We start from the raw sequence: 72,089 nt of genomic DNA, 5'->3' as shown, positions 1-72,089 counted from the left end.
CATCAGCACGAAGGAGATCCAGCAGGGGTTTGAGGGCTCTGCGACGGTCAAGCGTGTCCTTAGAGAGGTCTGGGAAAATGCTTATGGTGGCCCCATCAAAGTCTATGGTAGGTGTACTCCGCATTTTGAGCATTACTGCATTTTTATCAGAGAAATAATGAAGGCGGCATATGACGTCCCGCTGTTGGTCCGATGAGAAATTGCGAGGGCGAAGGGCTCGGTGCACACGGTCGAACCGCAGGGGTGCAGTAACCGGGTTTCCCAGGATCGTATTAAGGATGCCTCGGATCGACGGTTCAAGATCATTGTCTCCAGTGGCTTCTGGGAGACCCCGTAGTCGTAGATTATTCCTGCGATTCCGGTTCTCGAGGTCCTCAAGCTTGTAGGATGAGGCCCTCTGAGCAAACGCCAGTTGCGTAACCGTCTCTTGCAACTCTTTAATAGCTGAGGCTTGCGAGTCCTGCCGGAGCTCAGTCTCCTCCACCCTATCCAGAATGTGCGCCATATCCGCTCTGACTCCGGTGATCTCCTTCTTTATAGCTTTTTCCAGGCCATGGAACATCCCCGCTAGCTCCTTCTTAAGGCCGCTGACCAAGGTTGACATGTCGGAGCCTCCAGGGGACTCAGGGTCTTCCATAGGCTCAGAGCAGTAGGAGGAGGCCGGTGAGCTTTCCCGGACAGAGGCAACAAGAGAGGAGGGGGAGAAGGTGCGTTTAGGGGTTCTGGCGTGGTTATCCCGTTCGCCCGCCCCCGATTTCCCTGCTGCGAGGTAGTGCTGTATCGATCCGGAGCCCGAATGGGTTAATATTGGCCCCTTTCCAGATCCTTTGTTAGTTGTGGAACGAGATCTAGGTTTCTTAGATGGCATAATTGTGGTGGTGAAGCTGAACGCTGGACGGGGCTCAGGGTCATGCAAAGTTAATTAAGCATAGCATATGAGGATTGTCAGAGTCATTAACCGTTGATGTGAGGGACACTGAGATTGTAGTGTACCTATCAGGTCGCAGACAGGTGGAGCCCTGGAGGTCACTGTGGGGAGCCTCACGTCAAGCCAGAAGGGTGTGCGGAGGGGGTCCGGGCTTTCCAGCGGGGGGGACCCCGACGTGGCCGCAGTGGGGAGATGGGGGTGTGCTGAGGAGCCCCGAGACCTTGCCTAACTGTCCCTAGGCTTCAGGCAGCCACCCAGGCCTCTGGTGTTGGGAGATGGCTCTGGCAGGGTCAGCGGGGTAATGATTGCCGGGTGGAGGCAGGCACAGGGAGATCTGGCCCCCGGGGAGTGTATAGGGTGGCACATCAGTCCGATTCAGCACTCACCCCTATGTTGGGCACTGAGGCCTACCCAAGATGGCGGCCGTCCGTCCTCTTCCGCGGCTCGTGCGGCTGGGATCCGTGAATGCCTCGGGTGCAGGGAGGCTCCTGGTGGCGTCCAGGGTCCCCGGGATAGCAGTGCTGCCAGATCGGTTCCCGTCGGACGGTCGCGGCCTCCAGAAAAGGCGCCCGCGGCGAGTAGGCCGCAAGATGTGCCATCCTCCCCCAGCAGTGCCATCCTCCCCCAGCAGTGCCATCCGCCCCAGTGCCATCTTCCCCAGTGCCATCCGCCCCAGTGCTACCTGCCCCCAGTGCCATCCACCCCAGTGCTACCTGCCCCCAGTGCAACCTGCCCCCAGTGCCACCTTCCCCCAGTGCCACCTGCCCCCAGTGCCATCTGTTGTCAGTGCCATTTGTCCCCAGTGCTATCTGTCATCAGTGCCACATATAAGTGCCATCTGTCATCAGTGCCACGTGTCATCAGTGCCCCATAGTGCCATCTGTCATCAGTGCCACGTATTAGTGCCATCTGTCATCAGTGCCACGTATCAGTGCCATTTGTCATCAGTGCCACCTGTCAGTGTCACGTGCCATCTGTTGTCAGTGTCACGTGTCATCAATGCCACTTATCAGTGCCATCTGTCATCAGTGTCACGCGTCATCGGTGCCATGTATTAGTGCCATCTGTCATCGGTGGTACGTATTAGTGCCACGTATTAGTGCCATCTGTCATCAGTGCCACGTATTAGTGCCACGTGTCTTCAGTGCCACGTATTAGTGCCACGTGTCATCAGTGCCACGTATAAGTGCCACGTGTCATCAGTGCCACATATTAGTGCCATCTGTCATCAGTGCCACGTGTCATCAGTGCCACGTATAAGTGTCATCATTGCCACGTATCAGTTCCATCTGTCATCAGTGTCACGTGTCATTGTCCTGGTGCTTCAAAAGTGTAATAAATAGTCAACAACTTAGATGTGTAATTTATGTTCCTAGAACACATGATGGCGCTACCTGCATGTTGGGCCTCTCTATGTGACCAGGCTGTGAAAAAGTCCCACACATGTGGTATTGTAATACTCAGGAGGAGTAGCAGAATTTTTTGGGGATGTCATTTGTGGTATACACATGCCACGTGAGAGAAATAACCTATTACAATGACAATTTTGTGGAGAAAAAAAAATGAAAAATCTTAATTTTGCAAAGAATTGTGGGAAAAAAATGACAACATCAAAAAGCTCACTATGCCTCTTACTAAATACCTTGGAATGTCTACTTTACAAAAAGGGGTCATTTGGGGGGTATTTGTACTTTCCTGGCTTGTTCGGGTCACAAGAAGCGAGATAGGCCACCAGTACATCAGATGTGATCAATTTTGTGCGATTCGCACCACAGCTTGTAGACTCTCTAACTTTCACAAAGACCAAATAATATCCACTAATTTGGGTTATTTTTACCAGAGATATGTAGCAGTATAAATTGTGGCCAAAATTTATGAAGAAAAATTAATAATTTGCATAATTCTGTCACAGAAACAAAGAAATATGCGTTTTTTTTCAAAAATTTCGGTCTTTTTTCATTTATAGCGCAAAAAATAAAAACCCCAGAGGTGATCAAATACCACCAAAAGAAAGCTCTATTTGTGGGGAAAAAAAGGACAAAAAATTCATTTGGGTACAGTGTTGCATGACTGAGTAATTGTCATTCAAAGTGTGAGAGCACCGAAAGCTGAAAATTGGTCTGGGCAGGAAGGGTGTTTAAGTGCCCAGTAAGCAAGTGGTTAATTCATAAGCAACAATCATGTAAACAATGCTATGGCAAAGAGGATTGGTGATAATGGGCACCCCTGTCTGGTACCTTTTAGGATTGGGATTTGATCAGAGAGGTGACCTTGTCGTTTTATCTGGGCTTTCGGGAATGAGTATAGTGATGTTAGGGTTCTGAGAAACTCTGGGCCCCATTTTTGTAAGATGGTAAAGAGATATGGCCAGGTGACCATATCAAAGGCCTTTTGGAGGTCAATGGAAAGAACAAATCCTGGCTGGGGAGGGCCTCCGTCCCCAGAGGAATGCATGAGGGAGATTAAGTCTACCACTCTCCTGATCTGGTCCGGTACCTGTCTACTGGGAATGAAGCCTACCTGGTCCTTATGGATGTAAGAATCTATAAAGGAGGCCATTCTATTTGCCAGAATTTTGGTCATTATCTTTAAGTCATTATTGATTAATGAGATGGGCCTATAGTTGTGTACTTCACTGGGGTCTTTGCCCTGTTTAGGGATTACTGATATATATATACACTAGGTTAGCGGCTGGTCCCAGAGGGGAGCCTTTGCGCAGGGAGTTAAATAGACGGACCAGTTGAGGAGAGAGGACCTCAGAAAAAGCTTTGTAATAGTGAGCTGAGAATCCATCCGGACCCGGGCAGAGTCCAATTTGAGATTCTTGATTACTTCTTGGACCTCCTCTAATCGGAGTGGCAATTCCATAATGGACCAATGGGAGTCTGAGAGTGTGGGGATTAATGTCCTCCAAAAAGGAGTCGATGGAGTCCAGGTCCCCAGGGGATGGTGCTGAATAGAGATTAGAATAGATAGCCTGAACGGTTTCGAGGATTTTTTTGGGGTTCTGGGTAAGAGATCCTGAGCTAGATTTGATCTTGGGGAGGGTGTAAGTTTTAATCCTAGGAGAGAGTTTCACTGCTAAGCGGGGGCCAATTTTATCAGCCTGTAAATAAAACCTGCCACTCAGCCATCTCAAATGCTTCTCAGCGTTGGATGTTAGAGCTAAATTCAGGGCCGCACAGGCAGATTCCAGAGTGCCTAGGGTAGCAGGTGTGGGGTTAGTCTTATGGGCTTTACTTAGCAGTTTGAATTCTTTTTGTAGCTTTTCCACGTCCGCTTTTCTTTCCCTTTTAAGTTTGGAAGCCAGTTGGATTATTTTGCCCCTCAAGACAGACTTATGGGTTCCCCAGAGGGAGCTTGGAGACGTGTCTCCAGTGTCGTTGAGCAGAAAAAACTCTTTGATCTTTTTCTAGCATGGTACAGTGGACTGGGTTAGAGAGGAGGGATTTGCTTAGGCGCCACTGGGGTGGTTCAGTGGACGAGAGGGAGCTGGAGACTCTGAGGGTTACTAACGAGTGGTCCGACCATGGAACTTCATGTATTGAGGCATGAGTCGCTGTGTGAATATCTGAGTTAGGAAGAAAGGTGTGGTCAATTCTGGCATATGTTTTATGGGGTGCGGAGTAGTGAGTGAAGTCCCTAGCTGAGGGGCTTAATTCCCTCCAAGCATCAATCAGGCCTAAGTCGTGCAGAAGAGGGGCAATTCTGAGGCTTTGTTTGGCCATTTTTTTGAGATGGGTTATGTTTTGGGAGGATTTGTCTAACTTGTGGTCAAATGTGATATTTGAGTCACCCCCTAGAATAACTCTAACTTCCAGGAGGGGGGGGAGAGGGTGGAGAGCATGGAGGCGAAGAAGCGTGCTTGGCCCTGGTTAGGGGCATAGTACGAAACAATAGAGCCCCCTCGAACTCCTTGACAAGAATGAACCTGCCCTCTGTGCCCTTAAGTGTGTGCATGTGTACAAAAGGGATTCGTTTAGCTAAAAGAATGGCCACCCCCCTCTTTTTTGGCATCAGCATTTGCCAGGTAGAAAGTAGAGAAGCTGCGATAGAGGAAGGAGGGGATATAGCTAGCGGGGAAATGGGTCTCCTGTGGTAGGACAATATCAAGGTTTCTGGCGTGATAGCTCTGGAAGGCCTTTCGGCATTTGGATGGTGAGTTAAGTCCTTGTGTGTTATGGGAGGCCATTTTAAAAAAAAGCTGATGTGAGTTTGTGTCAGTCATGAGCGCTAGGGATGGTCAGCGAGAATGTGTAAGTAGAGCTTACCTTAGTGTTGGGATCGCTGGTAATCTCTTTAGGGGGATTGGCCATCTGGTTGAACCCTGGGGGTGGATCAGGGCATGTTCCCCGTGGGAGTTCCTGGGGAAGGAGGAGGAGAGAAGGGGAGAGGGGTGTGGACAAGGTATAAGAGGGGAGAGCAGAAAGGGTGAAAAGATTGATCAGTAAGGCACAAAATTAGCTTAAAATAATCATGAACAAAATTTAAAAGTAAAGTAACTGGACTGGTAAATCAAGTCCTAGTCCAAGTACCCCGAAAAGGGGGTACTCAGATAAAGGGCAACCCCGTAAGTGGTTGTCTACCTGTTGTCACCAGAGGGGAGTTAAACCCCTCTGCGTCACAACTGAGCAAGGGCCATGTCAGGCCGCTCCGGCCATCAGATCCCCCACTAAGGGGCTAAGCCAATATGGGACCAACTTAAAAGTAAAAAAACATGAGGCATTCAAAATCACAGCATCCCTTAGTAGAAAAAGATAACAGAACCTAATTTGGAGGGGGAGAGGTACCTTCAGGGTTTGGAGTGGGAAGGGGAGGTGGGGGATGAGGCCAGTAGGCCCAAATAAAGGGAGGCTGCCGCATAGGCACAAGTGATATAAAACACAATAGATAACATATAGCAAATAGCAATGGTTTCCCCGTCCGGGGAGGAGTATCCAAGAAGGTCAGGTGTCCCAGCTAGCCATTAAAATGGGGTCTAACCTAGTGTGGATAAAGACCTGGCCTGACTGTCAGAATCAGGACTGTGCGGGGATGCCCCCTACACAAACATGGTGGGAGAGCAATTATCTCTCAAAAAATGAAAAAGGTGCACCCCAGCTGGGATTAGAAAAAAGGTCTCTCATCTTGGAAGGCGGGAGTCGCGGTGTCTCTTCGGTAGCTGTTTGTTCCATAACGGGATAAAAGGGATGCCCGGGGATGGGCGTTTGGAGGATCCTGATTTGGCTGTCGTGTGTGGTGGAGCAAGTTCTTGGAAGATAAGTCCTAGTTGCATCAAGAGACACTCCCCATCCTGAAAGTTGGAGAAGCCATAAAATTTGTCTCTGAAGTGAAACTGTAGGCGAAATGGAAATGACCAGCTATACTTGATGGAGTTTTGGGTGAGGACCTCTAGAAGGGGTTTGAGGGACCTCCGTTTCTGGACCGTGGTAGGAGAGATGTCAGCAAAGATTTGGATCTTGTTTCCTTGGAAGGAGAGGTTGTCCAGATTGCGGGTTTTTCTCATTACGTCTTCCTTGATGCCATAATAATGGGGCTTGACCACAATGTCCCTCGGAAGGACATCTTGTCGGGGGGGGGGGGGGGGGGGGTTGAAGGGCTCTGTGTGCCCTGTCCAGTTCCAGCCTGTGGCCCTGAATATCTGGTATGAGCTCTTTGATAAACAACTTGACAGTGCTAGGAACGTCCGTAACAGATTCGGGGATCCCCACTATGCGGAAGTTGTACCTTCTGTTTTCCAAATCATCTATTTTGGATAAATCAGTTTCTAGTTGATCTTATAAAGTTTGGATGCAATTGGTGTTTTGATTGGTGCAGGCAGCAGTATTGTCAACCATCTTCTCAATGGCATCTATGCGGACTCCCAAACTTTGCAAATGAGCTTTAATGGTGGCAATAATCTGTGTGGCGTTGTGTGCCAGGCCTGCAGCTAGCATTTCAGAAAAGCTCTGTAACATATGATATGGGGACTGAATGGACTGTGTAGGGGAGGAATGGAGGGGGTCTGCCAGGCCAGCAGGGGATTGCAGCATGGGGGTATGGAGGAGATCTCCTACTGTCCTGTTTAGTAAGGACTCTGTGGAGGCTGAGGAGATCCCTTGGGGGGTGCAGGTACTCACAGGTGTTGCCAGCATGTGGTTCTGTTGCTGGTAAGGAGAAGAGTGATCTGCAATGGAGTTTGGGTCCTCCATCCTTCCGTGTGTGTGTGCTGTGGCCTCCATCTTGGGAGGAGCAGGGGCCGCCAGGTTAAAGTCCAGCTGGTGGCTCACCTCGCTTTTCTGTGAGACGCTTGGCATGCATGGCTGTGCCTGGGTCTCCCGACTCCCGAGGAGAGATGGGTATGGTTTCGGCCAGATCCCGCTTGATCTGAGCGCTCAGGGTGCTGAGAATGGCCAGAGTGGTGCGGAGCCTCCAATCAGAGCGTCTTCCCTGAAGTCCCGCTCATGCCGCTGTTACAGGGATTTATAAAGCACTGACAATTTATGCACAACGTTACATATTGTACATTCACATTCTTCATTATCTTCCATGGATACATACACATACTAAAGACAATTTAGACAGGAGCCAATTGACCTACCACCATGTCTTTGGAATGTGGGAGGAAAATGGTTTATCCAGAGGAAGCCCATTCAAGCACATGAAGAACATGCAAGTTCCATGCAGACAGTGTCCTGTCAGTGTCCAATAGTGAAATTAAGGAGGGGCTGGCCAAAGTATCACAGATTATTTATGCAAACAGCTCTCATGGAAGTGGAGAGGGTTACCTGTCCTAAACATCTACCCATTACCTCCCTCTCACCCTAAAATTTGTCTACTGGGCCACCAGAGGGGTAGATGACTTGGATAAGTTGACCTTACACTTTTGTCTTTAAATACTCATTTAACTTTTCTCCTTTTGTTGGCTAAGCATGTTTGTGTCAAATCTGATTGCAATGTTAGGTGCAGAATTATTATTTTTTTCAATCCACAGTTTCTTTCCAACCCAAAGCAATGGCAGGACGTTGCAGCCCAGTTCCAGCACCAGTGGGATTTTCCCATCTGTGGTGGTGCTATTGATGGCAAGCATGTCCGTATTGTCCCAGCACCCAACTCTGGCTCATATTATTTTAATTATAAGGGTTTTTGCAGCATAGTCATGCTAGCTGTAGTGTCTGCCAAATATGAGTTATTGTATCTGGATGTTGGGAAGAACAGTCGCAACTCTGATGGAGTAGTGATTATGGAGACAGAGTTCTACAAGCAGCTCCAGAATGGCACCTTAAACTTGCCATCTGCTGAAGAGAATATTGAGGGCCTTAATTTATTTTTTGTTGCAGATGAGACCTTTGCTCTGGGGGAACATCTGATGACGTCATTTCCTATAAGGAACCTCACCCCAGAGCAGAGAATAATCAATAACAGGCTCTCTCGTGCCGGAAGGGTGGTCAAAAATGCCTTTGCCATCCTATCGAGTCATTTCAGGCTGTTTTTGACTCCAATCAACCTGCCACTCTACAAGATCAACCGTGTGGTCCCGTGATTTTGTATTTTACATAATTTTAAGGAGGAATGCTACTAGCTACCTTGCCTCACTGTAAAGTGACGTGGACCCTGCAGGGGCAGGCCCAGCTGAAGAGGCTGCAGCTCGACTGTCTGTGGGCGTGCTGACACCTATTGAAAATACCTGTGCTGGACTGCCCTCATAAATTGCCAGAGATTTATGGCAGAAATACCTTGATTGTTTTGTGGGTAGAGGGGCAGTGGCTTGGCAGCAAATTGTAGCTGATCCTGCCAAATAGAATTTTGATATCATAAACTCATATTTCATTTGAACTACTGTTGTCTATGTTTCTTATCTGTGTAATATGTTCACAAATGGGCTTTATTTTTGCCACTTGCTCCAATAGTGCAAATGTACCTTATTTGCTACATGAGGTGACAATATCTTCTTCAGCTATTATGGTGTGCTGTGGGTCTGCTACACACACACACATGTTTTGTTCTTAATGGATCTAATGCATGAAGTTCAATAATATTATGCCTCTTCAAATTTTTGGGAGAACTAAAAATTGCAGGAGTTAGCCACCTTTAAAAGCACATTGTCACTGTAACTATAACAACTTAACAAATGCACTGGTATTGAGCATTGGAATAATAAGCCACACATTGTTTAGTAAAAAACATTTTACTTAAAGCATATTCACATGTGCGTTTTTAGGTTTTAAAACAAACCAACATCTTGGTGTATAACATGTATGTTTAGCATTATTTCTCCTTTTTCGTGGCTAAACAGGCATGTTCTAAAACATTAGATACACATCCCAAGCTCAGGGACTTATAAAGTTTGATTTTGGTAAAGTGAAGGCCAAATGAGACATTAGTATCCCAAGACTGTGTGGATGTTGCCTTCCTCAGATGGGGTGATCTCACCCCTCTAAAATCCAAAATTTGAAGCCACATACAAGTAGAGGCATAACAATTCAATTTCCCTTTTGATCCCTTGCCGCAAATGTGTGTAGTTACAAGAATCTTTTTTTCTAAACCTACAAAACGCACAGTGTGTCAACATGTGCTATCTCCCATCACGGGGTATCAATGGATGTATTTCGGGAGTGCAACCCCTTCCTCTGAGCTTCTTTAGTTATACACCCCCAAAGCGCGACCATTTATACCCAGTGATGGTAGATAGCACATGTTGACACACTGTGTGTTTTGGGGCTTTTTGCAAACTAGATGTATGGAAATATACACATTTTATGCATGAGATCATGAGGGAAATAAAAATTTTAAGGCAGAATTTGGGGGCACCTTCAAATTTGGGGTTTAATATTCTTAAAAACACAGAAACATTACAATTCACATTAGTTAGGGCAATGTTAACCAACTCTTCTCAAGATGCAAACCCAGGCCATGTTTTCTATACTTGTAGAATTTGGCACAGGTGATGTTTTCTTAAACATGCAGCAGAGGTAAACCCAGACAAAAATAGCACCACATCCCTAAAATATAAATCAAAAAGAAAGGGACAATGGGGTTCCACAAAACCCCAGGACTTTTAAGGTGCTAAATAGATAAAGATTGATTTGGATCCAAGAGGGAGCATATGACATAAAAAATATCATTTTATTTACAAGCAATAAAAAACAACAATAGACATTTCCAATAATGGTACATTCAATAAATTGCACCACAAAATGATGCACAAAAAACTGAACATTTCACAGTATACCACGCTACATGTTTTGCTCGTTGAGCTTACTCAGGAGTGTTATGGTATATGAATGAACTATAAAATAAATATACAAACAAGACAGTCAAGGAAAATATATACAGTACATAGAATCATATGTGCAGTATATCAGTACATTGATAGAATGTTTTGCTCCAAAATGTAGTTGTGATTGAGCGAATCCAATCATTCATTACATACATGTATATGACTACGAATTAAAATTAAATATTAATGAGTAAGGTATGAAATTAATTATATAGGTCTGTAGCAACTCTTACCAAAGTGTGCCAAAAAAGATTTGTTGCTTAATGATGTAACTGAACCTCCATAGATGCATAGTAAAGTCTGAAATGACACATCCGACAATCAGAACATTAAGCTCCAATGTACGCCTGGAGCCTGCCAGAAACATGGCGGTGAATCCACCGCGCTTAAGTAGCCCTCCCAGTCCGGCGGCGTCTGACGGATGTGTCATTTCAGACTTTACTATACATCTACGGAGGTATGTACACTTTTTGAACCTCTATTAGATCAGCACACTTGGGGCAGCAATTATTTCTTATTTCGGGCAATGCAACCTCATTTATCAAATTATTGACACTCTTGTTTTAGATCTTGTCTTGGCTGGATCAGTTCCACCCGTGCATATCGGTTACAATTGTGGTCCAACCTTGGTCTTTCCAGCTTGGTGATTTCTGTTTTCAACATTAGGTTTTGTCTGATTCAACTCCAATCATGGATCAATTTAAGGTATAAATGTTACATTAATACCTCATACCCATTATTCTAGGTCCATGATTAGCCTGCGTGGCTTATCTATGACTCTATATTATTGCCCTGAAATCCTAAATTTAAACAATTAATTGTAATTTTAATCTGTATTTTGTCCCTTTCTCGTGTTGATTTACTGCCTTGTTTTTAGGTTTTCTATTCATGCTGGCAGCCCTCCTGTGGTCCGTATACATGAGCTCACATCTATGCCCGGGGATCCTGAAATCCATCTAATGCTCTCTGTGCTGACCAATAGTTGGTACCAGTTCAGTTACATCATTAAGCAACAAATCTTTTTTGGCACACTTTGGTAAGAGTCGCTACAGACCTATATAATTCATTTAATAACTTACTCATTAATATTTAATTTTAATTCGTAGTCATATACATGTAAGTAATGAATGATTGGATTCGCTCAAATCACAACTACATTTTGGAGCAAAACATTCTATCAATGTACTGATATACTGCACATATTATTCTATGCACTGTATATATTTTCCTTGACTGTCTTGTTTGTATATTTATTTTATAGTTCATTCATATACCGTAACACTCCTGAGGAAGCTCAACGAGCGAAACATGTAGAGTGGTATACTGTGAAATGTTCAGTTTTTTGTGCATCATTTTGTGGTGCAATTTATTGAATGCACCATTATTGGAAATGTCTATTGTTAATTTTATTTACAAGCAATAAAAAACATATTTTTTATGTCATATGCTCCCTCTTGGATCCAAATCAATCTTTATCTATTTAGCACCTTAAAAGTCCCGGAGTTTTGTGGAACCCCATTGTCCCTTTCTTTTTGAGTGATGTTTTCTTGTTCATTGTTAGTAGTTTGCACAGTTGTTTTTAGAATGAGGAAAATACAGAAAACATGAACTGGTGGTTCACCTAGAGGAGTGGAGTGGAGAAACACTAATGCCCCGTACACACGAGAGGACTTATGTCCGAAGGAGTTTCCGCCGGAGTTCCGCCGGAGTTCCGCCGGAGTTCCGCCGGAGTTCCGACAGAGTTCCGACGCAACGGACTTGCCTACACACGATCCCACTAAAGTCCGCCCGTCTGGTCCGCGGTGACGTACACCAGGTCCGACGAGACTATAAAACGGAAGTTCAATACCAAGTGCGCCACCCTTTGGGCTCCTTCTGCTAATTTCGTGTTTATCTCGTGTTAGTAGAAGTTTGGTGAGAGACGATTCGCGGTTTTCAGACTCGTATTTTTCAGAACGTTTTTCACTGCTTTTCAGTTTGTGCTTGTGAGGTTTGTATCTGTTTTTTAGTGCGTGTAGTCAGTTCGTGTCTGTATTTTGCAGTGCGATCTAACTGCGCTCGCTGACTTTCAGCTCGCTCTTCACAGGCCTTGCTGTTCTTCAGTGACGTCTGTTAAGTTCGCTCTGACAATCCGACCGTTTTGAAGCCATGTTGCGTGTACGTACTCGTCGTCGAGTTCGTGCTTTGCTTGCGCTTGGTGTTGTAGTTCATTCTGCAACCCAAGAACAGTCCGTGGACGGGGTGTTGAGGAGTTCATGGACGAAGAATTGGTTGCTCCAGCGTGACCAGTTCTCGCACATGCCTTTGCTTCGTGAGATCCGGGAGAATAATCCTGATGATTTCAGGAATTATCTCCGGATGACGGACCCCGTTTTTCACCGTCTGCTGGCTTTGCTGACCCCTTATATCAGCAGGCAGGATACCTGCATGCGGCAAGCCATCACTCCGGAGCAGAGGCTCCTCGCCACGTTGCGCTACTTGGCGACAGGGAGAAGCCTTCAGGACCTGAAGTTCTCGACAGGCATCTCCCCCCAGGCCCTGGGGATCATTATCCCAGAGACCTGTTCTGCCATTATACAGGTCCTGCAGGAGGACTATATTAAGGTAAGATTTAGCATTTAACATCACATTTTATTATCTTTAATGTTTGCTAATGCCTTGTATTTCTTTCCTCAATCTCTAATTACCATGATTGCAATATGCTGTGAATGTCCCCTTTGTCCTCATGCATGCTGCAATCTTTTAATGCTCCTTTTTTGTTTTTCATGCATATTTGCCTTCATTAAACCTCACCAACATGCTATGGTAGGCCCATATCCACCTAGTCTAGTCACTTAAAATGTCTTTTGTCAGCTCCATTCTATTGCTTTATCCTAAAACCAAACATTTTAAAGATTATTCCAAATGGTCTGTGTCCCCTTAACTGAATCCCCCCCCCCTTAATAGTATCCCAAATGGTCTGTGTGTCCTTTAACTGGATCCCCCCCCCCCACACTTAATATAATTCCAACGAGTTTGTGTGTCCTTAAATTAATGTTGAATTATATATTGTATTTTTAACACACTTCAACCCTGGAATGATTTTCACCCCTTCCTGACCTTCATCACTTTTTTGGGTGATTTGGCAGTGCGTTGTTTGAATTGACAATTGTGCGTCCTTGTAACATGGCTCCTCCTAGTAAATTATCTTCATTTTATTAGCACAAAGAGATTTTGTATTTGGTTGTCTTTGATCACCTCTGCTTTTTTATTTTTGGTGATTAACCACCAACAAACCCAAAATGCATTTTTCAAAATATGCTTTTTTTTCTCACTTTTCGCTCTAAAGAAAGATAGGCACAAAAATATATCACCATGATTTTTTTGGACATCATTTGATGCTGATACGTATTCTTTTAGTAAACAAAAATGTGTTAAAATGAATCACAATTTAAGCGTTTCTTGATTGTTTTGGGCAAAAGTTCTCTCGTTTCGTAAATATGGTCTATTTTGCTGGCATTTGTAAAATCTTGCCATTTTTGAAAATAGTAATGGCGTTGCTAACCGTTTTAGTTTTTTTGTTTTTTTTCTGGTGACTGCCACATTATGGCGGACACATTGGCCAATTTCCATACATTTTTGTGACCATTGTCATTAATACAGTGATCAATGCTGTAAAAAATTGTCTTGATTACTGTAAAAATGTCACATGCAGTGAAGGTGTTTTATTAAGCACAAGGGGGCCAAGGAATGGTTTAAAGTGTGTTCTGGGTGAGTGTTTTTCTTAACTGTCTGGGGGATGGGCTAGCAGTGACATGACCCTGATCACTGCTCCCAATGACAGGGAGCAGACGATCGGTGTCATGTGACTAGGCAGAAGCGTGAAATAAAGTTTGTGTTGTAATGTACAATGTTTAATGTGCAAAAGTACTTATTTTGTTTTTTTCTGCTTTGCCTCCCCAGTTTCCTTCATCGCCACAGGAATGGCAGACTGTGGCATCCCATTTTGCCACCCGTTGGGACTTTCCGAACTGCGGTGGTGCGATAGATGGGAAGCACGTCCACATTGTGCCACCACCCCATTCGGGGTCATACTTTTATAATTACAAGGGGTTTCACAGTATTGTGTTAATGGCGGTGGTGTCGGCACAGTATGAATTTCTGTATGTGGACGTGGGGAAGAATGGCCGGATGTCGGATGGAGGAGTCTTCGCTCAGACGGAGTTCTACCGCCGTCTACAGACAGGTGGCCTGGGATTGCCACCTGATTCGGAGAATGTGGAGGAACTACCCTTCGTGTTCATCGCTGATGAGGCTTTTGCTCTGGACGACCACATCATGAGGCCATTCCCCCAAAGAGCCCTCACCCCGGAGAGGAGGGTTTTCAACTACCGGCTGGCCAGAGCGAGAAGAGTGGTGGAAAATGCATTTGGAATAATGGCCAGCCGGTTCCGTGTTTTTCTGACTGCTATAAACCTAGCGGAATACAAACTGAACTATGTCGTACTTACGTGCTGCATTTTGCACAATTTTTTACATAAATACTCAACTACTTATTTATCCACAATAATGCCGGAGGCTGGAGTTGGTCCAGAATCACTGACAGGCCTGGATACTGGCCGTACTGGCTTGGCCCCCCAAAGTGCCCGTGAAGTTCGCCAAAGATATGTGACTTATTTTAACGGTAGGGGGGCCATTGCAATGCCACACAATATTTAATTTTTAAAAAGAGGAAAATAATAAAAGAACCTCAAATCTGAAATGTGTTTTCTTGCTTGCTTTTGGTTTGTGCTGTCTCCTATGTTATCCTAGTGCACTTGTAGTGCCAAGTGTATTTTCATTAAATTCAATAAGGCCCATTGTCACTGGATACACAAAATCCCTTTTCCCAAACTGGTATTAAGCATTGAAAGAATACGCCACACATTCTTGATTATTCAAAATTTTAATTTGGCCACATTCACATGTGCCATTGAATATTTAGTGATGTAATTTTTTTTTTGGGTTTATTTAACTTTCTTTGCCAAACATTTTTTCGTTTCCTTTTTTTTCCCATTTTTAAAAACATTTTTTTTTTTTTTGTGGTTTTTATTTTTCTATAAAAAATATGAAAAATGTATAACAACAATCAGCCACAATCGTAAAAATTTGGGAAGTAACAATCTTTGAACTAAAACAAGGGAAATGAAGAACATGATCGATATTATGGAGAAACGGATTATATTCTCCCCAAAATATCGATCATGTTCTTCATTTCCAGCTGCATATTGTCAATCTGAGTCTTCATGAGATCCAGGCTAGTTCGCATGTCATCTAGTTCCCCATTCCAGCCCATTATCTGGCCAATCAGCCTTTGTGCGCTGTCACTGGAAAATGGGGCCCTTTCCACAAACAGAACATCACCTACAATAGATGGGAAAAATTGGGTCAAAAATTATGCAGTCATACATGGATTTCAACAAGCTGGGGTGTCAGACACTCACCTGGTGGGGTGCCCATCTCCCCTACTTCCTCCACCTCTCCTTCCTCAACCTCTCCTTCCTCGACATCCTCGGGGGGGGCACTGGTGCTTGGAAATGTGTCGCTTTCCACAAACAGAACATCACCTAAAATAGATGTAAAAACATGTGTTTGGAAATATGCAGGTATACATCGATTACCTGAAGCTGTGGTGTCAGACACTCACCTGGTGGGGTGCCCATCTCCTCTCCTTCTTCCACCTCTCCTTCCTCCACATGCACATCCACGGGGGGATGGGGCTATCCTCACATTCCTGCTGGCAAGGGTGGCGGTCCCTGGGATCCTGCTTTGTGAGGCTTTTCTCCCCTATGAGAAATTAACAAACAAAAAGGTATACTTTAGCACACAGATATTTAAGGCCAGAACTAGGAAGATGAAACCTTGATTAGAAGTGTTGTACAATTGTCGGTTTATGAAGAGATGCAAAATGTGAAGACATGATAAATCAATTCACTTTGCCAAAAAATCAAATAATTTGCTTTTTGTGCCAAGGTTCACACATGCCCAACCCCCCCCCCCCAAAGTATACCAGGGAACCCCGTGTGGCGTGTGGTTTACCCTAATAAATGTTCTCTGGTGTCCCACACCTTTGCTCATGAGTGCAGATGTGTTTTTACCCAGTGTCCTCTCCTTCAATTACACTGAATGTTCTTTTCTAGTCATTGTATTTTGAAACACATCTAAACCACAATGTCCTAATCATTTGTTGTGTCCTAAAAATTACACAGCCAAAAAATGCTGTTTAAACCCTGTATCATAAACGAGGTTTGCCACGAACAATTTACGAGGGTTTGTTAAAACGATACGATTCTTTTACTGTATACAACATGAAAGCAGCAATTTTTTACATTGTACAAAGGTAAAGCATATGGATCTGTATGCAATAATCATAAAATAGGAACACACGACAAGTACTTACTTTTTTTCAGAACTTTCTTGATCCTTCTGTATTGATCCGGCTCCCTCAATTTAAGGTCGGACCACCGTTTCCTCAATTGGTCTTTTGACCGTCGTACCCCAAAACGATTATGCAGGGTCTTAACTACTTTGGCCATGATTCTGGCCTTGCGCAAGTTCGGATGGGTGTATGGTCCATGCTTGCCATCATAATCCTTACTTCGCAAGATTGCCACCATCTCCACCATCTCTTGAAATGCCATATTTGAGGCCTTAAATCTCCTCTTTCCGGATCGGGACGTTTGTGGCTCCGGGGATTCGTGACTACTGGAGTCGTTAAGATCAAGCACCTGTTGTGTTTCCGCCATGTTTCTCCTACTGCGCACCCTAGAGAAAAGGGGGCGGGAAATATTCTTGTAAAAGAACGTCATGGGCGGGCAACGCAGGCGTAGTTCTACGCGTACGCACTGGATCTTACGCCAAAATGCACATGTCGTACGTACGTTAAGTGCGCAGAAAGGGGCGGGAAAACAAGAACTTGACTAAAAGAACGTCAGGGGCGGGCAACGCAGGCGTAGTTCTACGCGTACGCACTGGATCTTACGCCAAAATGCACATGTCGTACGTACGTTAAGTGCGCAGAAAGGGGCGGGAAAACAAGAACTTGACTAAAAGAACGTCAGGGGCGGGCAACGCAGGCGTAGTTCTACGCGTACGCACTGGATCTTACGCCAAAATGCACATGTCGTACGTACGTTAAGTGCGCAGAAAGGGGCGGGAAAACAAGAACTTGACTAAAAGAACGTCAGGGGCGGGCAACGCAGGCGTAGTTCTACGCGTACGCACTGTATATAACGACAAAAATCACATGTCGTATGTTCGTTTGCGAAAATAGGAACGGAAGTTGGGAGCAAGCAAAACGAAAGTAAGTTTAAACCATTTCCCCAAATAAGTGGCAGATCCTGGAGTCTATATTGGGCTAAGATTAGGAGAGTCTGAGCTAACATTATGGTTTTTGGCTTGTGTATTGTCTTTCAGAAAAATGAATCAAAAATTCAAGGATCCGGAATTTTTAAGTCTATTTATAGACAAATATAAAGAGATGTCAAATCTGTGGCATGCCAAGCACAAGGATTATTTTAATAAACCAGTAAGGAGGGCAACACTGGAGAGATTTTTGACATTTGTGCAGACTTGGATCCCAGAGGCAGACGTGGACTTTGTGGAGAAGAAAATTCAAATATTGCGAAATATGCACCGAAAGGAAAAGAGGAAAATCGAGAAATCCAAAACATCAGGAGCAGCACCAGGTGATGTGTATGTACCCAGGCTGTGGTACTTTGAAAAGCTACGGTTCCTGGACGACCGGTGTAAACCCAGGGAGTCGCTTTCAACTCTTCCCTCCACCCTTCCCTCCACCCTTCCCTGCAGCATTCCCTCCACCTCAGCAGAGGCTGATGAGCCTTCCATCCTGGAAGAAGCGGATGCACCCAGCTGGAGCCAGGTATTTTTTTACCAAAAATAGTGATATTCATAATATTAATGATGTTAACTAGATGTTATTAGAATTTGTACGCTATTATTGATGTTAAAAAATAGTTAAAATTTGGACATATCAATTTACAGTAGTGGCCACAAATGTTTGTCACCAGCAGAAACAAGAAATAGTGGTGTCATAATGATACTCTTTTATATGTATTAACAGAATTTTGAAGTCAGGAGCTGAAAAATGTTTAGGATTGATGAACAAAAAACTAAAACAATGTCCCTTTTTTATACACAGGATGAGCTCAGCCAGGAGGAAGGTGGGGAAAGTGGCAGGCAGGAGGAGGCTGGGCCCACTGTCAGCCAGGAGGAGTCCATGCCCTCTGTCAGCCAGGAGGTGGCCGGGCCTAGTAGAAGCCTGACAACATCACAAGTGCCTCCCCTCCGTCTTCCATCAAAAAGGGCAAAAAAAAATACGCTAGCACAGGAGGAATCCCTGCGCCTAATTAGAGAGGCTACTAATGTCTTAAACAGCCCCCCTGATGCAGAAGAGGCCTATGGCTGCTACATCGCCAGCCGTCTCCTGCAATTAGAGATGGCCCAATGTCTGCAGTGTGAAAGGCTAATTTTCTTGGCGTTACAGAAGGGGCTGAGTGGAGAATTATCTGCCAACAGCAATATTGTGGAGCAAGTTCCTCCTGTTCCTCCTCCTCCTCCTCCTCCTCCTGCCACGAGTCCACCACCGGAGACACAGCCTCCCAGGAAGGCTACAGGGAAGTCTGCAGGGAAGGGTGCAGTGAAGGGTGGAGCGAAGAGAAGAAGGTGATGACCTGGCTTCACTCTGGTCCGACCAAAAAGATGCAGCCTGTTGTACCACAGCCTGGGGACATATATACCATCTGATGCTGCTCTTGATGTCTGGGATTCTGGGACCATATTGGATTTCGTAATATTTGAATTTTCTTTTCCACAGAGTTTCACGTTTGCCCTGGGGCCAAAAGGCTACACAAATGTCACAAGTTTCTCCAGTGTTGCCTTCATTTTTTTGTTTGTTGAACCAGAATAAATGGATATTTTTGTTTGAAAATATAATTGCCTATGTGTTTTTTGGTCAAATACCTTTCTATAAAAGACAATGTGAAATTAACAAGGGACACTAACCTCCTTGAGGTTATAAACAAAATAAAAATGTTATTGTGGTAACTTGTCACCAGAATAAAAATAAAAAGGTTATTGTGGTAATGAAAAAAAAAAAAAAAAAAAAAAGTTTTTGGTGTTAACTTGACGGAACAATTAAATATGGAGATCACAATAAAAAAAAAGATGGTAAAGAATTCTACCATGTAGGAAAAAAATTAGTCAACAACATTTTTTATTTTTATTTTTTATTTTTTTGGAGTAATTTTTTCATCAATATTTTTTTTGAATTCTTGAAAAAATTTTTTCTTGTGATCTCCATATTTAATTATTCGGTCAAGTTAACAACTTTTTTTTTTTTTTTTTTTTACTTGACAGAATAATTAAATATGGAGATCACAATAAAAAAAATGGTAAAGAATTCTACCAAAAATATGGAGGCCAAAAATTAGTCAACACCATTTTTTATTTATTTTTTTTTTTTTTTGGAGTAATTTTTTCATCCATATTTTTTTGGGAATTCTTGAACATTTTTTTTCTTGTGATCTCCATATTTAATTATTCGGTCAAGTTAACAACTTTTTTTTTTTTTTTTTTAATTGACAGAATAATTAAATATGGAGATCACAAGAAAAACATGGTAAAGAATTCTACCAAAAATATGGAGGAAAAAAATTACTCAAAAAAAAAAAAAAATATATATATATTGAGATGGGGCTTTAAAATAAAAACAAGATCATTCATGAGATGAGGAGAAATAAAACAGAAATGTGTTTGGTGAGAACTCTGTGAGTGAATATGAGCAGCAAAGCAACTTCGTTCTTCTAGCATTATAAATAAAGACTTCGTTCTTCTAGCATTATAAAGAAGATGCGCTATACATTTAAACGAGCACAGAATTTGCAGCATGACGAATGTGCTACTTCCAATACGAACTGGAGTTTTACAAGACCGAGCACTTCCGTCTCGTACTTGCTTCAGAGCATGCGTCGTTTTAGGACTGTCGGAACAGCATACAGACGAGCGGACTTCTACATCAGAACTGGGTCCGGCGGAGTTCCGTCGGGAAAATTTGAAGCATGCTTCATTTCTAAAGTCCGTCAGACTTTGGCGAATCAAAAGTCCGTTGCAGCCCACACACGATAGGATAGTCTGACGGACTCGGTCCTTCGGACTTTGGATGTTGAAAAGTCCGCTCGTGTGTACGGGGCATTAGTTGTGTCCCTAAACTTTCAAATTTCAAAGTCAGCAAAACATGGTAAAGATTAAGGCCCCTTTCACACAGACAATCTGTTCAGGTCCACCTGTCAGTTTTTTAGGCGGACCTGAATGGACACTCCATAGAGTTCTATGGAGGGATGGATGTCAGTGGTGACATGTCCGATCCGAAAAAGTGTGATAGAGGAAAAACCTATTTTTCCATACGTCTGCAGATTGGATCGGGTGACGGCGGACTCTACGGTCGATCTTTATCCGATCCCCCATAGGGGACACAGTGTGCAGAGACAGACCTGTCATCTTCCTGTGACAGAGCGATCCCCCGCTGAGCAGAGCAGGCTCCATACACGTCTGTGTGAAGGAGCCCTAAAAGGGCAAAAGGGAGCCAACAAGTGGAACAATAAACTTCTGAACAGGCAAGAGGAAATTAAAATTTGGCAAGCATTTCCGCAAAATCTATCATTCTTCACTGTAAAGCAATGGTAGCCTCCTTGATTTGCTCCAGATCCTTCAATACCTTCGCCATCTGTATCTGAACTGTGAACAGTAGACTGTCAGTAAAAATTAGGAAAAATGGGCTGGCAAACCTTTTAATAATGAGATCCCTCTGATGCTTTGAAAGTTCTCTGTGGCTTTTGCTGTAGGATTCAACTGAGAAAATATCAGCAAAGACCTACTGGAACAGTTGAACTTTATTTGGGGTTAATCAGGGGCAATTTAAATAATGGCAGGTGTGTAATGACTCCTATTTAAAATGAGTTTGAAACTTTGAATGTTATTGCTTAATTCTGAACACAGCTACATTCCCAGTTATAAGAGACTGGAGACAATGGTGCAGCAGTTTGAGGGCGGATTGCAGGCGCTATTTATAACGCTATGGCGCCTGCAAAACGCCCTCGGTGTGAAAGGGATCTTATGGAACCACATTATTTTAGATTTTTATTTCCCCCCCCCTCTAAAAGATATCAGTTTGTCTTTCCATTGAATTGTACAGTTTATAGATCACATTAAAGGTGGAAAAAATTCTGAAATGATTTATCTTCGTCTCATATTTTTACATCACAGAAACCTGACATTTTAACAGGGGTGTGTAGACTTTTTATAATATATATACCGTATATACTCGAGTATAGGCCGACCCGAATATAAGCCGAGGCCCCCAATTTACCCCCAAAAAAACTGGCAAACTTATTGACTCGTGTATAAGCCGAGGGTGAGATATGCCTGTCCATCCCTGTGTGTGTGTCCGTCCCTGTGTGTCCGTCCATCCCTGTGTGTGTGTGTGTCCATCCATCCATCCATCCCTGTGTGTGTGTGTGTCCATCCATCCATCCATCCCTGTGTGTGTGTGTGTCCATCCATCCATCCATCCCTGTGTGTGTGTGTCTCCATCCATCCATCCCTGTGTGTGTGTGTCTCCATCCATCCATCCATCCCTGTGTGTGTGTGTCTCCATCCATCCATCCATCCCTGTGTGTGTGTGTCTCCATCCATCCATCCCTGTGTGTGTGTGTCCATGTGTGTGTGTGTGTGTGTGTGTGTGTGTGTGTGTGTGTGTGTGTGTGTGTGTGTGTGTGTGTCCAGCCTACCTGTGTCCCGAGCCTCCGTCCCGTGCCTTGCCTCCTTGCCTCCGTCCCGTGCCGTGCCTTGCCTCCTTGCCTCCGTCCCGTGCCGTGACTTGCCTCCTTGCCTCCGTCCCGTGTCGTGTCGTGCCTTGCCTCCGTCCCGTCCCGTGCCGTGCCTTGCCTTGCCTCCGTCCCGTGCCTTGCCAGGATCGCCTCGGCGGCCATTCTAAAATTCAAAAGCCCCGCCTCCGCCTCCGCCTGTGATAGGCGGAACACTGAATTTCCCAGCAGCCTGTGTTCCGCCTATCACCGATATCGTCTCATCCTCGTACTACGGACGAGGATGAGACGATGTCCGTGATAGGCGGAACACAGGCTGCTGGGAAATTCAGTGTTCCGCCTATCACAGGCGGAGGCGGAGAAGGAGGCGCGGCTTTCAAATTGTAGTATGTCCGCCGTCTGTCTGCTCGATACGCTGATCGAGCAGTCAGACGGCGATGACTCGAGTATAAGCCGAGGGGGGCACTTTCAGCCTCAAAAAAGAGGCTGAAAATCTCGGCTTATACTCGAGTATATACGGTATATATATATATATATATATATATAGCGGCACAGTGGTGTAGTGGGCACTTTCGCCTAGCAGTAAGAAGGGTCGCTGCCTCGAATCCCAACCACGACACTACTTGTCTGGAGTTTGCATGTTCTCCCTGTGCCTGCGTGGGTTTCCTCCGGGTACTCCGGTTTCCTCCCACACTCCAAAGACATGCTGGTAGGTTAATTGGATCCTGTCTAAATTGTCCCTAGTATGTATGAATGTGAGTTAGGGACCTTAGATTGTAAGCTCCTTGAGGGTAGGGACTGATGTGAATGTACAATTTATATGTAAAGCGCTGCATAAATTGATGGCACTATATAAGTAACTGAAATAAATAGATAATAATAATAAAAAAAAAAAAGAAAAAAAAAAAAAAAAATATATATATATATATATATATATATATATATATATATATATATATATATATAAGCTCTAACGATCAAGGCCCTCTGATTCCTCCTGTATTAAATTGTATTTGTATCTATACTGTCTGCGCTCATGTTGTAGAGAGTTACCCAAACTGTTAACCCTATATAAATCCTCTATAATAATGATAATATATATATATATATTTATATTACAGATTTTACTGTATAATGCAAATTTTTGATAATAATAGTGATTCTAGGGAAAATAAATTTGCAGACATAGCTGCTGCTTCCTTTTCTGAGCCATCTCCTTCTCTAATATGTTGAAGCGTTCAGCTCGGCTGCACACTTCCTGCTTTTCTTTCTCTTTTCTTGTTGAACTCCAACCTGCTTAAATTTCAGTGCAATTACCAGTGGCCGGGGCCATTTGTGGGGCCATTTACCTGAAGTAATGGTGGCTGAAAGGGATAATTATACTGATGATGGCGCTCCTGTGTGCTGTTTATTATCCGGTGACAGCTGTCTGTGTGTGGGGGGATTGCACGGCCTCTCTACCTACATTGTTCACCCGGTGTCTGTCAGAAAAGCTGAAACTTTCACCTCCTCATGAGTCATTCATATGCTTCATCTTCACGTTTCATCTACTCCCATGCGACTGTATAAGTCCTGGAGGGTTTTCTCTTCTTTTTTTTTTTTCTATAAAGAAAAACACGTTTGGACGATTTGAACTTTTAATAAATAAAGTTAGCTGGCCATAAGGTCACAGATCCACCTCCTGTGCAAAACCTCAGCCCCAAACCAGCTATTCCTACCCATGTTTAAGATGGCACTATGGGAAAAATAAAACAAATGACATACTGTATATGATGTGTTAAGGCTTCATGTACACCCTGCCTACATTTACTGCAGCTGCACGAAAAACGCAAAAGATGGCAAAATTAGTGATTGCCCATGGCCGACGGCCAAAGCATTCCTATCCTGAACGTGATTCTTCCATGTTCAGGAGAGGGAGGTTGAACCTCATCTAACCGCAGCAGGTCCTAAACTCTACTAAAAGCCTTGTGTACATTGACACATAGGGGTTGATTTACTTAAGGCAAAAAGGCTGTGCACTTTGCAAAGTGTCATTGTACACTGCATACGCAGTTGCTCCAGAGCTTAGTAAATGAGCAAAAGCTCTGCTGACTTCTATTATTCAATTATGTGAAAGCAAAATGCTGTTTCTTTTATTTTCCTTGCATGTGACTGGGTACTCTTTGCAAAGTGAAGCCTTACCTCGTGGACTACTCAATGGACTACTTTTCTATGTTTCTATGACTAACAACAGAGAATTTTTAGAAACAAAGTAGAACAACAAAGAGAGGATGTAGGAGGATCAGAATAAAAAGAAGAGGAGAATCTTAGAGGAGAGGGTGTTTAATCAAATTATTTTATATTTTGTTTATTTGCATAGAAGATAGAGCATTATTTAAATACATTTTATTATAAGTTTAACTGCTTGTCGCCCACCCACAGTAGGTATACTGCAGGCATGCGCCACAGCCCCGCCGGATCACGTACCCCACTTTTTTTCAGCAGGTTCCAGCTGGCTGAGACCTGCTGATTGGCTGTGTCCAATCACAGCACAGAGCCCTGTGTTTAGAAATAAACAGGCTCTGTACACTAATTAGTGAGAGAAAAAACAGCCAGATCGAAAAATACAAGCACACATTACACATTCACACACATTTCAGATCTATCCCTTATGCCGCGTACACACGATCGGACTATCCGGCGAACCTAGTCTGGCGGACAACCCGCCGGACTTTGTAGCGGAGGTCAGCCAGACTTTCCGAATGAGCGGACCTGCCCACACACAACCAGACTTTCCGGCGGACTAGGTGGCAGTCCACCGGACTTTTGAAATGAATGGACTTGCCCACACATGGAGAAAAGTCCTTTCATTTTGAACGTGGCTCAGACATAGACGGAACTAGCAAAGGAAGTCAATGACACCTCGCGAGCTCCGTCACCTAGTATGGATTTAATGGGGAAGCCCTATGCCGAAAAAACGCTGTGGGGGTCCCCCCAAAGTCCATAGCAGACTCCTATCCGAGCATGAAGCCTGGCCGGTCAGGAAAGGTGGTGGGGATGAGCAAACGCCCCCCACCCCCCTGAGCCGTACCAGGCCACGTGCCCTCATCATGGGGGGTGCTTTGGGGAAGGGGGGCCCTGCAACCCCATGTTGATGAGGACACGGGCCTGTTCCCAACAACCCTGGCCATTGGTTGTCGGGGTCTGCGGGCGGGGGGCTTAATAAGGGGGCCCCCAGATTCCAGCCCCCTACCCTAAGTGAATGAGTGTGGGGTATCATGTACCCCTACCCATTCAGCTGGGGAAAAAAAGTGTACATTAAAAAAACCACAACACAGGTTTTTAAAATACTTTATTAGACAGCTCCGGGGGTCTTCTCTTCTTCCGTCTTCCAGGGTCTTCTCACCAGACTCCTCCGCTATCTTCTGCTAGCTCTTTTACTAGCGGAGGAGCCCGGCTTTCTCCTTCGTCGGCGACGCCGTCGGGGGGTCTTCTTCCACTCTTCGGGGGTCTTGTCCCGCTCTTCGGGGGTCTTGTCCCGCTCTTCGGTTCTTCTTGCCGGGCCTCCGCTTTCTTCTTCCAGGTCTTTTACTAGTGTTGGTCTGGTCTTCTGTCGCTGTCACCACCGCCTTCTGCTTCTTCTTTTTCTTCCTTCTTCCGATGTTAACGGGGAGGGATAAAGGGGAAAAAAGGAGAAGAAAAGGGGGAAGAGAAGGAAAGGAAAGGGGGTGGTGTGAGAGAGGAAGAGTTTGGTTGTGTAAGGAGCTAAGGGTAGGGGAAGGAAAAAAAAGAGGAGACATGCAAGTCTGGAATTTACAAATGCTGAAATTTAGAAATTGGAGATAAGGTTTAGCACTTGGAAACACTTTTTGAAAGATAAGAAGTGCATTTTATCTATAACTATATAGATCAGAAGACAGTTATAGACCAAAATGAGGGACAAATAAGGAGGAAGGAGGGACAGAGGGACTTAGTTCCAAATCAGGGACAGTCCCTTTAAATCAGGATCAGATGGGAGCTATGCAAGATTCATTTACTGTAACTATTGCTGGGGTTACTGGAAGCATTCCCACTCAAGAGATAATGACCAAAGATCTCCAATTCATGTAAGGATAATGAAGTTTCAGGGCACAATTCCACCAACACATGATGTAAAGATATAATATTTTACAGTTCCATTGACACTGGCTTTGTTGGTTTGTAAAATAAAGTAAAACTGAAAAATCATTTTGGGGTATACAGAAACTCTTCCAGTACAGAAATCAGATGCAGAATACAACAAAAAAGAGCAAGAGACAATTAGGTAAGGTTCATTGGGTCCATGTTATTGCGGTACTGATAGCATATCATGATGGAGCCGATTGGATCCCTGGTGTGACATCTAGTCTATGCTTTAGGCCTCATTAGTCCACCTCCTGGCACTGCTTGTATGATGTTGCCTGATATGGGGCATAATAATTACAAAAATATCGAGACTATAGTTTGGAACATGAGAAATATAACTGATATAGCTGTAGAAATAAGAGAAAGACTGTCTAATACACTTGTATACGTTTAATTCACACATCAAAATCAAAGTTTGTATACTGTATACTGTACATGTGACTGTTCAAGATAACATCAGGAACTTGGTCTGAAACTGCATACAAGGATTTTCTCATTTGTAGGAACTAATACCTAGAATGCTTTTTTAATATGTAAAATAGATACCAGTGCTTTTCTATTCCATAGCATTACAAATGTATTCTTTGATTTATTGGTATAATAAATAATTTATGGGTGTTTAGAAAGTGATAGTCTACCCTGAAAATGAACAGTATGAGCTCTAAAAAATAGACATATTTCTGCTCAGTGCAATTATATAGCCTGCAGGAATTTAATGTGTCTAGAACATGGGTTCTTATAGAGTATGTCAAAGCAAAATATTAATAATAATTAAAAAATAATTATATATATATATATATATATATATATATATATATATATATATATATATATATATATATATATATATATATATACACACGATATTACCAAAAGTATTGGGACTACTGCTACAACCCTTTCGCTGCCAGATGCTTTTTTGCATGTTTATTTTTGTAAATATTTAAAAAGCATTTTAGGCCTGAAGATTACACATAGCCCACAAATATTATATATTTTCTGAAAGCAAACACCCTAGAGAATGAAATAGTGGTAGTTCCATTTTTTTTATGTCTCACAATATTACTGCAAAGGTCTAGGGAATTCTAAATTTCAGTAAAAAACACACTAACGTGAATTCTAGGGCAAACAAACGCAATAAACTACCCAAATTCTTGGTAAAATATAAAAGATGAGGTTGCACTGAGTAAATAGATATATAACATGCCAAACCTAAATTTTTGTGCACCTGTGAAATGGTGTCAAACTTCAGTAGCTTATATTTCCTAAAATGCCATCGAAGTTCAGACAGATGTCTCAAAACTTTTTGGTAATATAGTGTATATATACAGATGTAATAAAAAAGAATCACCCCCCCCCCCCTTAAAATAATCACATTTTGTTGCTTTGCAGCCTTTGCAGTTTGTATTTTATCCAGTTGTATTTATTCAATGCAAATGATAACATCCAAGTGAAAGATATAACACCAACATGTTAGAAAAAAGAAATCAAAAACAGAATCACTGAGTTGGAATAAGAATCTTCCCCTTGTGTCAGTATTTTGTTGGACCACCTTTAGCCTGTTGGTTTAGGTCTCTATTAACTTTGTACATCTAGACTTTACAATATTTGCCCGCTCTTCTCTTCAGAACAGCTCAGGTTTAGTTAAATTTGATGGTGACCATTTGTGGACTGTTGTCTTCAAGTCATTCCACAGATTTTTCGTGGTCATTTTTGCTATGTGCTTTGGGTCATTGTCACAATGGAAGGTAAACCTTCTTCCTATTGACAACTTTCTTGCAAAGGGCTGTCGATTTCCCCCAAGAATTTGATGGTATTTTGCCTCATGCATTTTTCCTTCTATCCTAACAAGTGCTCCAGTCCCCGCTACAGACAAACACTCCCATAACAGGATATTAATACCTGCATGCTTTACTGTATGAATGGTGTTATTTGGAGGGTGAGCTGTATTGGATTTTGACAAACATATTGTTTGGTGTTGAGGCCTAATAATTACATTTTAGTCTTATCTGACCACCTTAAATGCACCTTAAATATTCTAAGGCCACATGGAAAAAGGTCAGATGAGCCTAAAACGTAATTATTTGGCCTCAACACCCAACGATATGTCTAGTAGAAATCCAATACAGATCACCATCCAAATAATACCATTCCTACAGTAAAGCATGGAGGTGTTAATATCCTGTTATGGGGGTGTTTCTTTGCAGCAGGGACTGGAGCACTTGTGCAAAAAAAGCTCCAGTGCAAGAAAAATAAATAAATAATAAATAAATAAATACATTTTAAAGCGTCCCCCATCCCCCCAATGTTTTGTGTCAGTCCGGCACGCAATGTAAACAGCAATCACACGGTGCAGGTACAGCTATGCTGTAAGGCTTTTAAGCATCACCTAGCGAAATTTTTAGGCACTGCTGTTTGATGCTATTCCATGGGCATACGCAATTTTAAATGTAGCGGATGACATTTTGGACAAAATGTCATACGCATGTAAATTTAGTTTTTGCCTCAAAACAGTAGGGGTCCTGAGGGTTAATTACGTAGGGTTGCCTTGACATCAGTCTGGCCGGGCTGTGTTGGAAGTTCTGCCTGGTCATGTGAGCAGTGAGGTGCACATGACAGGCCAGAACCAGGCCTGGTTGGACGTTTTGAGTATCCAACTTCTCGGAACTAATCAGTGGGAGTGCTGGGCCCGCTGGGGAGTCTGGGAAGGGGTACTTAAGTTGTGTGGATCACGTGTGGGGAGGAGAGGCCCATGTGGTCTGGTCTGTCTGTGTTCGCCACCCCGCAACATGTTCCTGTTGGAGGCCCCTGGTAGACCTGTCTGGTCTGGGGTAGGGATCCGTGTGTCCCCGAGTCTCGGATCCTGCTGGTCCGAGGCGCAGTAACTGAGGGAGGATTCAAGGTGTCCGCGTGTGCTCTCGGCTTCTTACCCTCTCCTCTCCTCGGCATCATTCGTGTGGGCACCTGGCTGTGACAGCTTGCGTCTTCACAGCCAGATGTGCATAACCAATGTGTGAGTCACGCTGCACCTCCTGAATGGCCAAGCAATCTTCTGGGACCTGTGACGTGTCCCAGAGGGAGGGGGAGAGGAGTGCTTCAGCTCGGGTCACCTAGGTGGCCCAACCGGAAGTAGTAGCTGAGTACTAGACTTGTGCACAAAATAAAATTTGTTTCGGTTCATTGTCATTCGTAAAATACATCATTTCTGATATATTTGTTATGTTACGTTTTCGGATAAATTTGTTATTTCTGTAGTGTCAATATTCGTTATACTGAATCTTGAATCATGTCAAATTAATTCGTTATATGTGCTATAATTTAGTTCGTATTCGTTGAAATTTAATATTTATGTATGTATTTATATTCGTGATAATGATTTGTAGTTTGGAAAGTCGTTTGTTTATTGACTCTATTAACACACACAATGACAATATCTCTTCTCCTCTGCTCAAATACAATACAACACCCTTCTCACTCACTTCTCAGGAATGCACTTTGCCAGTAATCCAACCTCCAGCACAAAATGAATCAGCTGATTGGACTGTAAGATTTACTTTGAGTTGACCTTTTGTTTCATTAGATTTTTAACAAATTACTGAATCATGTGGAATTCATTCATTATATCTGCTATAATTTCATTTGTATTAGTTGAACATTGTTATTTTTTTACTCAGACATTTGAATGCATCCGAATGCCCGAAAGATGCAAAATCCGGCTGAATTTTCATGCGAAATGAATTGCACAAGCCTAGTGGGTACCTATCAAAAAACTAAGTACCCGCTCCCCCCCACAATAAAAATTACAAGCCAAATGTGGCATGTCAGGGGGTCAGGAGTCCTTAAAGTGGAACTTCCAATTAAAAAAATATAATGTTTGAGGGTTTAAGTAGTTTTCTAGCCCAAAAATTATGTTTCTAAGGCTGGATTCACACCTATGCAGTTTTAGTGCTTTTTGCATTTTGCAGATTTGCACTACAGTCCATTTAACATGGTTTCCTATGGAACACGTTCTGTAGTGCAAATCTGCAAAATGCAAAAAGCACTAAAAATGCATAGGTGTGAATCCAGCCTTATGTAGGAGAGGAAAGTCAGAATTGGCCTGAGCTGGAACTTGTTAAAGAGGACCCGCTCCAGCTAAACCTGCCCTTAATTATCCACTACTATATGACTCTCAAATTTAGAGTTAAGACCACAGTATACAGAGGAGCCTTGGAGAGGCACTTCCGCCTCCACATATATTTGCACATGTATTTAACGGGAATTATTAGACAGGTCTCTTTTTTTTTTGCAGGCTAGCTGGTAAAAAAAAAAAAAACTTTTTACTTGGAGGAATTGTGAGTGCTATTACTTTTTATTTAATAAATCACCATTATACAAAGAATATGTGGGGTCTCTCTGTTTCTTATACATGCATTGTGGAGTATCCAGTTACCGGGGTATGCAGTGATATTGCCCATGGTGGTTTACCATCATTGAGGACCTGAAATAACACTACATGCCCATATTGACCATCTGTAATGGATGGTCAATATTATCTGGTAAGCCTTGTGTTGATCACTGGGTAGAGATCTGGACACAGCACATCGTTTTATTGGAAGTTGTCATTGGATCACTGGGACTGTTGTGGATTTAAATTTTTCATTATTTTTTATTACCCATCACTGTTATACGATAGGTGGACACATGTGTTTAACTGGTAAGTGTGCTGAGAATTTTTTTATTTGTTTAAAAAAAAAAAAAGAACTAGCCTAGAAAAAGATAACTAATGCGACCACCACACCTAATGCCTGTACACACTAACGGACTTTCCAACAACAAAACCGTGGGATTTTGTTTCAAAGGTTGTTGGCTCCAACTTGTCTTGCATACACACGGTCACACAAATGTTGGCCAATAATTACGAATGTAGTGACGTACAAGACGTACAGCGAGCCGATAAAAAGGAAGCTCAATAATCATGCGCCACCCTTTGGGCTCCTTCTGCTAATGTTGTGTTTGGTGAGCATTGATCCCGAGCATGCGTATTTGTACTTTTGACTTTTGTCCAACGGACTTGTCTATACACGATCGGAAAGTCCAACAAAACACATTTGTTGGTGGAAAATTTGAGAACATGCTAGCCAACATCTGTAGGCAGAAAGTCCGAAAAACAAATGTCCGATGGAGCATACACACGATCGTAAATTCTGTTAACAAAGTTTTATTGGCGGAAAATTTGAGAACCTGCTAGCCAACATTTGTAGGCGGAAAGTCAGAAAACAAATATCCGATGGAGCATACACATGGTCGGACTTTCTGACAACAAGCTCACAGCCAACATTTGTTGTCGGAAAATCCGATCGTGTGTACATGGCATAAGGCTGGTAATAAACAATATATACATTTTTTGTTTTGGGGTTTAGTTACACTCTTGGGTGGCTTGTGATATGGTAGGGAAGTTAGATATGACAGCTATCTACACCAAGTCAAGCCCTCTCTATGGTGTACAAGGGTTTCCAAAGTACACCTAAAAAGGATTTGGGGGAATACTAAAGCTATTTACCGTACATGCATCTATCTATGGGGTTGTAATGTTAACCATAACCTTTATGATAAGACAGGTTCACTTTAACCTAAAGATTGTTGTAGCAAAACTGCAATCGTTTCTTTGAAGAGGAATAAAATCAGTGTATTAAGAAAGTGAATGACCTAGAACTCAATATTTTTGTTTTCTCTCCATTGAAGCATTCCCCCAGCTGCATATGAAATCAACAAATTATACAATAATAACCCAGACGCTCTTGTTACGCGTTTTATGAGAGGGGATATTTTAAGCATATATGTGGAATAAAATATTACCCTGGAGAAAGCTCATGACAGCGATTCATGTGGAGAGTTCTTGAGATATCATGATCGGGGAGGAAGCAGCTGCAGATCTCTGCCATCAAGTGTCTGGGAAATGAAAAATACATAATAGTCAGACGTTATATATTGCTTTCATTTCTGCTCATTATAAAGCAACTAAAATGTTCCTGTTTGATAGGGGCTGCTTATATCATGCACTAAAACTACTTGCCCGAGGCACTCCCTTGCTATAGATACCGACTCAGTTCTTCAACAACCTCTTTCCTAACACAACTCATCTCCGATAAGGATTTAAAACAATTCTCAGCTTTCCCATGGGTACAAATAGTATAAAGAAAGGCTGCAAAGCACTTTAAAGTGTAACTCCACTTCTGCAGCCATATTGGGATAACACCTTGTTTTATATGCTGTAAATCCCCAATTACATAGCATAATGAAAAAATTTTAAAAAATTGTTGCGTAACTTTTTACTTGTTCTTTTCTGAAAAGTCCAAACCTGAAGCTTCACCTACTATGTTAAAAATACGAGGGGCTGGGGAATAAATTCTTACCGTAATTAAGGATGCATTCACACCTGAGCGTTTTCAGTTCGCAAAATGCTCATCTCAAAAGTTCAACAAGCAAAATCCCATTCATTTAAATGGCCCTTGTTCACATCTAATGGCGCGTACACAAGAGCGGAATGTCCGACAGAAAAAGTCAGACGGGAGCTTTTCATCGTATAATCCTGATCGTATGTATGCCCCATCTGACTTTTTACGTTGAAAATTCTGACGGAACTAGAAAGAGAACATATTCAAAATTTTTCTGGTGGAACCAATTCCTATCAGGAAAACCGCTCGTCTGTATGCTGTTCCGACGTACCAAAAACGACGCATGCTCTGAAGCAAGTACGAGACGGAGGCTGTTCGCTACTGGCTATTGAACTTCTTTTTTCTAGTCCCGTCGTAGGTGTTGTACGTCATCGCGTTCTTGACGGTCAGAATTTGGTGTGATCGTGTGTACACAAGACAGTTTCAGCGGTTCCGATGGGAAAACAGGTCATGTGTACAGGGCATGACTGTTCTGAAGCTCAAAAAAGTACATGAGCTTCTTTTTGGGCAGATAACAGGCGTTTTTCTGCTTGTTACGTTGGTGACCTTTTGACCTGTGCACAATTGTGGCAAAAAACAAGGGTAAAAATCTTTACTAGGCTGCGTTCACCCCTGAGGGTATAGTTTTCAGGAATTTTTCAGCTTTTTACATTGGTGACCCTTTGACCTGTACAAAATCGCAGTCAAAACTGCGATAAAACATGCAACTTTTTGCCTGAAAACTATACGCTCAGGGGTGAACGCAGCCTAGTAAAGATTTTTACCACTTTTTTTACCACAATCTTGCACAGGTCAAAAGGTCACCAATATAAAAAGCATAAAAACTTCTGTAGTCTGCCCAAAAAGAAGCTCATGTACTTTTTTGAGCTTCACGCATTTTGCTTCAGGCAACAGAATGCTCAGATGTGATTAGGGGTCATTTAAATGAATGATATTTTGCTTGTTGGATGTTTTGGAGCTTTTGAAATGCAGTGTGAATGCAGCTTGAGCATTTTCAGCTCTAAAACGCCTAGAAAAACGCATGAAAAACGCCTAACAAGCAGAATCCCATTTATTTCAATGACACCTGTTCACATCTGAGCGTTTTGTCACTTGAAGCAAAATGCCTGAAGCTCAGAAAAGGTACATGAGCTTCTTTTTGGGCAGATTACAGGCATTTTTCTGCATTTTACATTAGTGATCTTCTGACTTGTATGAAATTGCGGCAAAAAGCGCAGGCAAAATTGCAGTAAAAACGTGGCAAAAAGCGCGGCCAAAATTGCCGTAAAAACGCGTGACTTTCTGCCTGAAAACGAAACGCTCAGGTGTGAATGCAGCCTAAGCCTAAAAACCATGAGCATCTTTTTGGGCAGATTACAGGCATTTTTCTGCTTTTTTTACATTGGTGACCCTTTGACCTGCACAAAATTGCGGCAAAAAAACGCAAAAAATTGAGCCAAAAATGCAGTAAAATCGCGCAACTTTCTGCCTGAAAAGAAAACACTCAGGTGTGAATGCAGCCTAAGCCTGGGTTCATGCTGACTGCGGCAATGAAATTGCGCGATTTCATTCCCGCATGTCAGTCCCGGCGATTTCAGAGATATCTGTGTGGGTTTCTGCACAGATATCAATGGAAATCGCACCCCGAAATCGCCAAAAGCAGTACAGAAACTACTTTTGGGAATCGGTGTGGCGTCGCAAATGCAGCATCACACCAATTCGGACGCTGTCATTGCCGGCAATTGCCGTAGATTTGGCATGCGATTTGACATGTCAAATCACATCAATGTGCAGCAGGGCTTAGGCTGCATTCACACCTGAGCGTATCGTTTTCAGGCAGAAAGTCGCTCGATTTTGTACAGGTCAAAAAGGTCACCAATGTAAAAAGCAGAAAACCCTCACATCTGCCCAAATTTAGCTACAAAAAAGCTCCAGAACTTTTTTGAGCTTCAGGCATCTGGCTTCAGGCGTTTTGGTGTGGAGATGTGAACCATCTCCATAGAGAATAATTGATTTTTTCTCCTCCAGCGTTTTGGAGCTTCAGGCTTCAAGCTACAAAATGCTGAGGTGTGAATGGGACCCGTAAGTTTGAAAGTGTAAGTTTACCTTTTCTTAAATAATAAAAACTGGAACCAACACCCTTCATTCCTCCATCCCCTGGTCCCTGTCACACTTACCTCCGTAGGTGATCAGCTATCACTGCCCACACAGCCGATACAACAATCCAGTGACTTTCCTAAACCTTTCCGGGATGAACATACTATAGGTGTGCGCAGCCTACTGTGAACTGTACACCAACAGAACATTACAGTGGCTATAAATTGAAATGGAAAGGTCATTTTGAATAACATTAAAGAGGAGCTCCAGTCATTTTGTGTTTCTTAAAAATCATCTATAAAAACGTTAGCTGCTAACTCTAATAAACAGGCACTCACCTGACCCAGGATCCAGCGATGTGCTCACCCGAGCCGTTCCTTCCTTCAGTCTTCTGTCCCCAGCATCTCAACTGTGGGCACCCAGCTTGCGGCTTCATAGCCAGGTGCCCACTGCGCATTTGCAAGCCACACTTTGCATTGTGAATTTCTGCTACAGTGCCTGAAAAAGTATTCTTATACCTTGACATTTTCCACCTTTTGTCATGTTACAACCAAAAACTTAAATGTACTTTATTGGGATTTTATGTAATAGACCAACACAAAATGGCACATAATTGTGAAGTGGAAGGAAAATTATAAATTGTTTTCAATTTTTTTTACAAATAAATATATAAATATCTAAAAAGTGTGGCATGCATTTGTTTTCTGCCCCCTTTACTCGGATACCTCTAACTAAAATATAGTGGAGTCAATTGCCTTCAGAAGTCACCTAATTAGTAAATAGAGTCTCCCTGTGTGTAATTTAATCTCAGTATAAATACAGCTGTTCTGTGAGGCCCTCAGAGGTTTGTTATGGAACCTTAGTGAACAAACAGCATCGTGAAAGCCAAGGAACACACCCGACATGTCAGGGATAAAGTTGTGGAGAAGTTTAAAGCTGGGTTAGGTTATAAAAAAAAATATCCCAAGCTTTAAACATCTTATGGAGCACTGTTCAATCCATCACTTAAAAATGTAAAGTGCAAGGCACAACTGCAAACCTACCAAGACATGGCCATCCACCTAAACTGACAGGGTAGGCAAAGAGCTATAATCAGAGAAGCAGCCAAGAAGTCCATGGTAACACTGGAGGAGCTGCAGAGATCCACAGCTCAGGTGGGATAATCTGTCTACAGGACAACTATTATGCCGCGTACACATGACTGGACTTTCCGGCAGACTAGGTCCGACGGTCTTCCTGACTGACTTTTCAGCAGAGTTCTGACGGACTTTCCGAACAAACGGACTTGGCCACACACAATCACACCAAAGTCCGATGGATTCAAAAGTGATGACGTACGACCGGACTAGAATAAGGAAGTTCATAGTCAGTAGCCAATAGCTGCCCTAGTGTTTTGGTCTGTCGGACTAGCATACAGCGAATTGATTTTTCAACCAGACTCAAGTCCGTCAGAAAGATTTGAAACATGTTCTAAATCTAAAGTCCGTCTGATTTTTCGACAGCAAAGGTCTGATGAAGCCCACTCACGATCGAATTGTCTGGCAGATTTGTTCCGTCTGACCAGTGGCGGCTGGTGAAGTTTTTGGATGGGGGGGCGCTAGACCCCGCCCATCATGCCCCCGCCCATCATTTTGGCCCCTCCCACTTCTCATAAACCACGCCCCTTATGTAATCTGAAAAAAAAATTGGCGTGGGTTCCCCCCCTGATGTGTAAAGGGTAAACTAGTGCGCTCCACCTAATATGTCATAGGAAAATACAAAATTGATGCGCATAGGAAGCAGCCAGCATAAAAACAGTGATCTCTGCACTAAAAAATGAGTATATAAATTAATAAGAATGCGGCGCTACCTAAAAGTGCTAAAACTTATAAATGAATAATAATCCCAAAATCAATGTAAATCAAATAATATCCACTAAATGAAACATGGATATAATAAGAAATGAATCAATATAAATAATCCAAATTAAGATACGCGTGCAAACAATAAATGTGCAACAATTAGTGAATGAGAGTCCGTGAAAAAATCAATCAAGTGATTAAATAGAAATAATCTGCATAGATAATCCAAATGTAAACAAGCGTATAAAAAATATATATGTATAAAAATATATAAAAATGTAAAAGGTGAAAATTCGTGAAAAAAAGCAAATATAGTGATTATTTAAATAATCAATATACACACGTGATTGTCCATAAATAAAGTGCACTGATGACTGATAAAATTGCAAAAAATATATAAATAAAGTTCATGCAAAAAAGTGTGAAGAATCAATTCCCAAGAGTGGCAAATCACTGCAAACTTCAGTGCTTAATGGGTGCACCAACTATTTCCCCCAGCCTCTCACCTCCAATAGCTGGTAAATAGGCACTGTGTAAAAGGATAACTGCTGGCTTCTTATTCATTCAGTCACACTGCTCCACCGCTGTTTGTATTTCACTGTAAGGTTATGTATTATATGCCCTCCCAATAGCTCCAGGATATCCAAGCCATATAGAATGGAAAAACACAGAGGGCTTTCATGTGTAGTATCTTCGCTATTTTATTGAAATAAAAGGTAAAATCCACACTTACATTCACAAATACAGCAGAGTGTGCAGCAACCGCGGACTTCCGGTTTCGGCCGTAAACCGGAAGTGATAGGTCCGACACCAAATTCCTTCCCTGACGCGTTGCATTACAGAACGTAACTTTTTCAAAGGGCCCTTTGAAAAAGTTACGTTCTGTAACGCAACGCGTCAGGGAGGGAATTTGGTGTCGGACCTATCACTTCCGGTTTACGGCCGAAACCGGAAGTCCGCGGTTGCTGCACACTCTGCTGTATTTGTGAATGTAAGTGTGGATTTTACCTTTTATTTCAATAAAATAGCGAAGATACTACACATGAAAGCCCTCTGTGTTTTTCCATTCTATATGGCTTGGATATCCTGGAGCTATTGGGAGGGCATATAATACATAACCTTACAGTGAAATACAAACAGCGGTGGAGCAGTGTGACTGAATGAATAAGAAGCCAGCAGTTATCCTTTTACACAGTGCCTATTTACCAGCTATTGGAGGTGAGAGGCTGGGGGAAATAGTTGGTGCACCCATTAAGCACTGAAGTTTGCAGTGATTTGCCACTCTTGGGAATTGATTCTTCACACTTTTTTGCATGAACTTTATTTATATATTTTTTGCAATTTTATCAGTCATCAGTGCACTTTATTTATGGACAATCACGTGTGTATATTGATTATTTAAATAATCACTATATTTGCTTTTTTTCACGAATTTTCACCTTTTACATTTTTATATATTTTTATACATATATATTTTTTATACGCTTGTTTATATTTGGATTATCTATGCAGATTATTTCTATTTAATCACTTGATTGATTTTTTCACGGACTCTCATTCACTAATTGTTGCACATTTATTGTTTGCACACGTATCTTAATTTGGATTATTTATATTGATTCATTTCTTATTATATCCATGTTTCATTTAGTGGATATTATTTGATTTACATTGATTTTGGGATTATTATTCATTTATAAGTTTTAGCACTTTTAGGTAGCGCCGCATTCTTATTAATTTATATTCCCCCCCTGATGTTTTTTTTCAGAAATTTGGCGTGGAGTTCCCCCTTAAGAGCTCATTCTCTGATTGGCCACGGCAAAAGTCGCCTGGCCTGGGGAAACCTTTCTGGCTGTGAAAGCTTTTTTTCCATTCATTCAGCTAAATGCATGAACATTCTCAACAAAGTAGAAACTAGAAAGCCTTTATGCGGTGACTCACCTCCTGCCTCACTGTCTTGCAGCTCCGCTCGGGCTGATGAACGGAGCTGCCGACGTCACTTCCGGGTTTCGTGAAGCAGCCGAAAGCCGGAAGTGACCTGCCTGTCTAAGATTGACAATGCTCCCGCCCGTAGAATCACAGTGATTTTACGGGCGGAAGCTAGTCGGCGTTCTGCAGTGGGCCGCAAGGTGGGTTTTTAACCCGCAAATGAAGCGCCATGGATGCAATCTTGTGATTGCATCGACGTGGCGCTTCTCATAGTGCACTGTGACCGGCGCCACAGTACACTATGTTAAATTGTTAAATGACATTTTTTTTTTTTAAATGTCTTAAAGGGCCTGTTTTTTTTTTTTTTTTAACTTTTTTTTTTTACTTTTTTTTTTTTACACCTAGGGAGAGGGGGGGCGGCGCCCGGGCACCCCCTATGGGCGGGCCGCCACTGCGTCTGACTTTTGCTGTAGAAAAGTCCAGTCGTGTGTACACGGCATTAGTCGTTGTTCTGTCCACCAGATGTTTATGTCTAGCGTTCCTTTTTGGTATTGCTGCAGTTATTCTGTTTATTTGATTTACTGTATGTGTAATTAAGGAAGATGTTAGTAAGCAGGGCATTCTGGGTAGAATCTTCACAGGAATAGAAGCAGCCACCATTCTTTGAGAAGATACTCAGGAAGCAACACATGTATTTCTCAATCTATCACCACCAAGCCTTAGAGAACTTAAAAAGTAGTTTTTTACTATAACATCTTGTATTGTATATCGTTGTTTCTGCAATGTATGTTGTATTTTCACCTGTCTTGTTCTAATAAAACTGAGATCAAAGAAATATGGTATCTGAAGTTATTGGGACAAGAAGGTTTAACTATATGTCCTTGAGACAGAACATTGACATTTTTAAGCTGACCTCTGAAGGGAAGATAAGCGAACTTTGGAAGTCTGTGCAGCCCACGGCTACTCACTATCCATATAGTTAGAAGCCTTAAAGAAACAGGCCCGCAGCAGGCAAAGCAAGCAGCCACACTACACAGAGACGCGTTCTGTCAAGCAGCATTGACACTAAAACGTCTCTATACAGCAAGACATCTTCTTCTCCACAGCCATGTCTCACAGTAGGACATCTTCTTACAAAACACGATCATAAACAAGCTCATATAATTCATTTGTTGCAAATGCAGCAGCAATCGCCCATTCGAAAGCTGAAGCGGCAAGAGCCAGAGCTGCATTCGCAGAACAAGAGCTGCAGATGAAAAAAGAAAAGGCACCCCTTGAAGCAGAAAGAATACGCCTGGAGGAAGAACTAGCCCAGAAGGAAGCATCTTGGAAATTGCAGAAAGCTATCTTAGAAGAAGCTGGAGAAGCTGGCAGTGGACCAAGACGCTGCCTCCGCCATTGCAGAAGCAGAAGCTTTAGAAGCAGTCGTCTACGATGAGCCAAGAGTAGGCAGCAGCTTACCAGGTCTAGAGGTGGACCAACAAGATTCTTCGCAACGCACATCAAATTATGTCTACCAGCACTGTGACCCAAGCAGCATCCCACAACAAGAAAGGAAATATGACGTCAGTGAGTCACATCAAATAAAGCAGCAACAAGACGACCTTGGAACCCAGTGCTACAAGCAAGAAAAATCTGACAGAGTTCCAGACTTTCCATTTGCAACCAAACCTTCTACTCAACAAGGTACCCATCCTTCATACAGACATCAAACACCAGTCTTCACTCCAAAGGTGTATGCAACGAGCCCATACGAACTGCCAACCTTATGCAAGTTTGAACCCAGTGCGACTAAAGAAGAGACCTCTACCAGGTATGACTTTACACCACACCACAATACACCAGCAGCCTACCCCAATGTCAATCAGGCTACTGTAGACTTTGCCAAGTTCCGGGCCAAAAGAGAGTTACTTACCCAAGGACTTGTCAAATTCAGTGATCGCCCTCAACACTACAGGGCATGGCGATCCTCTTTCCAGAGTGTCATTCAAGGTCTAGATCTATCCTGCAGGGAACAGATAGAACTCCTCGTAAAGTGGCTTGGCAATAATTCTGCTGAACATGCCAAAAGGATCAGAGACCTTAATATAAACCAACCTGAGATAGGCCTTACAAACATCTGGAACAGACTGGATAGATGTTATGGCTCACCAGAGGCAATAGAGAGTACACTGTTTAAAAGGATAGAAGACTTCCCAAAAATACCTAGTAGAGGTTACCAAAGACTCAGAGAATTAAGTGACCTGTGTATGGAGTTACAAGTTGCTAAAGCAGAATGAGACTTACCTGGCCTTTCTTATCTTGACTCTGCTAGAGGTATTAACTCCTTAGCACAAAAACTTCCTTATGAGTTACATGAAAGATAGATTACTCATGGCTGTAACTACAAACGAAAACACAATGTGCCTTTTCTACCCTTTAGTGAGTTTGTGGACTTTGTAGACAGACAAGCAAGAATGAAAGATGACCCCAGCTTAATTTTTCCAGTGTCTTATACCACTTCTTCTGGCCCTAAACAACTCAGAGCTCCAGTAGTAGTGCACAAAACTAACATTTCTTCCCACAGATTTGCAGAGTCTCAGCCAGAGGCAGGGACCCTACTAAGTTCTGCCCTCTACATAAGATGCCACATCCTCTTCTGGAATGCAGAGCATTCAGGACAAAGACCATCCAGGATCGCAAAGCTTCAACATCTGTTTCAAGTGCTGCTCTTTGTCCACACATTTCGCCAAGGACTGTAAGGTCAGTGTCAAATGTACATAATGTGACAGCACAGAGTACAACACAGCTCTACACCCAAGGCCTACTTCAAGAAATTTCCCACCTGTTCATAGGGACAAGGAGCAAGGCAAGAAGACCAAAGACTCTAGTACAGACGCCATAGCAATCACTTCACAGTGCACTGAAGTCTGCAAAGGAAGTACAGGTGGCAGATCCTGCTCTAAAATCTGTCTTGTGAGAGTTTACCCAAAAGAACGCAGACAGTTCAAAGACAAAGCAGTCAAGCTCTATGTCATCTTGGATGATCAGAGTAACAAGTCACTAGCTAGCTCTGTGTTTTTTTGACATTCTAAACCTTAAAGGCCCCAGCAGTCCTTACTCCCTTAGGACTTGTGCAGGTACAGTGGAAACGACGGGGAGAAGAGCAGACAGCCTACAAATTGAATCTATGGATGGTAAGACATGCCTGCCCTTACCGACCATAATAGAGTGTAACCAAATGCCAGACAACAGATCAGAGATTCCCACGCCAGACGCAGCAGCTCACCAGACTCACTTGAACCACATAGCACATCTCATACCACAACTAGATGATCAGGCTCAGATAATCTTACTCCTGGGGAGAGATATCTTGCAAGTTCACAAGTAAGAAAACTGATCAACGGTCCTAAAAACGCCTCATATGCCCAAAAACTGGGTCTCGGGTGGGTCATTATACAGTGGTGTGAAAAAGTGTTTGCCCCTTCCTCATTTCCTGTTCCTTTGCATGTTTGTCACACTTAAGTGTTTCGGAACATCAAACCAATTTAAACAATAGTCAAGGACAACACAAGTAAACACAAAATGCAATTTGTAAATGAAGGTGTTTATTATTAAAGGTGAAAAAAAATCCAAACCATCATGGCCCTGTGTGAAAAAGTGATTGCCCCCCTTGTTAAAACATACTATAACTGTGGTTGTCCACACCTGAGTTCAATTTCTCTAGCCACACCCAGGCCTGATTATTGCCACACCTGTTCACAATCAAGGCATCACTTAAATAGGAGCTGCTTGACACATTAAGGTCCACCAGAAGATCCTTAAAAGCTACACATCATGCCGAGACCCAAAGAAATTCAAGAACAATTGAGAAAGAAAGTAATTGAGATCTATCAGTCTGGAAAGGGTTATAAAGCCATTTCCAAAGCTTTGGGAATCCAGCGAACCACAGTGAGAGCCATTATCCACAAATGGCGAAGACATGGAACAGTGGTGAACCTTCCCAGGAGTGGCCGGCCGCCCAAAATTACCCCAAGAGCGCAGCGACGACTCATCCAAGAGGTCACAAAAGACCCCACAACAACGTCCAAGGAACTGCAGGCCTCACTTGCCTCAGTTAAGATCAGCGTTCATGCCTCCACCATCAGGAAAAGACTGGGCAAAAATGGCCTGCATGGCAGAGTTCCAAGGAGAAAACCACTGCTGAGCAAAAAGAACATCAAAGCTCCTCTCAATTTCTCCACAACACATCTTGATGATCCCCAAGACTTTTGGGACAACATTCTGTGGACCGATGAGACAAAAGTGGAACTCTTTGGAAGGTGTGTGTCCAAGTATATCTGGCGTAGAAGGAACACTGCATTTCATAAAAAGAACATTATACCAACAGTAAAATATGGTGGTGGTAGTGTGATGGTCTGGGGCTGTTTTGCTGCTTCAGGACCTGGAAGACTTGCCGTGATAAAAGGAACTATTAATTCTGCTGTCTACCAAGAGATCCTGAAGGAGAATGTCCGACCATCTGTTCGTGTACTCAAGCTGAAACGAACTTGGGTTCTGCAGCAGGACAATGATCCTAAACACACCAGCAAGTCCACCACCGAATGGCTGAAGAAAAACAAAATGAAGACTTTGGAGTGGCCTAGCCAAAGTCCTGACCTGAATCCTATTGAGATGTTGTGGTATGACCTTAAAAAGGCCGTTCATGCTCGAAAACCCTCTAATGTAACTGAATTAGGACAATTCTGCAAAGATGAGTGGGCCAAAATTCCTCCAGGACGCTGTAAAAGCCTCATTGCACGTTATCGCAAACGCTTGGTTGCAGTTGTTGCTGCTAAGGGTGGCCCAACCAGTTATTAGGTTTAGGGGGCAATCACTTTTTCACACAGGGCCATGATTGTTTGGATTTTTTTTCACCTTTAATAATAAACACCTTCATTTACAAATTGCATTTTGTGTTTACTTGTGTTGTCCTTGACTATTGTTTAAATTGGTTTGATGTTCCGAAACACTTAAGTGTGACAAACATGCAAAGGAACAGGAAATGAGGAAGGGGGCAAACACTTTTTCACACCACTGTAGGTGATGTTTATCTGGGAGGTGTACACAAACCAGCATCTGTTAATAACCTGCTCACTAGTACTCTCGAAAATGGAGAGATTGTAGAAATCAGCGAAATTGGCACCACAACAGGTGAGTGTCTGAGACCACAGCTTCAGGTAAGCTAATCAATGTATGCCTGCATATTTATAATACACAGTGTTTTTTTTTGGTTTATTTTTAGGTGATGTGGGTGTTGTGGAAGAAGAATCGCATTTTACCAGTGAAAGTGCCCAGATCATCATTGGGGAGATAATGGGGTGCAATCGCAATTTAGATAATATCAAGAAAAACATCAATGAAGTTCAACAAAAAATTAAGAACATCATTGATGTTTTAGGAAGAATCTGAAACACCCAAAACTAGCTAGCATCCATTTTAATTTTTCAAAAACACTTTTTTATTTTTAGAAAAGCCAAATTTGGAAGATGCACACAGTGTGTCAACATGTGCTATCTCCCATCATGAGGGATCAATGTACGTGTTTTGTGGGTGAAACCCCTTCCTTGCTACTAAAGTAGCTGAGATGAAGGGGTTGCACCCCCAAAACATGTACATTGATCCCCCATGATGGGAGATAGCACATGTTGACATTAGGCATGGGATCAGGAGGAAAATGGCCAGTTTGATTCACAATTTGTGTGCATCTTCCAAATTTGACTTTTACAGGGGTGACACCCCATGGGATGAAGGCAATATCAACACAGTTTGTACATAATCATGTCTGATATTGTCTACACTTTTCAAAGTTGAACTTTGTAAGTTCCTGTGTTCTGTATGTTATGCTTTGATACATGCCTGTTTCAACAAAAACTGCAAGTTATATTAATGTTACCAAAAATAATGTTATATACACCGAATGTGTTGGTTTGTTGTAAAACCCTTTTATAAACGCACATGTGAATGTGCTTTGAGTAAAAAGTTTAATTATCAACAATGTGTGGCTTCCTTTTTCAATGCACAAAAGCAGTATTTGTAGTAAAGTTGTTGTTTTCTGTGACAATGGGTGTTATTTACTAAAGGCAAATCCACTTTGCACACCAAGTGCAGTTTCAGGTGCACTTTTGCAGTACACTTGTAGTGCATAGTGGATTTGCCTTTAGTAAATAGCACCCACAGTGCTTTTTAATTTGCCTCAATCACGCCATTTTCATGATTCCACAAATTTCTGTCATGGTGCTGAAAATGAGCAATATTTTTGTCAGTAATGCACTACATACATTACCAACAATGTGTAGCATTACCAACAATGTGTAGCAGACCCACAACATAATAATAATATTATCTAAAGAAGAGACTGTCACCTCATCTCGCCCAGAAATTGGGGTTGCACTGTTGAAGAAAAAGGCCCAAAAAACAAACAAAAAAAAAGCTAGGAGACACCTTAAAACAAACCCAAGCAGTAAATGAAAACAAAGATTATTGCAGTTTGAAAGAAATATTTATTAAAAAATGCCTCTCAGACATTGTCTGGCGCATCAATAGCCCCCCTACCCACAAAGTACTCCATATATCTTGTTCTGACTTCGCGGGCGCTTGGGGGGTGGGGCAAGCCAGGACGGCCAGCTTCAAGGGCCATCAGGTTCGCATTTTCTGGTAAGTCTGCATCAGGCCCAACCAAGGCCACATAGTTCGGTGAGTGGTTCTTCAAAAAATTGTGCAGAATGCAGCACTAAAGCACAATATGATTGAGTTTATATTCCGCCATTTGGATTGGAGTCAAAAATAGGCAGAACCGGCTGGCCATTATCCCAAAAGTGGTCTACACTACTCTTCTGGCTCTGGCCAGCCGGAAATTAAAGACCCTCTGGTAGGGGGTGAGGGTCCTCATTGGGAAAGGCCGCATCCGATGGTTTCCCAGAGCAAACACTTCATCCGCAAAGAAGACAAAAAGGAGTCCTTCCACATTCTCCTCTGGAGGTGGCAAGCCCAGACTGCCACTCTGCAGACACCAGTAGAACTCCGTCTGCGTGATCACTCCACCATCCGACATCCGGCCATTTTTCGCCACTTTCACATACAGGAACTCGTAGGTAGCTGACACCACCGCCAACATCACAATACTATTATACCCCTTATAATTATAATAATAGGACCTCGAGTTGGGGGGTGGGATGATGCGGACGTGTTTTGCCATCAACTGCACCTCCACAATTAGGAAAGTCCCAACGGGTGGCAAAGTGGGAGGCCACAGTCTTCCATTCCTGTGGCGTTGAAGGAAACTGTGGAGTCAAACAAGAAAAAAAAAATCATTTTGAAAATCAACATTGCTAGCAGATTAAACACAAACATTTTTGGCCAAGATCAGTATAACATTTTTGGAAATGAGTATTTAAAGCCAAATCCCCTTATCAGATTCCTCACCCCCCCCCCCCCCCCATTTGATGGCCCATTGCAAAAAATTAGGGGGGGGGTTGTTTTGGACAGATAATCCTCTCCACTTCATTGAGAGCTGAATGCACAAATAATGTGTGATACTTTGGCCAGCCCCTCCTTACTTACACTACTGGCAGCCCACCGGACATGTAAGAAGTGTCATAATACAAGAAAACAACAAATAATGAAAACATGTAAGCGCATTTTTACATTTTGCTATTACCTATCAAGAATATAATAGGAGAAAAAAAACTTTAAACAGTAGCATTTGAAAGTATTGAGGCAGGCCCTTGCACTACATGCTTTGGTAAATTCCTCCATAAATCTGACCACAGAAGAGGTAGGTATAGTGTGTATTGGGTTTGGCAAAGTCAGCAGATAGAGGATTGCTATCAGCTGACCTAGCAGTTGGGGGGAGGGGGGTTCCTAATAAGTTTGGCCCACCAAAAAAAAAAACCTCTGGCACTCTGCATGAATTTAAGCACACACATCACATTTGTACACATTTTAGGGGGTGTTTAGGGTAAAGCAATACTATGGAGCGACAAAATACATTGCTAAGTGACTAGGCTATAGGTTTATGGGCCCAGAAGAGCATGCTGGTGAGGTTATGAAGGAAAATATGCATGAAGGACAAAAAAGAAACTTTAAAAGCTTCCAGCATGCATGAGGACAAAGGGGCACAGCATATCAATTACAGCATATCATATATTGCAATCATGGTAATTAGGGAACGAGGAAAGAAATACAATACATTAACAAACATTAAAGGGATTGTAAAGTTAAAAAAAAATGTTTTTTAAATAACAAACATGTTATACTTACCTCCACTGTGCAGCTCGTTTTGCACAGAGTGGCCCCGAACCTGCTCTTCTGGGGTCCCTCTGCGGCTGTCTCTCATGCGAGCTCCCTCGCATGGTGAGAAGCATCTGCGGGTGCACTCCCGTGATACAGCCGGCGGCTATAGCCGCTCGCTGTATCACGCGGCCCCGCCCCCCGGCGCTCCACGTCAATGGTTGTGATTGACAGCAACGCGAGCCAATGGCTGTGCTGCTTTCCATCCATCCACTCCAGCCAATCAGCGGTCAGGCTGAGTGGTGAAGAGGAAGTCGAGGACGAGCGTGGGACTTTCGAGGGGTGAGGTAAGTAAAACGGGGGGACTGGGGGCGCAGGCACTGTCAGATATTTTTTCTCCTTAATGCATAGAATGCATTAAGGTGAAAAAACATTTACCTTTACAACCCCTTTAAATACATAAAATGTTAAATAAAGTAAACTTACCTTAATATAGTCCTTCTGCAGGACCTGTATGATGGCAGAGCAGGTCTCTGAAATAATGATTCCCAGAGCCTGGGGGGAGATGCCTGTGGAGAACTTGAGGTCCTGAAGACTTCTCCCTGTCGCCAAGTACCGCAACGTGGCGATGAGCCTCTGCTCCGGAGTGATGGCTTGCCACATGCAGGTATACTACCTGCTGATAAAAGGGGACAACAAAGCCAGCAGATGGTGAAAAACGTGGTCCGTCGTCCAGAGATAATTCCTGAAATCATCAGGATTATTCTCCCGGATCTCACGAAGCAAAGGCATGTGCGAGAATTGGTCACACTGGAGCAACCAATTCTTGCTCCATGAACTTCTCCTCGCCCTGTTCATGGACTGGGCTTATGTCAAAGCTAAAATCCCGAACCGTCTCTAACCAAACTTCTACTAACAAGCGATAAACATGAGATCAGCAGAAGGAGACCAAAGGGCGCCGCACGTGGTGCTGAACTTCCCTTTTCCAGTCCCGTCGTACGCGGTTTACGTCACTGCGTTCTTGTTGATCGGAAATTCCGACAACTTTGTCCGACGGTGTGTAGGCAACACCAGTTCCGGACTAAATCCGTAGGAAACTATCCGACGGATTTGGTGATCAGAATGTCCGACCTTGTGTACGGGGGCTTAGGGGAATGCTGGTACTTACCCATATTTGGAGTCTATCACCCTAATGCCTTGTACACGCGGTCGGACATTCCGACAACAAAATCCAGTCTTGTCTTGCATACACACGGTCGGACAAAGTTGTTGGAAAATCCGATCGTTCGGGACGAGGTGACGTTCGTTACGTACAACGGGACTACGTAGAGGCTAGTAGCCAATAGCTTTAGTCTCGTAATTTAATCTGAGCATGCGTGGCGCTTTGTCTGTCGGAATACTCTACAAACGATCGGAAAAAGTCAGATCGAATTTTGTTGTCGGAAAGTTTTAGATCCAGCTCTCAAACTTTTTCCGTCTGTATTTCCGACAGAAAAAGTCTGATAAAGCCCACACACGATAGGATTTTCCGAAAACATAATCCGATCAGACCTTTTCAGATGGAAAATCCGACCATGTGTACAGGGCATAAGAAGTCAGGGCAGATTAGATTCCAGTGCCAAGCATGAGGGAGTCTCTCTAAATGATGTTCTTCTCTCTGGCCTTGACCTTAACAACAGACTATTAGGAGTACTTCTCCGCTTTCTCAAGGATTTCATTAAATTCATGGCAGACATATAGCAAATTTTCTATTGCTTTCTTGTTAAAGAAGAACACCAAAACTTTCTGAGGTTTCTCTGGTTCAGGCACAATGACCCCTCTGGAGACATCACAGAATACCACATGAGGGTGCACATCTTTGGTAACAGTCCTTCCCCTGCAGTTGCTATATATGGCCTTAGACACTCTGCTAGAGTGGGAGAGTTAGAGAATGGGTCAGATCTCAGACAGTTTGTGGACAAGGATTTCTATGTAGACGATTGCTTGAAATCACTACCCACAAATGAAGCCGCAATCAGTCTCCTCAAAAGAACTCAGATAATGCTTGCTTGTTCCAACTTAAGAATCCACAAGATTGCTTCCAACAGTAGAGACGTTTTAGAAGCCTTTCCTGTCCCAGATCATTCTAACGAGTTAAAGGACTTAGATCTAGGCACAGACTCACTTTCCATGCAACGCAGCCTTGGTTTGCTTTGGGATTTAAGATCTGACACGTTTAGGCTCGGTTCACACAGGGGCAACACGACATGACTTGAAGTGACTTGACCTGACGTGACTTGATGTGACTTGACACGACTTGACGCGACTTGGACGCAACTTACAACACTACTCCAGGCCAGGCGACTTGCCGTGGCCAATCAGAGAATGAGCTCTCAGGGGGGAACTCCTTTTGAGAGCTGATAATTCTCTGAGAGTCGCCTCTGTATAGACAGAGATCCGACTTGGAGGCGACCTCCATTGAAATCAATGGGTACCAGTCGCCTACAAGTCGGATTGAAGTAGTACAGGAACCTTTTCTGAAGTCGGAGCGACTTCAGTAGCGTGCATTAAGATGGCTCTCATTCACTTAACACAAAATCAAATAAATGGTGCTGCGCTCCCTTAAACCAATAAACTACGTGAATAAATTAATCCGTATAAAGTGCTAACAAATAATTATACGTAAAATACCAGTGAATAGACTCTGATTATCGTGACCAATCGTGATCGGTGATTAAAGTGTCTTGTGCAAGCAAAAAATACAATATATAATATATATATATGTGCAAAATCTGCAAAATCGCATAAACCACAACAGAGTCACATAAAAAATCACACGGTGATGGTGACAAATACAGGCAAAATAATACCTCACAAGGTGTATTTAAAATGCCAAAACTAAATGAATGTGAATCACGCAGTGCGATTCAAACAAAATAAGTAAGTCTCTTAAACTGCAACATAAATTAAAAGTGACATGTGATCCATAAAGTGCTTTTTAAGGTAACAGGTGCCAGCAAAACACACAGGATGTGCACACTCTGGTGTCTCTTCAGTGTCCCGCACGTGGCAGTTAAGGTGGCCCCTTACCTTACTGCTGTAAGGTAAACAGCATATAGAGACCAGGGTCTCAGATGATTTAAGCGGTATGCCCTTAGTTCCAAATGGGAGGTCTTATCCCCACATCAAGATGTCACAATGGCAGGATCTCACAGAGAAGGAAACAGGAGGGCTCCAATAGTGAAGTATGTATACACTCTTTAAGGTGAAAAAACATTTACCTTTACAACCCCTTTAAATACATAAAATGTTAAATAGAGTAAACTTACCTTAATATAGTCCTTCTGCAGGACCTGTATGATGGCAGAACAGGTCTCTGAAATAATGATTCCCAGAGCCTGGGGGGAGATGCCTGTGGAGAACTTGAGGTCCTGAAGACTTCTCCCTGTCGCCAAGTACCGCAACGTGGCGATGAGCCTCTGCTCCGGAGTGATGGCTTGCCATATGCAGGTATACTACCTGCTGATAAAAGGGGATTTGCGGTTTGCCACTCAGGTTGAAGATACCCTCACCCTTTAATTTCTTCTTGGCCTGTGTTCTCCTACCAGCTCTCTTTCCTCTCTTCTTCCTGGGCTGTTTCTTTGGCCTCTTGGTTCCATTAAACACTTTGGGGGATGGTTCTCCATCCCTCTCTCTAAAAAAGCTCTATTCTGATTTAAGTCTGGATAGTCCTTTTGTATTCTTTCATCTCTCTCATCATCATTGTAGTCTCTTAATGGAGCATAGTAATTATACAATGGTACTGGGTTCTGATCATATGACCGATATTCTCTTTGTGGGGGTCTCCAATTTTCTCTCTGTCCATTTCCATAATTGTATGGTGGACTTCTTCCTCGTGTTCCACATGTCCTCTGTGGGCTCCTCCCTCGTGGTCCATATGTCCCCTGTGGGCTTCTTCCTCTTGGTGCATATGTTGCCTGGGGTGGCCCCTATTTTCTCTCTGATCATATATTGGTCGGTTTCCATTGTTGTTACCATTATGAAATTTCTTATTATTGTTCTTCCAGAACGGCTTTTTTCCCTTGTTCTGTGGAGTATTGTAAGTATAGTATGGTCTTTGCTCCACCTTGTTGATTTTAAATATTAAAGAGTGTATACATACTTCACTATTGGGGCCCTCCTGTTTCCTTCTCTGTGAGATCCTGCCATTGTGACATCTTGATGTGGGGATAAGACCTCCCATTTGGAACTAAGGGCATACCGCTTAAATCATCTGAGACCCTGGTCTCTATATGCTGTTTACCTTACAGCAGTAAGGTAAGGGGCCACCTTAACTGCCACGTGCGGGACACTGAAGAGACACCAGAGTGTGCACATCCTGTGTGTTTTGCTGGCACCTGTTACCTTGAGAAGCACTTTATGGATCACATGTCACTTTTAATTTATGTTGCAGTTTAAGAGACTTACTTATTTTGTTTGAATCGCACTGCGTGATTCACATTCATTTAGTTTTGGCATTTTAAATACACCTTGTGAGGTATTATTTTGCCTGTATTTGTCCCCATCACCGTGTGATTTTTTATGTGACTCTGTTGTGGTTTATGCGATTTTGCAGATTTTGCACATATATATATTATATATTGTATTTTTTGCTTGCACAAGACATTTTAATCACCGATCACGATTGGTCACGATAATCAGAGTCTATTCACTGGTATTTTACGTATAATTATTTGTTAGCACTTTATACGGATTAATTTATTCACGTAGTTTATTGGTTTAAGGGAGCGCAGCACCATTTATTTGATTTTGTGTTATACTTTTCAGTGGTAGGGTCTATACCTCTGTCGGTGCTCTGCTGCAACCCTAATTTGGTTTTAGGTAGATTATATTTATGATAGCGCAGGGATATTTTTACTGTCATTCTCATTCACTTACATTGATTTCTACATGTTGTGCGACCTGAGGTGACTTGGGGCGACTTGAAGTTGGATCTGAGTCGCCCCTGTGTGAACCGGCACTTACTTTCCAAGTAAACACAGAAGAAAAACCCTTTACCCATAGAGGTGTCCTGTCAACCATAAACAGCCTGTATGATCACTTAGGCATTGCAGCACCTGTCACCATCCAGGGTAAAGCACTACTTAGAGACTTAACCTGTGAGTCGCTAGATTGGGACCACCCTCTCCCCACCGACAAGAAGAACCTATGGCTAGAGTGGAAGGACTCACTAACAGTTCTATCCAACCTTAAAATTCCACGACCATATGCTCCTTTGTCATCTGCTGAAGTTCAAATGCAAAGACTTTGTGTGTTTTCGCATGCTTCTGTTAAAGCATTAGCTGCTGTAGCTTATCTGAAAACCATAGGCACTAAAGGACAATGCCACATAGGGTTCTTAATGGGGAAAGCAAAACTTGCACCACTTCCCGAACACACCATACCCAGGCTGGAACTTTGTGCTGCAGTATTGGCTACAGAGCTAGCTGAACTAATTACAACAGAGACAAACCTAGAAATTAAAAAGCCTGAGTTCTACACAGACAGTAAATTAGTTCTGGGTTACATCCATAATGAAACTAGGCGCTTCTACGTCTATGTCAATAACAGAGTGTTGAGGATAAAGAGATCCACCCACCCAGAGCAATGTCATTTTGTGCCTACAGACTATAATACTGCAGACCTAGCCACTAGATCTGTGGTGGCCAGCCGCCTCGAAAGTACTTTGTGGTTCACATGTCCCACCTTTCTACGCAGTACCGACTGTAACACTAAAGACCTCACCACATTTGATCTAATAGATACCGACAAGGATCAGGAAATTTGCCCTCAGGTTTCTACCGCAGTCACAACAACTTTTCTTAACCAATTTAAAACCCACCGTTTCAGCAGGTTCTCCACCTGGAGGTCACTAGTTAGAGCTATCACTTGCTTAATCCACATAGCTCAGTCCTACAAAAAAGAACCACCAACTCATGACAATTGCAAAGGTTGGTACCACTGTAGGAAAGTCTACTCAGCAACTGACCTAGAACTATCTAAAAATTGGTTAATATCTGTTGTACAGAGAGAAATCTTTGCCAAAGAGATTGATTGTATTCTCAACCAGAAACCTGTTCCTAAAGACAGTGTTTTAAAGAAACTTGATCCAATCCTTGATGAAAATGACATGTTGACAGTAGGAGGTTGTTTAAAAAAAGGCAAATTAGAGTTCTCAGAGAAACATCCTTTAGTGATCCCTGGTCACCATCATATTGCCTATTTACTCATTCAACACTACCATGACCAAACTAAACACCAGGGTCGATTGTTTACTAAAGGAGCCTCACAAGCTGCTGAACTGTGGATAGTTGGAGCTAAGAGATGTGTGACCTCTTCAAGTGTGTTATCTGCAGAAAACTTTGTGGAATGTTACAGACACAAAAGATGGCCAATTTACCATCTGACAGACTTAGCATGGATCTGCCTTTCACTAATGTTGGACTTTATGTTTTTGGTCCCTGGTCTGTCACCACCCGGTACACCAAAAGGGGGCACTCAAACAGTAAACACTCTGACAAAGGGTCTAACTTTGTAGGAGCAGTAAAAAAACTTCAAATTCCTTCTAACTTGGACGTTCTCAGAGTAGAAAGATACTTGAGTGAACAAGACTGCACGTGGATCTTCAACCCACCTCACTCTTCTCACATGGGAGGTGTTTGGGAGAGGATGATAGGCATAGCCCGCAGAATTCTTGACTCTATCTTCCTACAAGTAGGAACTGCAAATGTTTAGTGACATTTATGGCAGAGGTTACAGCTATCATTAACGCTAGACCTTTGACATCAATTTCAAGTGACTATGAAGATTCAGTGGTCCTCACACCTGCCATTTTATTCACGCAAAAGAAAGGTCTTGCCAGTGCTCCAGCTGGAGAGTTTTGTGAGAAGGACCTTTACAAACGTCAATGGAGACAAGTACAAACCCTTGGCAATACCTTCTGGAGCCGGTGGAGGGAACAATATATATCTACTCTACAAGTAAGGAGAAAGTGTCACACTGAAAAACCTAATCTTAAACCTAGTGATGTTGTGCTCATGAAGGATTACCAGACACTAAGGAATATGTGGTCTTTAGGTCTGATCACCAAAGTACTCCCAAGCAAGGATAATCGTGTCCGTAAGGTCCAGGTCAAGATCTTTCAACAAAATGAGGTTAAAGTATTCTTAAGACCAGTGACCGAACTTATTCTGTTGCTTTCTACAGAGGACTCTGTTAGTGGCATCACTTGATGTCAGGCGGGGAGTGTTCTGTCCACCAGATGTTTATGCTGGTTATTTGTACCTGTGTTGTTAAATTTACATGTAAAGTATGTAATTTACATAAGACAATCATAAGTTATGTGCAGGCTCTATCTAGCATTCCTTTTTTGGTACTGCTGCAGTTATTCTGTTTATTTGACTTACTGTATGTGTAATTAAGGAAGTTGTTAGTAAGCAGGGAATTCTGGGTAGAATCTTCACAGGAAGTGAAGCAGCCACCATTCTTTGAGAAGATACTCAGGAAGCAATACATGTATTTTTCAATCTATCACCATCACTCCTTAGAGAACTTAAAAAGTAAGTTTTTACTATCGCATCTTGTATTGTATATCATTGTTTCTGCAATGTATGCTGTATTGTATGCAATATTGTACTTATTGTGGTCTATTTCTGTTATTTTGTAGTTTCATCTGGCTTGTTCTAATAAAACTGAGATCAAAGAAATATGGTATCTGAAGTTATTGGGATAAGAAGGTTTAACTATGTGTCCTCGAGACAAAACAGTCGTTCACTCCACAAATCTGGTCTTTATGGAAGAGTGGCAAGAAGAAAGCCATTGTTGAAAGAAAGCCATGTGGGGGACACAGCAAACATGTGCAGAAAAGTGCTGGTCAGATGAGACCAAAATTGAACTTTTTGGCCTAAAAGCAAAATGCTATGTGTGGTAGAAAACTAACACTGCACATCACCCTTAGCACACCATCCCCACCGTGAAACATGGTGGTAGCAGCATCATGTTGTGGGGATTCTTTTCTTCGGCATGGAAAGGAAAGCTGGTCAGAGTTGATGTAAAGATGGATGGAGCCAAATACAAGGCAATCTAAGAAGAAAACCTGTTACAATCTGCAAAATAGATTGGGGCGGAGGTTCATCTTCTAGCAGGACAATGACCCTAAACTTACAGTCAGAACTACAATGGAATGGTTTAGATCAAAGCATATTCATGAATTGGAATGGCCCAGTCAAAGTCCACACCTAAATCCAATTGGGAATCTGTGGCAAGACTTGAAAATTGCTGTTCACAGACGCTCTCCATCCAATCTAACAGAGTTTCAGCTATTGTGCAAAGAAGAATGGGCAAACATTTCACTCTCTAGATGTGCAAAGCTGGTAGAGAGACATCCCCAAAATGACTTGCAGCTGTAATTGCAGTGAAAGGAGGTTCTACAAAGTATTGACTCGGGGGGCTGAATACAAATGCATGTCACATATTTCAGATATTTATTTGTAAAAAGAACTTGAAAACCATTTATCATTTTCCTTCCACTTCACAATTATGTGCCACTTTGTGTTGGTCTATCACATAAAATCCCAATAAAATACATTTACGTTTTTGGTTGTGACAAAATGTGTAAAATTTCAAGGGGCATGAATACCTTTTCAAGGCACTCTATTTTTTTATTTGCTATATTTTTTCACAAAAGTGGAGTCACCTTTCACAGAAAATAAACAAAAAACACAAAAACTTTCAAAAACAACCCTTAGCTACCCTTAGTTAAAGTCCCCTGTGCCCTTAAGGACAGCTTTAATTCCACCTTGCTCCATAACTCTTATGACTTTCCGGCAGACTAGGTCGACTGATTTTTCAGCGGAGTTCAGACTGACTTTCCGAGCGAACGGACTTAGCCACACACAATCAGACCAAAGTCCGACGGATTTGAACGTGATGACGTACAACCGGACTAGAATAAGGAAGTTCATAGCCAGTAGCCATACAGACGAATGGATTTTTCCACCGGACTCGAGTCCGTCGGAGAGATTTGAAACATGTTCTAAATCTAAAGTCCATCTGATTTTTCGACATCAAAGGTCCAATGAAGCCCACACATGGTCGAATTGTCCAGCGGTTTTTATTCCGTCGGACCTTTGCTGTCGAAAAGTCAGGCTGTATGTACACGGCATAATGCATTTTACTAGTATGATAGCATTTCACTGTTATGTCAACATAATTTATATATATAAAAAAAAGGCATGTACACAAACTAAAATTCGTTTTTAAAGGTAATAGGTGACAAGCGACAGAATAGTCAATTTAGATGTATTTTTATCTCTGAAATTTCAGTAAAAGAAAAAGTTGCACTTCTAACAGTGAGGAAAATGTTCTTGGCACTTAATAATAGATTTACATTTTTTTTATAAGGTGAAGCCATGGTGACATTATTGAACAGATGGCAATATGAACAATTTAAGATGACATAATGTTCCCCAAGTTTCAAATGTCATCTCTAGGAAGTGTTTTCTTCATTACGATGGAGTCTCACAAACCACATTCTTCATGCTTGAAGTCTTGCAGTGTTCTCATGACGTTCTGTACGTAAATAAAAATCCCCGGTAATGAGTTTCTAGCCAAAGAACATAAAATGTATCTGCAAATTAATCACGTTGAAATGCTCGGTAAATCAAATTAAGGGCAGGTGTTTTTATAAACATTTTTCTTGGTAAGCCAGATGTTCTTTTCATTGCTAGTCACCCGGTTTTTATGAGTGTAGCAGCAGTATAAAAGTCACCGACAGTATGCAGAACTAGACCCTTATTCACCTACACTAATTTATTAAAACAGTAAAGCTCCATACACACTATCAGATTTTCTGCTGATTTTTTCCTTCAGATTTACCAAAACCATATAATATGAGGTCAAACCTTAGGAGTTTCAATTTGTATGCGATCAGGCAGTCCCTTGCACTACATGGTTTTGGTAAATCGGAAGACAAAATTCAGCAGAAAATCTGATAGTGTGTATGGGGCTTAAGTCTACTCTTGCTATGGCATTTTTACTGAAAGGGTTCCAGTTTATAGTTCAGTGGATAAATATGCCTTGTATACTCACGTTCTCACGTATGTTCCTCTTTAGTTTACAGTAATGTATTAAAATAATGAACTATGGCCTGTTATTTAGGGCCAGTTTTCACCACATACAGTCCAGTGCATTTTTTTTTCTGCATCGCAAAACACATGGAAAGTAGGTTATATCAAAAACGCACTGGAGCGCATCAAAAACGTGCATGCAGAAAAGCACCTGGAACGCATCCGGACTGCGTTTCTATGGTGTGAACTGGCCCTTACAGTTTTTTTTTAGTCCCTTGTAATCCTTCCAGCCCATCTAAGCTTCCTGTGATGAGGTGGCAATGATGCTGCAGAGTTGCTCCTCTCATGTAGACTCTGCCTACTTGCACACAGTAGACATGTGCGGTTCATTTCGTACATCGAAAATTCATGCGAATTTCAGAAAATTCGTTCATTCGGAAGCATCCGAAATACGAATTTATATGCTTCCGAATTGATATTTCTTTGACGAATTTCGGATCCAAATTCCATTGTAACGGAAACGTGACTGGTGTTTTGTTGACCAATCAGAGGTTTTCTTCTGCTGCTGAGTGAGGGTTGGGAAAACTACCTCTTTTAACCACTTAAGGACTGCCGCATGGCAATGTACATCGGCACAATGGCACCGACAGGCACAAGCACGTACATGTACGTGCATGCCTTCCCGCGGGTGGGGGGTCCGATCGGACCCCCTCCCGCTGGCTGCGGTGGTCCGTTTCGCTTCAGGAGCGATCTGGGATGAGGGGATGGCCGTTGGTTTCTGGCCATCCCCTCTCGATCTCTCCTGGTGAATGAGAAGCTTCCCCCGCCTGTGTAGTGTAAACACAGGCAGGGAGGAAGTGATGTCATTCTCCTCGAGGCGGTCTTTTTGACTGGACTGCAAGGAGAACACAATAGTAAGTGCACCAACACTACACTGACACGTAGGTACACATAGGGCCCCCCCCCTCCCAGTCACAGTGGCACTGATTGCAGTGATCATTTATTTACTGATCACTGCATTTAGTGTCAGTTGTGACAGTAAAAACTGTCAGGGCAGTTAGTGTTAGGTCCAGGGTAGCCCCCTACCCCTCAATAAAGGTTTAACCCCCGGATTGCCCCTAGAGTTAACCCTTTCACCCCCTTTTGCCAGTGTCACTAAGCGATCATTTTTCTGATCGCTGCATTAGTGTCACTGGTGCCGCTAGGTAGCTAGTTATTTTTTTAGGTTCACCGCCAGGTTTTTATAGCGCTGGGTACCACCATATACTACCCAATAAAGGTTTTAACCCCCCGATTGCCCCTAGAGTTAACCCTTTCACCAGCGATCACCGTATAAGTGTCACTGGTGACGCTGGATAGCCAGTTAGTTATTTAGTTATTTAGGTTCCCCGTCAGGTTTTTATATAGCGTCCGGGACCCCCATATATTACCTAATAAAGGTTTTAACCCCCTGATTGTCCCCAGGTAACCCTTTCACCCCCTTTTGCCAGTGTCACTAAGCGATCGTTTTTCTGATCGCTGCATTAGTGTCACTGGTGCCGCCAGTTAGCCAGTTAGTCATTTAGATTCCCCGTCAGGTTTTTATATAGCGTCAGGGACCCCCATATACTACCTAATAAAGATTTTAACCCCCTGATTGCCCCTAGTTAACCCTTTCACCAGTGATCACCGTATAAGTGTTACGGGTGACTCTGGTTAGTTCGTTTGCTTTTTATAGCATCAGGGCACCCACCATTTATTACCCAATAAAGGTTTAACCCCCTGATCACCCGGCGGGTGATATCAATTAGGTTTTACTTTCAAAATTTTTTATTTTGTGAAAAAGGCACTTGCAAGAACATACGTACAATAATAAACAGACTCAAGCAGGGTAGGCCTGTTGCCATAGTGCAAGTAAGAATACAAATAGACAGTGTTCTAACAAGATAATGACAAATAGGAACAGACATCATACCCCTTCAAGGCGAAGGGCCAAGTGAGAAACCAAAGGGTAGCGCCCCGTGAGAAGCCCGCCAATAACATCTATCCAGGGGAGCAGTCAGGAGACCCCCCCTGACACCCCTAAGAGGGAACTTGCTGTGTCAGGGTAGGGGTGTAATCCCCCGGATCCCCCCCCTCCCACAGGGAGGAAGTACTCGATGGGCAACCCACAGGGAGCCACCCAACAAAAAGAAAAACAATCTGTCTGCGTGGTAAACCTGTCATCTATTGCTCTGTTGATGTAATCATAAGAACAGATGGTCAAAAGGGACAGAAAAGAGAAGAGAGGAAGAAGAGATTAGGACAGAGGGGTAAAGGGGAAGGCTACTACCGAAAAAGGGTGGAAGGTGTGGGGCTAGGTTGTCAACCGCTCAGTTATGAAGAGTGAATTCTAAGGTTTAGGTCTTGTCGATGGAGAAAAGCCTGGGGGCACTCCCGGCAGTAAGGATATTCCCATGTAACGGGCCCAAGGATCCCACACCCGTGGTATCCAACAGGATGCCCGACAGCTTTTCTTGGGACATAATCCAGGATATCTTCCTCTTCACTGAGAGGAGGGATGGCCTGGGTTGTTTCCAAGCGGAGGCAATCGCAATTTTGGCACCTAAGAGGATAAAGTGGGTTAGTTTCTGCATGTTTACAGGTAACGAAGGAACAGGAGCATTGAGCAACGCAACCTCAGGATTGCTTGGAACCCGGCAGCCTGTTACCCTGTGAATCATGATAAATATTTTAGACCAGAATGATCGCAGCCTAGGGCATTCCCACCATATGTGGATCATGGAGCCACGGAGTTGACACCCTCTAAACATAGGGGGTTTGCCGTGGGATAAATTTTGGCCAACTTGGCAGGAGTGAGATACCACCTAGTGATCAATTTAATGCTAGCTTCCATAAGTGATATGTTTTGGATCCCCCGAAAGGATCTGGCTAGGGCCGTCTGCCAGGTTTCAAGACTGCCGGAGGTCTGGAGGTCATTTTCCCATGCTATCATGTATGGGGATTTGCCCATTGGGGCAGTGAGAGCCGAGTAGATTACTGATATGCCGCCCCTCTGCTCCCCAATCCTACTGCACCAGGTTTCGTATTCAGTAAAGGGGGGAGGAAGGGGCTTGTTCTTCCAAAGCGAGTGTAAAAAATGAGATATTTGCTGGAAGCAGAATCTCTCTGAATCAGGTAGTTCTAAGTGTTCAATACAATAGGCAAGGGAGACTGGACCCTTTGAGGTGAAATAGTGACCTATCCGGTATAGTCCCTTGTCCAACCACCATTTGAAGGCGACAATATTAAGGCCAGGGGGAAAATCATGATTGCGAAAGATGTGTGCAAGGGGCCTTAGTGTGGAGATCAGGGAAGGCTCCCTGCGTAGACCGTCCCATAGGGCGCAGGAGTGAGAGAGGGTGGGAGAGAGGATGGGCGGCCTAGCTTTTGATGGGCACCACAAAAGATAGTCTAGCGTGAATGAGGGTACGGAACAGTGTTCAATGGACATCCAGTCTGGTTTCTCGTATTTGGAGTAGATCATGGATAGTTGGGCCAGGCGGGCTGCAAGGTAATATTTGTGGAGATTAGGGAGACCCAACCCACCCCTGCGCCTGTGAAGGAATAGCGTGTTTTGCGGGAGGCGATACCCCTTGTTACCCCATATGTATTTCAATATCTTGCTTTGCAGCGAACGAAGATGGTCCTTCCAGACAGGTATGGGGAGAGCTCGGAAATAATATAAGATTTTGGGGAGAAGGGTCATTTTTATGGAATTAATCCGGCCAAGCCAAGATAATTCATGTTTAGACCATAAACAGAGGTCAGCTTCCAAATGTCTGTATAGTTTAGGATAATTTTGATTATACAACATCTCAGTCCTAGGCGTAAGGGAGATACCCAAGTATTTGATGGCATTGTCACTCCATTGGAACGGGAAGGATTGTTTGAGTGAGTTGACTAGATGGGTGGGGAGAGATATATTAAGCGCCACCGACTTAGAGTAGTTAACTTGTAAGCCTGAGATCTTGGCAAAATCGTCTAGAACTCGGGAAAAATTGGGCAAGGTGGTGTGGGGGGAGGTAAGGAATAACAATATGTTGTCAGCAAAGAGCCCACATTTGTGTGTTTGGATGCCACACTGGACTCCTCTGATGTCCGTATTGTGACTGACTGCTATTGCTAGCATTTCAATCGCTATTGCGAAAATTAGGGGGTGAAAGGGGGCATCCTTGCCTGGTCCCTCTAGTGATGGGAATGGGAGTGGAGGGGTAGCCCTGAAGTCTGATTTGGGCCCTCGGATGAGAGTATAAGGCCTGTAATAAGCCAAGGAAGCGAGCCCCAAATCCCCACCTTTCAAAGAGCTCTAGGATGTACTGCCAGGAGACCGAGTCAAAGGCCTTCTGGATATCTAAGGAAAGGAGAAAGCCGGATTGTTTGGGTCCCCCCTCCCAATTAGACTGCAATATGGAGATAATGTCGACCGCCCTCCGTATTTGGTCTGGACCCTGCCTGCCAGGGATAAATCCGACTTGGTCCTTGTGGACGTATCGCCCGATAAAGGAAGCCAGCCTGTTGGCCATTACCTTCGTGAGAATTTTGAGATCATTGTTAATGAGCGATATCGGTCTGTAGTTACTGACATCCTCCAAGTTCTTATCAGGTTTGGGAATAACTGTGATGTACGCCATATTCAGGTGGGGATCTAGGGGGCTTCCATTAGCTTTGTGATTGCCGAGATTGGCTAGATGGGGGGCAAGCGTGTTAGCAAAAGCTTTATAATAGGGGATCGAGAGTCCGTCAGGACCTGGGGCTGAGCTTTTTTTGAGTTCCTTTATGACTCCCAGGATCTCCTCTGTCTGAATGGGGGATTCCATTATTTGTTTGTGGGTATCCGATAGGACAGGAATGGGGAGTCCCTCCAAAAACTGTGGAAGAAGATTTGTGTTAGGAGATGGAGTGCTACTGTAAAGAGAGGTGTAAAAGTCCCGAAAGGCATTCAGACCTGTGATCGGGTTGGAAGTGGGCGGGTGGCCCGCTTATCAATTAGGTTTTAGGGTCTGGGTCTGCGTCTCCGCAGGCAGCACTAGGTTAGTGCCAGTACCGCTAACACCCACGTGCAAAGCATACACCTCCCGTAGTGGTATAGTATCTGAACAGATCAATATCTGATCTGATCAGATCTATACTAGCGTCCCCAGCAGTTTAGGGTTCCAAAAAAACACATTGTTAGCGGGATCAGCTCAGATACCTGCTAGCCCCTGCGTTTTGCCCCTCTGCCCAGCCCACCCAAGTGCAGTATCGATCGATCACTGTCACTTACAAAACACTAAACACATAACTGCAGCGTTCGCAGAGTCAGGCCTGATCCCTGCGATCGCTAACAGTTTTTTTTGGTAGCGTTTTATATTTAAATCCTGAAGGCAGTGCTTGATTTTCGGGGTCCTGTACGTGGCTAGGCTCCCAAAAAGTCCCACACATGTGGTATCCCCGTACTCGGGGGAAGCAGCAGAATTTATTTTGTGGTGTAATTTCACTTATGCCCATAGCATGTGTGAGCAATATATCATTTAGTGACAACTTTGTGCAAAAAAAAAAAAAAATTTGTAATATTCCTGCAACTTGTGGCAAAATATAAAATATTTCATGGACTCAACATGCCTCTCAGTAAATAGCTTGGGGTGTCTACTTTCCAAAATGGGGTCATTTGGGGGGGGGTTTGTGCTATTTTGGCATTTTATGGCCTTCGAAACTGTGATAGGTAGTGAGGAGTGAAATCAAAAATGTGCACCCTTAGAAACCCTGAAGGCAGTGATTGGTTTTCGGGGTAAAATATATTTTGGGGTGCAATTCAACATATAACTATGGCATGTGTGAGCAATATCATTTAGTGACAACTTTTTGTAAACTTTTTTTTTTTGTTTTTTGTGTCATTATTCAATCCTTGGGGTGTCTACTTTCCAAAATGGTGTCATTTGTGAGGGGGTTTGTACTGCCCTGCCATTTTAGTACCTCAAGAAATGAGATAGGCAGTCATAAATTAAAGGCTATGTAATTGTAAATTCCAGAAAATGTACTCTAGTTTGCAGACGCTATAACTTTTGCACAAACCAATAAATATACGCTTATTGACATTTTTTTTTACTAAAGACATGTGGCTGAATACATTTTGGCCTAAATGTATGACTAAAATTTAGTTTATTCGATTTTTCTTATAACAAAAAGTAGAAAATATCTTTTTTTTTTTTTCAGTCTTTTTCCTCTTATATCGTAAAAAATAAATAGCGCAGAGGCAATCAAATACCATCAAAAGAAAGCTCTATTTGTGTGAAGAAAAGGACGCAAATTTCGTTTGGGTACAACATTGCATGACCGCGCAATTACCAGTTAAAGCAGTGCAGTGCAAAATTGTAAAAAGTCCTTTGGTCCTTAGGCTGACAATTGGTCCGGGGCTGAAGTGGTTAATATGGGAGTAGGAGACTGGTACTGGTAGTCGATGGGAGATTCAGAATCGGACAAAATAAGAATGTTTGTTAATATTGTTTTATTATTGTCATAATAATTACAATTATTCATTATGATGACGTTAAAAACCCAGGAAGTCAGCACAGGGATGGTGGAAGCCCCTCATAATAAGCACAGCAGGGGTACAGCCCCAGGAGGAAGTCAGCACAGCACAGGGATGGTGGGAGCCAATCATAATAAGCACAGCACAGGGATGGTGGGAGCCCCTCATAATGAGCTCAGCAGGGGTACAGCCCCAGGAGGAAGTCAGCACAGCACAGGGATGGTGGGAGCCCCTCATAATAAGCACAGAACAGGGATGGTGGGAGCCCCTCATAATGAGCACAGCAGGCGTACAGCCCCAGGAGAAAGTCAGCACAGCACAGGGATGGTGGGAGCCCCTCATAATGAGCATAATGAGTCGACGACTGCCATATTGAGAAAGGTATTTTTTGCTTTTTAAATTCCTCATAACGAACGTTCAGATTTCTGTCATGGCAATTCTGCCTCAGCGTTCTGTCATAGCGTTTCTGCCCCAGGATTTCTGTTATTGCATTTCTGCCACAGCGTTTCAGTCTCAAGGTTTCTTCCCCCCTTATATCAGAGTCCGCACAGACCCCCTTACATCAGAGTCTGCACAGACCCTCTTACATCAGAGTCCGCACAGTCCCCCATTACATCAGAGTCCGCACAGACGCCCTTACATCAGAGTCTGCACAAACCCCCTTACATCAGAGTCCGCGCAGACCCCCTTACATCAGAGTCCGCGCAGACCCCCTTACATCAGAGTCCGCCCAGACCCCCTTACATCAGAGTCCGCACAGTCCCCCCCTTACATCAGAGTCCGCACAGACCCCCTTACATCAGAGTCCGCACAGTCCTGTCTTACATCAGAGTCCACACAGTCCCCCTTACATCAGAGTCCGCACAGACCCCCTTACATCAGAGTCAGCACAGACCTGCTTACATTAGAATCCACACAGTCCCCCCTTACATCAGAGGCCGCACAGTCCCCCCTTACATCAGAGTCCGCACAGACCCCCCTTGCATCAGAGTCCGCACAAATCCCCCTTACATCAGAGTCCACACAGTCCTGTCTTACATCAGAGTCCGCACAGTCCCCCCTTACATCAGAGTCTGCACAGACCCCCTTACATCAGAGTCCGTACATACCCCCTTACATCAGAGTCAGCACAGACCTGCTTACATCAGAGTCCGCACAGCCCCCCCTTACATCAGAGGCCGCACAGTCCCCCCTTACATCAGAGTCCACACAGACCCCCCTTGCATCAGAGTCTGCACAAATCCCCTTTACATCAGAGTCCACACAGTCCCCCCTTACATCAGAATCCGCACAGACCCCCTTACATCAGAGTCCCCACAGATCCCCATTACATCAAAGTCCGCACAGATCCCCCTTACATCAGAGTCCGCACAGACCTCTTTACATCAGAGTCCGCACAGACCCCCTTACATGACAGTCTGCACAGACTCCCTTATATCAGAGTCCGCACAGTCCAGTCTTACATCAGAGTCCGCACAGTCCCCCCTTACATCAGAGTCTGCACAGATCCCCCTTACATCAGAGTCTGCAAAGACCCCCCTTAGAGTCTACAAAATTTCCACTTACTGTAAGGGGGGGGGGGGGGCTCTGTGGACTCTAATGTAAAGGGGGATCTGATATAAAGTGGTGTTCTGAGAACCCTGATTTAAGGGGGAATGCTGTGGACTCTGGTGTAAAGTAGAACTCTGATGCAAGAGGGGGCTTTGGTGAGCAGAGACCCCCTTACATCAGAGTCCACAGAGCATCCCTTAAATGTGTTTTATATATACAATGGGAGGCAGGAGGGAGAGTGAGCTTACTCACCCCAGGATGGAGGCTTAGGCGCAGGCTGCCTGCAGCTTTTATCTTGGGTTCAATCTTCCTTCACATCTCCCCGGGGATGTGTGGGTGGGGCAGACACAGGGGCGTGGGCAGGGCAGACACAGGGGGTGTGGGCAGGCAGACAGGAGTAGAGAGATGAGAGGAGGAGGAGAAGTGTCCGTGAGAGAGCAGAACTGTCAACGTCAGGACAAAGGGATACACAGCTCAGCCCATCAGCCGCTAATGTCATTTGTAGTTGCGCCGGAGCCTGAAAATGACACAGGCATGGCCGCATGGCGGTAGGTGAGCTGCAGCCATGGCCTGTGTTAATCCTGTCCAGGCTGCGGGTGCCACTTACCTCCCGCTGTGTGGCCTGGTCATCAACAGGCCAGGGAGTGGGCAGCCCAGGCCCACCAGGCAAATGCCCGGTCTGCCCTATGGCCAGTCCGGGCCTGCCTGGATCCCTCTCTGTAGAGGAAGACCCAGAGCTCATGTGCTTATCTAATATAAATACAGACACCCAACATGCATTGGGCCACCTCCCCACCTGATTGGCTGGGGCTGTATCAATATTCATGCTCTTATCTCAGACATCCCAACCTGCAAAAACTAATTTCGGGGAGGTGGCGCTTCGCACCTGCAAACGCCCCCCCCCACCCCCCTCTTTAAATTATTATATAAATTCCTTTCTCCCGGTGGGAGAGGAGGGGAGCCGGTTGTGAGGGACGAGGGGGGGGCAGAGAAGGACATGGAGGGGGACGGGGGAGGAGTACACAGAGAAGCCGCACCGATCATTCCCGGGAGATCGGGAGGCGCTTGTGGGTGTGCAGGAGTCTCCCACACCTTCCGGGAGACTTGAGATGTCTGTTATCTGCATGGTTTCAATCCACTGTCCAGGACATGCTATAGCTACTAGACCAGTGCGAACTTCAAGACAGCATAAGCAGCACCAGTGCACACTGAGCAGACCCTGCTAAACAATCACTGCCTCTGCTAAGCAGACAGCAAATTAATTTACCTATTGTCTTTCTGTTAGGCAGAGAAACCAACAACTATGATGCACGCACTCTAGCACCTACCTAGGAGGATGCTACATCATGTACAGAAGCACTCAGACTAGGAGATGGAGGGGCAGCCGTAGGAGTCATTCAGGCATGGTTCATGTACATGGGATAGAGAACATTCTGATATAGGGAGATCGAGCAGAAAGACAATCTAATCCATCTACTGACACTCCTTTACTGTTAAATAAAAGGCTGGGGGAAGGAAAGTTACATAACTGTATAACTTATCTTCAGTAGAGAAAAGTCAGGTCACCATCTGGGTGTGCTGTGTGGTACAATTGTAAAAACGTAGGACTGGATGGACAGAAATACAGATCCTTTGGCAGGTAAAGCAGATTCCATTTATTTATTGGTGTAAACAGGGCACATAGACCCTTGAAAAAGTCCCGTGTCTAGTGATGAAACCGGTCGGGAGGAGCCAGTGACGAGCAGTGCTGTGTGTGCACTGTTGGTGTGTGAGGAGATCCCAGCTGATAGCTTTATGCAACTGACCTTACCATATGCGATTCATTCTGCTGGAAAGTGTGAGTGAAGTTTACCCTTAGTTTATAGGGAATATTCAATATACTATCTGCACAATGGTGTTTTTCTTTTGTTGTTTCATACTGCGGAAGTTCTTTGAAAGCCAGAAGCCAGCCCATGCTAATGAGCAGCTGAATCCATTTCTATCATTGGGGTTACTCATTGAAACCTGTCTAAACTCATCAATCACTAAAGACGTTACATTTCTTCACAGCGGTATGCTGTCCTATTGAGATATTTGTGCACTGTGGTTCATCACATTATTATATCTCATTTTTCTTTATTTTTTATTGCTTAATAATTTATTATATACACATGTTTCTAGACATGGTGCTAAGAAGCCCAAAATACTGTATTCAAGTCAACTCTGAGTTTTTTCCATGAGTTTTTATGCACATATGGTGTGAACAAGGCCTTTACCAATCGTAGCATGTTTGCTCAGGTTAGATGAATGGATGGAAGGGTGGATAGATGGATAGATGTGTGGATGGGTAGGTGGGTTCAGATGGATGAATAGGTGGATGGATGGATGAACAGATGATTGATGGATGGACAGAAGAATGAATTATTGGATGGGAAGGTAAAGTAAGTCCTGCTGAAATCACTGATCTCTTAATGGTTGTGCCACTGCCATTGGTCCATAAACTGCACAGTGTGAACCCACCAGAAGTAAAGGACAGAACAAAAATTCAACCATTGGCGATAGACCTGGAGGAGATACAAAGACAGAAAACTACTTCTGAGGTTAACTAGAACAAGGGGATTTTATTACCCCCAGCCATACACTGAGGCAGCTGCTGCTCACCTTATCCTTTCCCTAGAGATTCCATCTGTACTATGTGCCCAGCAAATGATTTCAGAAATTGAGCAGATTTACTGTCAGGCCACTTGACAGCTGCTGTAAGAAATATATCGGAGGAAACTGAACAGTGCGGCTTGTTATGATCCAAGTGACAAGAGCCTGAAACAAGTGACATAACAGGAATGCAGAGAGAGCTGGAACATTATGGCACAAACTGGGGCCGAAGCAAAATCTTACTGAAAAAGTGAAGATTTCATAGAAAATTGAAAGGAAAGGTATAGCGTGGCAAATACAGGAGCTCCCAATACTTAATTTCTTCCAGGAATGCTAGTTATCTGACTAACTGCGGCTACAATCATTTCTGACTCACCAAATGCATATTTGATCTCTATTCTTGTTCCATATCAGTGAATTAATAATACTAAAGCCACTTGAAGAATATTGGACAGCCAGGCAACCAAAACTTTTATAGAATAATTCATTAATGAAAGCCTTTAAATTCTCTTTCTCTCCAGGTTTCCTTTGAAGAAACACCTTTGTAAACTGTATCTTTGCTGAAACACAGGAGCTGTCATTGCAAACCTTCGAATGGAAATGTTGATCCTCTAGCTTCTGTGCTTTCTGAACCACTGACCCATAACAAGTATGCAGATAAGGACAGTCAGAATTAATATCATAAAGTCAGTATGATGTTGAGGAAATTATCACTAGCAAAATAAGTGCAGCACCCTCCAAGCATAGGATGCTAGGAAAATTTGTGTTTGGCTCCTTCTGCAATCAGGGGAGCAGTGATCATTTGTCCTGGTCTGTTCAGGGTTTTATAGGCTGGGAGTTTGATTGCTTCCCTCTGCCTCTGGAAGAAGCTTCCAGAGCTTAGGGAGGGGGATGAGCATATTTATCATGCTTAAAGTGGTTGTAAACCCTTACAACGGCGTTCTGACTGAGCGCACTTGCCTACACACGATCACACCAAAGTCCATTCATTTTAAACATGATCACGTACTACGGGACTAGAAAAGGAAGTTCAATAGCCAGTGGCCAATAGCTGCCCTTGCGTCGTAATTGGTCTGTCGCACTAGCATACAGACGAATGGTTTTCCCGATAGGAATTGATTCCATCATAAAGATTTAAAACATGTTCTGTTTCTAGGTCCGTCAGACTTTTTGAAAAAAAAGTCCGCTGAAGCCCACACACGATTGGAATATTAAGATTAATCTTGTGCCAACTCTACCTCATTATCTAACCATTGTGTGATGTTTTAGGTAATATTTTATTTTAGTTTTCATGTGGTCACCTACTTTTGAAGTGTATAAAAACCTGTATTTCTCTTTAATAAACAGTTATTCCTTTGATTTTACCTCACCATCTGGTCTTTGTACTATGCTTGGGGTAAAAGGGCTGGTATTAGCTCTCGGTCTGCTGGAAGGTTTGGAGACCTTGAGGTACTGTTTAGCAGAAGCACTCAAGCAGGGTGCCAAGGGTCCGTCATACTCACCACAAGGGATCTGGTTTGGAGAAGAATGAATCTCTTACTCACTGGATGATGTCCAGAAGAAGCTGGAAGATGCCAGCTGTCTTGGGGACTTATGAGACCCTAAATTGATCCCTGTGACTGTGTTCTGGAAATGACATTGGCTACCAGTATTTGTGCATAGGTGCAAGGTAACCAGATGCCAAATAAACCTCCACGATTATGTCCTAAGGAAGTTTCGGTGGATGGGGCGAAAAACATCAGCAGGCCCCCCCCTCCTCTCAGAACCACATTGCCACCTTGTATCATTCTACATCAAAGATTTTGGCCCTGGAGCCGTTACCAGCAGGACAGCAGCTCAGCACTGGGTGATCAGCTATGGATGTCGTGCAGACATTTGTGGATCTGTGAGTACCAGTTGGCTCCACTAAGGCTGTAAGATTTGGGATTATGGGACTTTAATATCAAGCACAGGCTGGACTGGGTACTTTGCTGAGAATCTTATACCGGCATCATTTCCTGACACCATTTGTCTCATACCCTGCCACTAGTTTTGCATACTTTGTACACTGACATTCATTGTGGACTTTTAACCATCAGCTGTGACAGACTAGCCACACAAACTGCTTTGGGCTGCATACCTGTCAGTGTTTATCATCTCAGCAGGCTCTTCTCTCTCAGCAAGCACGACAATCCATCTATCCATCCATTGCATGGTACATACTGTTACCCAGCAGTTTCCAGCATATTGTACACCTGCATTCATCTTACTTTCATAACCATTACTTGTGTGTTTTGACCACAGCCACATAATCCATGCATGGACTCTGGGACAGTTCAACTAAGTTAGGGTCCATTTAGTCTCTTTGGTTTCTGGCTCGGTACGTTGCCCAGGGGTGGGTACTTCTAGGCGTCCCATATTCACATTGCCCATTGTGGTTTGTACTTTATATTGGGTGCCCAGTGGACCTACCCTTGATCCATCATTGTAGCTCAAGTGGGATCTGGGAGGTGTGTAGGGAGTGAGAGGCTTAGATGGGGCTTTTTCTGTTGGGGGAGAGAGATGCCCTACCTCCCATGCTCCACTTGCGATGCTTATTGCTTTCGATATTAACGCAATACATTTTCATTTTTTTTTTTGTGATAGTTGCTGGGGTGTTTTTAATCCTTTTATTTCTTTAGGTTTTATTTTTGTATCAAAGAAACTTGCACTCATGGTATTCCATCCAATGGTCTATTGATCCTCTAAAACAGCCTTTCTCTATCCTTTGAACATTGAGGAACCCTTTAAATAACTTTCCAGGGAATGCAACTATGGTGAGCTCTTTAAACTTAGGGGCTTTGGCACTTGGAGAATGAGTGGTCTCCGGTACCTCCCACAAGTGTATAATGGACGGGTGCTGAAATCCTTCATGGAACTGCAGGCTGAGTTCGGTATACCGCGCAGGGACTTTTTTAAATATTTGCAGTTGCGCCATGCGTTACAGGTGTGTCGCTTTGCCTGACAGACCATGCTGTGGTACAAGGGATACTAATGCAAACTGAAAGAAAGGGTATGATATCTAGAGGGTATGACATTCTTCTTAATGCAATACAAGACTCGGCACATCTCCCATGTCGGCAGAAGTGGGAGGCGGACCTGGGACCGATGGACGCGGAGACCTGGAACCTTTGCCTGTCCTCCGCCCCCTTGGTGTCGGTTTCGGCCTCCCATAAACTCTCACATCTCTTCCTACTGTATAGGGTTTATAGAACACCAGTTAAACTATACAGCTGGGGTGTCAGGGATATGCCCCTATGTCCTAAATGCATGAGGGACCATGGTGATCTCCTGCATATGTTCTGGAGGTGCCCAAAACTAAAAGGGTATTGGGATGGGGTCCTCGAGACTATCTCTTCTGTATTCTCGGTTAACATTCCAAGGAGTCCTTTGGTCTGCCTGATGGGTGCCCTAGACGAAGAATTGCTGACACCAACCGCTCATACAGCCATTATTCAGTTATTATATGTAGCCAGAAAATGAATAGCACCATTGTGGATTACACACAGGGTTCCCACCAGGCAGCAATGGACAGACCAAGTGAACCATATGCTAATCAGGGAAAAACTCACCTACCAGCATAGAAATGCACCGCAAAAATCCTATGCTATGTGGCAGAGGTGGCTCGAGGTTCCGGGGCTGGCCCCTCACCAACTTATACAAGACAGGTTATTACAGGGCTGAATGTGAGTCCGGGGTCCTGTGCACGGAGGAACTTAGACAGTAATAAGCAATTAGTAGTGCTGCTTTTGTTTTTCTCTCTCTCCAAATAATTATGTGGGGGGAGAGTAGAGACTGGTATAGCTGGGTACTTGGGAGCCGAAAGTTGTGCTTGATTCTATACACATATAGCTGTTGTAAAGTACGATGTGGTCTCAGAGGGAATATCATTTATTTTTGTCCGTTTTATTTTCCCCTTTTCTTTGTTCTGTTTTTTTTTTTCGTATAAACTGCACTTCTTTTGGTTTCTGCTGTTTATAAGTCGGATATACAGTGGTGTGAAAAAGTGTTTGCCCCCTTCCTCATTTCCTGTTCCTTTGCATGTTTGTCACACTTAAGTGTTTCGGAACATCAAACCAATTTAAACAATAGTCAAGGACAACACAAGTAAACACAAAATGCAATTTGTAAATGAAGGTGTTTATTATTAAAGGTGAAAAAAAATCCAAACCATCATGGCCCTGTGTGAAAAAGTGATTGCCCCCTAAACCTAATAACTGGTTGGGCCACCCTTAGCAGCAACAACTGCAACCAAGCGTTTGCGATAACGTGCAATGAGGCTTTTACAGCGTCCTGGAGGAATTTTGGCCCACTCATCTTTGCAGAATTGTCCTAATTCAGTTACATTAGAGGGTTTTCGAGCATGAACGGCCTTTTTAAGGTCATACCACAACATCTCAATAGGATTCAGGTCAGGACTTTGGCTAGGCCACTCCAAAGTCTTCATTTTGTTTTTCTTCAGTCATTCGGTGGTGGACTTGCTGGTGTGTTTAGGATCATTGTCCTGCTGCAGAACCCAAGTTCGTTTCAGCTTGAGTACACGAACAGATG

This window comes from Lithobates pipiens, unplaced genomic scaffold, assembly GCF_037356315.1.
Source record: "Lithobates pipiens isolate NorthernLeopardFrog02 unplaced genomic scaffold, aLitPip1_a1.2 Scaffold_3, whole genome shotgun sequence".
Taxonomy (NCBI): domain Eukaryota; kingdom Metazoa; phylum Chordata; class Amphibia; order Anura; family Ranidae; genus Lithobates; species Lithobates pipiens.
The sequence above is the reverse complement of the archived record's forward strand: the minus strand, read 5'-3'. Positions refer to the sequence as shown.